General features: G+C 35.1%; 8 protein-coding genes and 1 pseudogene across 10 annotated transcripts; all 9 read right to left on the reverse strand.

Annotated features, from left to right (window-relative positions):
• Window positions 1-6,725: 6,725 nt before the first annotated feature.
• Window positions 6,726-9,087, reverse strand: LOC127177671 (C3a anaphylatoxin chemotactic receptor-like). Its single transcript, XM_051130064.1, has 3 exons — window positions 8,884-9,087; window positions 8,536-8,562; window positions 6,726-7,996 (listed from the first exon to the last, which is right to left on the reverse strand). Exons 2-3 carry the CDS (start codon window positions 8,537-8,539, stop codon window positions 6,951-6,953), a joined length of 1,050 nt encoding a protein of 349 aa, XP_050986021.1. The 5' UTR covers window positions 8,540-8,562; window positions 8,884-9,087; the 3' UTR covers window positions 6,726-6,950.
• A 2,611-nt stretch (window positions 9,088-11,698) lies between these two features.
• On the reverse strand, window positions 11,699-14,289 carry LOC127177673 (C3a anaphylatoxin chemotactic receptor-like). The gene is made up of 3 exons (XM_051130067.1): window positions 14,064-14,289; window positions 13,717-13,743; window positions 11,699-13,013 (listed from the first exon to the last, which is right to left on the reverse strand). Exons 2-3 carry the CDS (start codon window positions 13,718-13,720, stop codon window positions 11,968-11,970), a joined length of 1,050 nt encoding a protein of 349 aa, XP_050986024.1. The 5' UTR covers window positions 13,721-13,743; window positions 14,064-14,289; the 3' UTR covers window positions 11,699-11,967.
• A 1,268-nt stretch (window positions 14,290-15,557) lies between these two features.
• LOC127177547 (C3a anaphylatoxin chemotactic receptor-like) lies at window positions 15,558-22,356 on the reverse strand. Of its 3 annotated transcripts, XM_051129874.1 has the most exons (7): window positions 22,286-22,356; window positions 21,475-21,560; window positions 20,580-20,632; window positions 20,267-20,332; window positions 19,739-19,933; window positions 17,828-17,899; window positions 15,558-17,187 (listed from the first exon to the last, which is right to left on the reverse strand). In XM_051129874.1, the coding sequence occupies exons 5-7, from the start codon at window positions 19,740-19,742 to the stop codon at window positions 16,145-16,147; spliced, it is 1,119 nt and encodes a 372-aa protein (XP_050985831.1). In that variant the 5' UTR covers window positions 19,743-19,933; window positions 20,267-20,332; window positions 20,580-20,632; window positions 21,475-21,560; window positions 22,286-22,356; the 3' UTR covers window positions 15,558-16,144. The 3 variants fall into 3 exon arrangements, with proteins under 3 accessions (XP_050985831.1, XP_050985830.1, XP_050985832.1); XM_051129873.1 differs by having other exon boundaries at window positions 19,739-20,332; XM_051129875.1 differs by having other exon boundaries at window positions 15,559-17,187; window positions 17,867-17,899; window positions 19,739-20,332.
• A 3,854-nt stretch (window positions 22,357-26,210) lies between these two features.
• On the reverse strand, window positions 26,211-28,072 carry LOC127176941 (C3a anaphylatoxin chemotactic receptor-like). The gene is made up of 2 exons (XM_051128790.1): window positions 28,069-28,072; window positions 26,211-27,247 (listed from the first exon to the last, which is right to left on the reverse strand). The coding sequence occupies exons 1-2, from the start codon at window positions 28,070-28,072 to the stop codon at window positions 26,211-26,213; spliced, it is 1,041 nt and encodes a 346-aa protein (XP_050984747.1).
• A 409-nt stretch (window positions 28,073-28,481) lies between these two features.
• Window positions 28,482-32,307, reverse strand: LOC127176942 (C3a anaphylatoxin chemotactic receptor-like; annotated as a pseudogene).
• Window positions 32,308-33,038: 731 nt separating this feature from the next.
• Window positions 33,039-37,242, reverse strand: LOC127176739 (chymotrypsin-like protease CTRL-1). The gene is made up of 7 exons (XM_051128510.1): window positions 37,140-37,242; window positions 36,913-37,016; window positions 36,690-36,769; window positions 36,512-36,593; window positions 34,028-34,208; window positions 33,805-33,935; window positions 33,039-33,249 (listed from the first exon to the last, which is right to left on the reverse strand). The coding sequence occupies exons 1-7, from the start codon at window positions 37,183-37,185 to the stop codon at window positions 33,088-33,090; spliced, it is 786 nt and encodes a 261-aa protein (XP_050984467.1). The 5' UTR covers window positions 37,186-37,242; the 3' UTR covers window positions 33,039-33,087.
• Window positions 37,243-38,070: 828 nt separating this feature from the next.
• On the reverse strand, window positions 38,071-40,227 carry si:dkey-238d18.3 (chymotrypsin-like protease CTRL-1). The gene is made up of 7 exons (XM_051129182.1): window positions 39,900-40,227; window positions 39,680-39,816; window positions 39,479-39,558; window positions 39,307-39,388; window positions 38,927-39,110; window positions 38,672-38,802; window positions 38,071-38,511 (listed from the first exon to the last, which is right to left on the reverse strand). Exons 1-7 carry the CDS (start codon window positions 39,943-39,945, stop codon window positions 38,350-38,352), a joined length of 822 nt encoding a protein of 273 aa, XP_050985139.1. The 5' UTR covers window positions 39,946-40,227; the 3' UTR covers window positions 38,071-38,349.
• Window positions 40,228-40,365: 138 nt separating this feature from the next.
• On the reverse strand, window positions 40,366-48,974 carry hsc70 (heat shock cognate 70). The gene is made up of 9 exons (XM_051129180.1): window positions 48,736-48,974; window positions 46,164-46,373; window positions 45,726-45,931; window positions 44,624-44,776; window positions 43,187-43,742; window positions 42,896-43,098; window positions 41,763-41,961; window positions 41,446-41,678; window positions 40,366-41,009 (listed from the first exon to the last, which is right to left on the reverse strand). Exons 2-9 carry the CDS (start codon window positions 46,366-46,368, stop codon window positions 40,821-40,823), a joined length of 1,944 nt encoding a protein of 647 aa, XP_050985137.1. The 5' UTR covers window positions 46,369-46,373; window positions 48,736-48,974; the 3' UTR covers window positions 40,366-40,820.
• Window positions 48,975-51,376: 2,402 nt separating this feature from the next.
• si:dkey-238d18.4 (TBC1 domain family member 15) lies at window positions 51,377-63,543 on the reverse strand. Its single transcript, XM_051129309.1, has 10 exons — window positions 63,156-63,543; window positions 59,486-59,671; window positions 59,152-59,270; window positions 56,976-57,079; window positions 55,745-55,812; window positions 55,011-55,157; window positions 54,825-54,915; window positions 54,600-54,748; window positions 53,011-53,152; window positions 51,377-52,534 (listed from the first exon to the last, which is right to left on the reverse strand). Exons 1-10 carry the CDS (start codon window positions 63,400-63,402, stop codon window positions 52,372-52,374), a joined length of 1,416 nt encoding a protein of 471 aa, XP_050985266.1. The 5' UTR covers window positions 63,403-63,543; the 3' UTR covers window positions 51,377-52,371.
• Window positions 63,544-71,211: the final 7,668 nt, after the last annotated feature.

The following is a 71,211-nucleotide window of genomic DNA, read 5'->3' on the forward strand; positions in this document are numbered from 1 at the left end:
TCATGCATATTGTTGTACACATAGATTTGTGCAGGTAGATGCATCATTTGACCATTCTAAGCATGTAGATGCATCCGCCATAGGGAATCTACCTTTACATATCTATGGTTGTACCTGCGTAAATGGTCATGTGCAAAGTCCCTTTAAGCAAGTCATTTCACTCGGCGGCCATCTTTGAAATGCCCCTCGGCCAGGCAAGTGTAGCTCCTATCTTTTTGAATGGGGAAACATCAAATTCTTCTAAACTGTTCACCAAGCCTATGATTAAATTTCATATTTGAAATCACCAATGAAATCTGACAAGAACTGCCTCAGTTCCTTGTACTCCAATAGCTTTAAAAAAAAAGCTAAATTTTTTTAGGCTCGATCAGCCAATGCGCATGTGCAGTACTAAGCGAACGTCTCAGACGCGCTGACTTTTTATATCAACGACTGGCTCTTTCATTAAGAAGGCGGGGCTTCGCGGCCATAATGAGCTTTGCATTTTTCCCCATTCAAAACTATAGGAGTGACTAGGGTATTCTGTAGTCTTTGTCATGTGACATGCGTTTTCGGTTGTGTAGTGTAGACGGAGATTGTTTCTGAAATTCAGAGAAAAACGCTAGACGAGGATCGTTTTCATTTTAAAGCGAAAACGCACTAGTGTAAACAGGAGCTAAAACAATTCAAAAATAAAACATTCCATTAACGTTTTTGTGCTAACATTTTGTAGTAATGAGCAAGTGGTATTTTTTCTTGTCCTTTTTTTGTCCTATATAATCGGTTAAACTGATTAAACTGTTAACCATTATCTTTACAAGTTTATATTCATGTCAGAAATCATATTTTATTATCTTATTATTTGTTATTTTTATTTATTTAGTTGCTTTCCAGAAAAACCCTTTAATAAGAATTTGCTACTGTGAGAGCAAAACTCCTTAAGGAACTAGTTAATACAGGCAACATTTTTGATACACTGTGGTTTTACTCAGAGAAATGTTCAAACAGAAATCAGCATAACAAAATGAGCTTTTGCATATTCGAATTCTGGTTTTACAACACAAGTTACACAATTTTGTAGTTGTTGTTTTTACAAGGACTATAAACAATGGTTAGATCCAGGTTTGTTATCTAGGGACCAGTTTTCTACATTTCTAACAGTTCAGTTTGGTTTTCTTGTCCTGCTTGTCCACTTCCATCTGCACTAAAGCCCAGATGATCTTCAGCAAAAGCCATCTCCAGGACCAGCAGCAGAGGCTGTTTAAGCTTCTTCTTATACTCATCACACATGAACACATAGAGAATGGGGTTCAGACAGCTGTTTAGATCAAGCAGGTAGAAACTCACAATTCCAAACACGTATTGATCATTTTTTTCTGCAGTTACTGAATAAAAACACCAAACATGGTATGGAAACCAACATATGAAAAAAGCTAAGATTACTGTTATAATGACCCGGTATGACCTGAGCTGCTTTCTGCTTTTGAAGTGTTTGATTCGTACTCCAATAGCTATATATGAAGATTCAATGATCAGAAAGGGGATGAGGAAGCCCACTGTAAATTCATATGTGATCAGAGAGTTATGAATAAATGCTGCAGCCGATGGATGAAACCCACACAATTATGCAGATGATCCTGGCTCTAAAAAATGTTTTGTGTTTTGAGCCCACAAAGAAGAAAGGGAGAGAAAACAGTGAGGGCGGATTTTGGATCTGTTTCAAAAGCATCAGCTTATCATCTTGATATGTTTTTAAAAATCGAATTTCGACTTTTTATCTTTGAGTTCTAACTTTGTCAATATCAATATTTTTTCCCCCTCAGAGTTGGACATTATAACTCACAATTGCGAGTTTATATCCCGCAATTCTGACTTTATAAACTCGTAATTGTGACTTAATGCTATATCACGCAGTTCTGAGAAAAAAGTCAGAATTGCAAGATGTAAACTCCCAATTGTGAGAAAAAAAAGCCTTTTAAATTTTTTGTTTAGTGGTGGAAACAGCTTCCGTTATATTTTGAAGACTGTATATTTGTATTGTTTTTAATATCTTATATATTTTTATCTACCTAGTTCAACCTGAAAACTTAAGTTCAGTTGCTGCCTTAAATGTTTGAGAATGATCAAATTATTATTTTTTTCTTAGTTAACTCTTAAATAACTTAAAAGAGTTTAAGTTGTTTACATTCTGTTAAGTAATGTTAAGAACTACATGTTTTGCCATCATTTTTACAATTTACAATACACTGTATGTGTGCAATGATTGTGTCTTACACAGTCCATTTACTACACTCAGAGAGTTATAAATGTAATATGAATAATACACATAATTAGTTCTTTTCCATTTTTTAAGTTGTTGATGGACTGTATAAGTCAAGTCTTGATCTTGGTCTGTCTTGTCTTCTCGATCCTGTTGACAGGTTGTTGGTTTTACCCTGGTACTATATCTCTGTAGGCAGATTTGTTGTTATTACTGATAAGGGCTTACAGTGTGGCATCATAAGAACACAATTAAAAGATCAGAGCTTTAACTGGTTTCACAGGAAGTAGTGGGCATGCACCTACAGCAAAATCTTTCCGGCCACACTAGGAAGTTCTTGCTGATTGATTTTATCATCGGTTGGGGCTAAAAGTAAAAAGCAAACATTAATGGCTAGAAGCAAGCAAAAATGCATGCTCATTTTTTTATCTTGATTTTTCAGTAGAACACTGCTACAGGATATTTCAAAATGTACTTCATTGAAACTGCTGTCATTCAAAAAAACAGTTTTTCTGACTCTTTTTGACTATATTAAACTTAATTCTTCATGTTTCTGGACATTTATGAAATGTGTATGTCTATACACTCATACATGCCCCCCCACACACTTAATAAATAAATTAGAAATAAAATCACAAAATATATATGTATGACACAGTATATCTATAATTTCTAATAGTTGGCACATCAACTTCCTTTAATCATCTCACAATGTGAAAAAAATTATGAAGAACGCACTGTTAATATTTTGTTTACATAGCTTATTTAATTTTTATACACATTTGATACCGTGAATGTTTAATTTAACTCTCAAGTGTCAAAGACTGGTTCAGACAGGGACCCATTCCACTCTGGGAATGAGATTTGCGTTGGGATTGGGAATGTTGCGAGAAGAGAGCCAGGTGTTCCTCTCAAACACCATCACTAAAGACTGCCTGAGCTTTTTCTGAAACTCTTCACACATGAATACATACAAGAAGGGATTCAAGCAGCTGTTTGAGTAGTTAAGAGAATGAATGAAGAGCCCTATCTGGCTAAAAACATCCTTGAACTTGGTTAGTTGTTAGCTGATGAGTCTGTCTGACTCTTTTCAATAAACCACACTTCGAGGAATATGTAAACATGAAGTGAAGCCAGCAGAAGAAGAAGGCCAGGATGACTGCTAGGATAATACGAAGGGTTTTAGTTTATTGTTTTTCCGGAGGCGCTTAACTCGTACTCCAGTCACCACTGTAGGGTATCAGAGCGAATCAGACAAATGGAAGATTCGACCAGAACATTTGGTTGAAACCAAAGAGCCAAATTCCACAAAGAGGCCCAGGACCATGTCATAAATCAGTGCCAGCCAGCCTGAAGTAAGCCTAACCAAACAACTTTCACAGCTTTGAACAACTTGCAACATTAAAACAAAACAACACAATTATTGATAATCCCAACTCAGAAAGGAGATTGTCAATTTTGGGACAAGAAACCCAAGACCATTGGTCGAAGATACAGACCATCAGGACCATCACATGAGGAAACTTTTTTGGGTTGTGCTCCCTCACCCAAGACAAGAACCAGACTGAAATTCCTTCAGAATTCTTTTGTTCCTCAGAACATGCCCCTAGTTCACAGAATGGCAGAGAGACTGTCCCTTTTACCTAAATATGCACCAAAATGATGCTTAAAAGGACTTAAGAATGAACATCAGACCATTGCATAACTCCCTACTATGTTACCCACACATTTGTCTATTATGTTCTAATCACTTGTTGTGTATGGTCTTTTAATAACTACTGAATAGCTTAAGGGTTTGTATTCATGTTTGGTATGTATGAGTTTGAACATTCATGCTTTGAACGTTTCTACCAATCAATTCTTTGTTAAATGCATTGTATTCATGTTGTAGAAATCATGGCCAAATTATACTCTGCAAGAGTGGGAAAATTCTGACCATGTGACTGGTAAGATAACATGCTTATGTTATCAGGGGTTCAGACAGCTGTTTAGGCAAACCAGGTAGAAACATGTATTTATCATTTTTTCTGCAGTTACTGAATAAAAACACCAAATATTGTATGGAAACCAACATATGAAAAAAGCTAAGATTACGGTTATAATGATCTGGTATGACCTGAGCTGCTTTCTGCTTTTGAAGCAATTATACAGATGATCCTGGCTCTAAGTAAAGTTCGTTCATTTTGAGCCCAAACAGCCATCCATGTGCACAGGCATCGGTCCAGACTGATAACTACAAGAAAAAAAATACTAGCAAACAGATTTATTCAAAGCATCACAAGAAAAATGTCTAGCAACTGGCCCAAAAAGAGATCTATGCATGAGGATAACAAGAAGATGAAGTCTGCAACTGACAAGTTGAGAAACCAAATTCTGCTGCCAGTCAGAAATATGGCAAGCCCATTTCCAATGAGACCCACAACATAGGTGGCAAAGAAAATGCAAAATGAAAAGATCTCCAAGTGTCTAAATCCCTCCTGCTGCACGTGCTGTTTTGCGCTGTTCCTCCGGTCATGTTTTCAGCTTCAAAACTGGTGTTTTCTACGCAAAGAAGAAAGAGAGAAAACACAGTGAGGACTGGTTTTGGATCTGTTTCAAAAGCATCAGCTTATCATCTTGGTGTTTTCATGTGCAAAATAATTTTTTGCCTGCAGTACCACAAAGCAAAATGCCATTTTGTTTAACCTTCTGGTTATTTAAAAACCCAAAATCAATCTAAAATTAATATGTGTTCAGTTTTGTTCTCTAGTCACAGTGTATAATGTGATATTCTGTTGCATCAAATGCATTGAGGAGCGGAGGAACAACAAAAAAGTGTCCGTAGAGTTACAGTACACGGATGGATGATATAAGAAGGATTTTTAATGAACTGTACTGTACAGTATTTCTGCTGTCTGATTTCACATTTAAAGAAATGTTTGTGCTTGTCATGTGTGAGGGATCTTGGGTCTTTTTATATTTATATTTTTTTATATTTTGGCACTGACCTCATGCTGTATAACGCTATTGCTGTGGCAATCAATGTACCGGATATTGAACACTAATTAAATACAGTATGCAAATATTACAGTGCTGTCATTCCAGCAGTTATCTATGGATTTCCAGCACTGAATAAAAAATAAAATTAATTTTATAAATCGAATTGCAATTTTGCATCTTTTTATCTTTCATTTCTAACTTTGTAACATGTAATTGCAAGTTATTAAGTCAGAATTGTTAGACATAAACTTGCAATTCTGAGAAAATATCAATATTTTTCGCCCCTCAGAGTTGGACATTATAACTCACAATTGCAAATTTTATGTCCCGCAATTCAGACTTTATAACTCGTGATTGTGACTTGAGGCTATATCACACAGTTCTTAGAAAAAAGCAGGACTGCGAGATATAAAATTTGCAATTGTGAGGGAAAAAAAGTCAGAATTGTGAAAAAAAAATCGCAATTTTTTTTTAAATTGTTTTTTTTTTTAATTGTTTTTTTTCAAATTTTGTTTTTTTAAAAAACAAAATTTTTTATTCAGTGGCAGAAATGGGTTTCCGTCATTATATTTTGAAGACTGTGTATTTGTATTGTTTTTTTTATATCTTCAACAACACTTATATTTTATTATATTATTATATTATATTATACTATATTATAATTTATTGATGATTTCAATGTTATTTTTTTTTTAAATCTATAGTTCAACTTAAAAAATTAATAATACACATATTTAGTTCTTACCCATTTTTAAGTTGTTGATACACTGTACAAGTCTTGTTCTTGGTCTTTCTTGTCTTCTCGATACTGTTGACAGATTGTTGGTTTTACCTGGTACTATATCTATATTATATTTTGGGCTTACAGTGTGGCATCATAAGCACACTTAATTAAAAGATCAGAGCTTTAACTGGTTTCACAGGAGGTCGTGGGCATGCACTTATAGCAAAATTTTTTCCAGCCACACTAGGAAGTTCATGCTGATTGATTTTATCATCAGTTTGGAGCTAAAAGTAAAGAGCAAACATTAATGGCTAGAAGCAAGCAAAAATGCATGCTCATTTTTTATCTTGTTTTTTCAGTAGAACACTGCTACAGAATATTTCAAAATGTACTTCACTGAAACTGCAGTCATTCCAAAAACCACAGTTTTTCTTTCTCTTTTTGACTATATTAAACTTAATTCTTCTTGTTTCTGGACATCTATGAAAATTGTATGTCTACACACTCACACATGCCCACACACACTAAATAAATACATAACTAATTCATAACTAAATAACTAAATAAAATCACAAAATTATTCATAATGTAGGTGCTTGTTTACTTGTTTTACAAAAAAAAAAAATATATTTTAATTAACATTTTCTTTATTTTTTAATGTTTTAAGTTAAAAAAATGACTGAAATAGTTTTTTTTTTTTTTTACATTTGTATGAGATTTATTCAAACAGTGTTTTTTATACATTTTAGTTCACTATAAAACAGTGATCCATGGAAATGAGATCAAATACACAGTACAATTACTACTTTCTTGACATTAATGCAAATTTAGCTTCAGCTATTTATATATGTATGGCACCCCATATCTATAAATTCTAATAGCTGGCACATCAGCTTCCATTACTCATCTCAGAATGTGACAAAAAAAATGATGAAGAACACACTGTTAATATTTTGTTTACATAGCTTATTTAATTTATACACACATTTGGTACCGTGAATGTTTAATTTAACCCTCAAGTGTCAAAGACTGGGTCAGACAGGGACCCGATCCACTCTGGGAATGAGATTTACGTTGGGATTGGGAATGTTGCGAGAAGAGAGCCAGGTGTTCCTCTGCGAATGCGCTGTCGAACACCATCACCAAAGACTGCCTGAGCTTTTTCTTAAACTCTTCACACATGAATACATACAAGAAGGGATTCAAGCAACTGTTTAAGTAGGCAAGACTGACTATGAAGAGCCCTATCTGGCTGGAAACATTCTTAATCTTGGTTAGCTCAGCTAATGGGTATTTCTTAGTCTTTTCAATCAACCACAGTTCGAGGAATGTGTAAACATAAAAGGGAAGCCAGCAGAAGAAGAAGGCCAGGATGACTGCTAGGATAATACGGAAGGGTTTTAGTTTATTGTTTTTCCGGAGGCGCTTAACTCGTACTCCAATCGCCACATAAGAAGCCAAAATTATGATGAACGGGATGAGGAAACCCACCACGAAATGGAACACTGCCGCTCTCTTGTAGGCTTCCAGTCCCGAAAAGCCAGGTATGCACAGGATTTGTTTTGAAGAATTGGAATGTGTTTTCCGCTTAATGACTAAAGGCAGACTGCAAGCAACTGCTGCCAACCAAATAAGCAGGCAAATTATCCTCACTTTCAGGACAGTTCGTTTGGTCCGGGCCCACACAACCACCCAGGTGGACAGGCAGCGGTCCAGACTGATCGCTGCCAGCAGGAAAGTACTGGCAAACGTATTCAGCATGATCACCAGGCTACTCAACATGCACATAAAGTCACCAAAAGGCCAGTCCAAATTACGGTATTCGTAAATGATATTAAAGATCAGGAAAAATGAAAACAGGAAGTCGGCTATCGCCAGGTTCAAAAACCAGATGGTATTGACGGTCCTTTTCATTTTGAGGCCTGCGATGTAGATGACCATTCCATTGCCAACAACACCAAGCACACATATTATGCAGTGGAGGGAAACATTGACATACTTTAAGTATTTCACTGTGGCATTTTCGCTGTTGGCTGTTGGGGCTTCAGTTTTGTCTGAAGTAAAAAGAAATAAATGATATTTAGATACTGCTGATTAAAGCTGGTTTATTAGACAATAAACAAACAGGTGTAACAGTGTGAACCTGCCACAAACAACAACCAACAACTGAAAGGTGAAACAGAGCAACTTAAATACAGGGCAAATGAGGGAACTAATGACAAACACCTGTGATAATTAAATGAATATCCATCACAACAAATACACCCAGATAGCACACGTATGTCTGCAAGATGTCTGTTAAAGATCACTTGATCTGGAAAGCATCTGCTGTGTATAAACATCTGACAGATGTCTGTAAGATGTCAGTTTTACATACATTCTAAATCATAAACATCTTAAACATATCTAATAGATGTCTATTTGACATCTGATCGGAAACGTCCTATAGATGCATTGCAGATGAGCAAACAATCTAAAAAATACACCCTCCAAATGTAAATGCAGACATCAAATAGACATTTCTGTGATGCACGTGTGCTATTAGGGTAGAAACTGATAAAAACAAACTAGAAGGAAAAACGGCTGTACTTACTCATTTTGGCTTTATTTGTTGAAAAGGCTGAAAAAATAAACACACACACGCACACACACAATTATTAACCATAATCGCTATCTGTAACAGAGCATTATCAGCATTTCATCTTAATTCAACTTAAAAAAAAAGATGCTTCAGGTGATGGTTAAGGGCTGTTAAAGGCACAAATTAAAATTACTTTTATTCATTTGAAAAGCATCTAGAAAATTAATGTGAGAAAAAGAAAACTAATTAAACTAACTCTTAAGAAAACCTAAAATAAAAGTGGAAATGAATAAGAGGATATTGCAAATGGTAAACTTTCTAAACAAAAAGAGCTTTAAGTAAAAAGATCAATAACCTTACCAGTTGTTTGAGTTGTACTGCGAGTTGACTATAAACTGATCTGGTCTGTATCACTCGATTAAATATCTTCATAAGACAGGATAAGAGAGAGAAACTCATCACATGCTTTCACGTAATGCTTTCTGTTCGAAGTCACTTTGTAATGAAACAATCCAAACCTTGTCAGAACTTCTTACTGAGACATTCAGACATTCGACTCATTCTCAGGAAATCTATCTATGCCTATATCGGAGTGTCTAATTACAGTAAGTGCATATAGCCTGCCTTCTTGGCAGAGGCTATTTTGCCCTAACTCCGCCTACCAACATGTAGTAGGATTCTCCCTTTTCACATCACATATCACATCGGAAAGGCATTTTTTCTATTTATTTTAACGTGACTCACTGGTGTTTATTGGTTAAGATACATGTAAAATAAATGAATAAAAAATATAATTTACACTCAATACATTATTATTGCATACTGTTTTATAGTGTACTACAGTACTGAAATGCAAATACCTGCCACTATTTGCACTAGTGCAAACAGCATGTGACTATTATTACTGCAAAGAAAATACTTTTTTTTACATTAATAGAATCCATTGCTATTTTTATTTAGTGTAAATTGTGTTTAATTGGATTTAGTGTAAATAGTATATTTTGCTATTTGCACTTAGTGTAAATAGCATCTATCACTATTCACATTTAGTGCAAACAGCCGTGCAAAAGTCTTAGGCCACTAGTATTTTCACCAGCTAAAAATTGGTTTAAAGTAAGTTATTTCTATATTTTGCTGTAGTGTGTCAGTAGGAAACATCAGTTTACATTTCCAGACATTCTGTTTGCCATTAATTGTAATAATCTAGTGAGATTTTTGTTTGCACAGGCAGTCTGACAACAGCCAGTGCTCCACACAGACATCTGATCTCACCATCATCCAGTCTGTCTCTGGAATGACATGAAGAAACAGAATAACTGAAACAGACTAAATCCAGAAGAACTGTTTCAACATCTCCAAGATGTTTCAAGTAACCTACCTGCAAAGCTACCTGAAAAACTATGCACAAGTGCACATAGGGCAAAAGCTACTTTAAATGCAAAGGATGGTCACATCAAATGCTGATTTATTTTAGTTAATAGAAGTTTATTGATAAAGAAAATCTATTTATGACATTGTTTTGACAGCATCCTCATTTTATGTGCCTAACTGTCTAAAAATTTTAACAGTACTGTAGGTGTAGGTCTCTTAAAGCATCTTGGAGATGTTGTCACAGTTCTTCTGGATTTAGTCTGATGGAGAGATCAGATCTCTGTTTGCACAAGGTGTCTGACAACAGCCTGTGCTCCACACAAAAATCTCAATGGATTATTATAATTAATGGCAAAATGAATGTTTAGAAATGTAAACTGATATTTCCTACTGACACACTACAGCAAAAGACTGACTTTAACTGACTTTAAACCATTTTTTAGCTGATGAAAATACTGGCCTAAGACTTTTGCACAGTACTGTAAACTTGCAATTCTGAGAAAATATCAGTATTTTTCCCACCTCAGAGTTGGACATTATAACTCACAATTGCAAATTTTATGTCCCGCAATTCAGACTTTATAACTCGTGATTGTGACTTGAGGCAATATCACGCAGTTCTTAGAAAAAAATCAGGATTACGAGATATAAACTCGCAATTGTGAGGGAAAAAAGGGGAAAAAAAAAATGAGAGGGAAAAAAAAAAAAAAAAAAAAAAAATGCAATTACCCCTTTAAATGTTTTATTCAGTGGCAGAAACGGGTTTCTGTCATTATATTTTGAAGACTGTATATTTGTATTGTTTTTTTATATCTTAAACAACACTTATATTATATTATACTATACTATATTAGAATTTATTGATGATGTCAATGTTTTTTTTTTTTAAATCTATAGTTCAACTTAAAAACTTCAGTTCAGTTGCTGCCTTAAATGTTTGAGAATAATCAAATTGAAAAAATATTTTTTTTTAAAATCTTAGTTGAATCTTAAATAACTTAATAGAGTTTAAATTGTTTAAATTATGTTAAGTAATGTTAAGAAATACATGTTTTGCCATCATTTTTACAATTCACAATACACTGTATGTGTGCAATGATTGTGTCTTACACAGTCCATTTACTACACTCAGAGAGTTATAAACGTAATATGAATAATACACATAATTAGTTCTTTCCCATTTTTTAAGTTGTTGATGCACTGTACAAGTCAAATCTTGATCTTGGTCTTTCTTGTGTTCTCGATACTGTTGACAGATTGTTGGTTTTACCCTGGTACTATATCTATACTATATTTAGTAGTGGGCATGCACCTATAGCAAAATTTTTCTAGGAAGTTCATGCTGATTGATTTTATCATCAGTTTGGAGCTAAAAGTAAAAAGCAAACATTAATGGCTAGAAGCAAGCAAAAATGCATGCTCATTTTTATCTTGATTTTTCAGTAGAACACTGCTTCCGGATATTTCAAAATGTACTTCACTGAAACTGCAGTCATTCCAAAAACCACAGTTTTTCTTACTCTTTTGACTATATTAAACTTAATTCTTCTTGTTTCTGGACATCTATGAAACGTGTATGTCTATACACTCACACATGCCCACACACACTAAATAAATACATAACTAATTAGAAATAAAATCACAAAATTATTTTTCATAATGTATGTACTTGTCTTACAAAAAAAATCTAATATTTTAATTAACATTTTCTTTATTTTTTAATGTTTTAAGTTAAAAAAAAAATGACATTTATATATATATATATTTTTTTTTTTTTTTTTACATTTGTATGAGATTTATTCAAACAGTGTTTTTTATACATTTTAGTTCACTATAAAATAGTGATCCATGGAAATGAGATCAAACACACAATACAATTACTACTTTCTTGACATTAATGCAAATTTAGCTTCAGCTATGGCACCCCATATCTATAATTTCTAATAGTTGGCACATCAGCTTCCATTAATCATCTCAGAATGTGACAAAAAAATGATGAAGAACACACTGTTAATATTTTGTTTACATAGCTTATTTAATTTATACACACATTTGGTACCGTGAATGTTTAATTTAACCCTCAAGTGTCAAAGTCTGGGTCAGACAGGGACCCGATCCACTCTGGGAATGAGATTTGCGTTGGGATTGGGAATGTTGCGAGAAGAGAGCCAGGTGTTCCTCTGCGAATGCGCTGTCGAACACCATCACCAAAGACTGCCTGAGCTTTTTCTTAAACTCTTCACACATGAATACATACAAGAAGGGATTCAAGCAACTGTTTAAGTAGGCAAGACTGACTATGAAGAGCCCTATCTGGCTGGAAACATTCTTAATCTTGGTTAGCTCAGCTAATGGGTATTTCTTAGTCTTTTCAATCAACCACAGTTCGAGGAATGTGTAAACATAAAAGGGAAGCCAGCAGAAGAAGAAGGCCAGGATGACTGCTAGGATAATACGGAAGGGTTTTAGTTTATTGTTTTTCCGGAGGCGCTTAACTCGTACTCCAATCGCCACATAAGAAGCCAAAATTATGATGAACGGGATGAGGAAACCCACCACAAAACGGAACACTGCCGCTCTCTTGTAGGCTTCCAGTCCCGAAAAGCCAGGTATGCACAGGATTTGTTTTGAAGAATTGGAATGTGTTTTCCGCTTAATGACTAAAGGCAGACTGCAAGCAACTGCTGCCAACCAAATAAGCAGGCAAATTATCCTCACTTTCAGGACAGTTCGTTTGGTCCGGGCCCACACAACCACCCAGGTGGACAGGCAGCGGTCCAGACTGATCGCTGCCAGCAGGAAAGTACTGGCAAACGTATTCAGCATGATCACCAGGCTACTCAACATGCACATAAAGTCACCAAAAGGCCAGTCCAAATTACGGTATTCGTAAATGATATTAAAGATCAGGAAAAATGAAAACAGGAAGTCGGCTATCGCCAGGTTCAAAAACCAGATAGTATTGACGGTCCTTTTCATTTTGAGGCCTGCGATGTAGATGACCATTCCATTGCCAACAACACCAAGCACACATATTATGCAGTGGAGGGAAACATTGACATACTTTAAGTATTTCACTGTGGCATTTTCGCTGTTGGCTGTTAGGGCTTCAGTTTTGTCTGAAGTAAAAAAAAAATAAATGAATATTTAGATACTGCTGATTAAAGCTGGTTTATTAGACAATAAACAAACAGGCGTAACAGTGTGAACCTGCCACAAACAACAACCAAGAACTGAAAGGTGAAACAGAGCAACTTAAATACAGGACAAATGAGGAAACTAATGACAAACACCTGTGATAATTAAATGAATATCCATCACAACAAATACACCCAGATAGCACACGTATGTCTGCAAGATGTCTGTTAAAGATCACTTGATCTGGAAAGCATCTGCTGTGTATAAACATCTGACAGATGTCTGTAAGATGTCAGTTTTACATACATTCTAAATCATAAACATCTTAAACATATCTAATAGATGTCTATTTGACATCTGATCGGAAACGTCCTATAGATGCATTGCAGATGAGCAAACAATCTAAAAAATACGCCCTCCAAATGTAAATGCAGACATCAAATAGACATTTCTGTGATGCACGTGTGCTATTAGGGTAGAAACTGATAAAAACAAACTAGAAGTCCATGAAAACAGGAGCTAAGACAAAACAACTGAAAGTCTGTGACAGAAACACATAACGATGAGTATGCATATTCATTGTTTTTTCTAGATTAGAAATGTGGAAGATTGCTAAATAATATTTCACAATGTTGTTCAGTGAAACTGCTATGTCATTTTAGGAGGAAAAACGGCTGTACTTACTCATTTTGGCTTTATTTGTTGAAAAGGCTGAAAAAATAAACACACACACGCACACACACAATTATTAACCATAATCGCTATCTGTAACAGAGCATTATCAGCATTTCATCTTAATTCAACTTTAAAAAAAGATGCTTCAGGTGATGGTTAAGGGGAGTTAAAGGCACAAATTAAAATTACTTTTATTCATTTGAAAAGCATCTAGAAAATTAATGTGAGAAAAAGAAAACTAATTAAAATAACACTTAAGAAAACCTAAAATAAAAGAGGAAATGAAAAAGAGGATATTGCAAATGGTAAACCTTCTAAACAAAAAGACCTTTAAGTAAAAAGATCAATAACCTTACCAGTTGTTTGAGTTGTACTGCGAGTTGAAAACTGGTCTGGTCTGTATCACTTGGTTAAATATCTTCATAAGAGAGGATAAGAGAGAGAAACTCATCACATGCTTTCACGTAATGCTTTCTGTTCGAAGTCACTTTGTAATGAAACAATCCAAACCCTGTCAGAACTTCTTATTGAGACATTCAGACATTCAACTCATTCTCAGGAAATCTAACTATGCTTATATCAGAGTTTCTAATTACAGTAAGTGCATATAGCCTGCCTTGTTGGCAGAGGCTATTTTGCCCTAACTCCGCCTACCAACATGTAGTAGGATTCTCCCTTTTCACATCACATATCACATCGGAAAGGCATTTTTTCGATTTGTTTTAACGTGACTCAGAGATAAATGTAAAATAAATGAATAAAAATTATAATTTACACTCAATACATTATTATTGTATACTGTTTTATAATGTACTACAATATTGAAGTGCAAATACCTGCCACTATTTGCACTAGTGCAAACAGCATGTAACTATTATTATTGCAAAGAAAATACTCATATTTTTACATAGTGTAAATAGAATCCATTGCTATTTTTACTTAGTGTAAATTGCATTTGGATTTAGTGTAAATAGTATATGTGACCCTGGATCACAAAACCAGTCATAAGGGTCATTTTTTCAAAACTGAGATTTATATTTATTGAATAAATAAGCTTTCCATTGATGTATGGTTTGTTAGGATAGGACAATATTTGGCCGAGATACAACTAGTTAAAAATCAGGAATCTGAGGGTGCAAAAAAATCAAAATATTGAGAAAATTGCCTTTAAAGTTCTTCAAATAATGTTCTTAACAATGTATATAATCAAAAATTAAGTTTACATACATTTACAGTGGAAATTTTACAAAATATCTTCATGGAACATGATCTTTACTTAATATTCTTTTTTTTTTTTTTTTTTTTTGCCATAAAAGAAAAATCAACAATTTTGACCCATACAATGTATTTTTGGCTATTGCTACAAATAAACCCCAGCGACTTAAGACTGATTTTGTGGTCCAGGGTCACATATATTGCTATTTGCACTTAGTGTAAATAGCATCTATCACTATTCGCATTTAGTGCAAACAGCCGCTGCCTTTTTTATATTATGTGTTTCTGTGACCTTCTACTGATATGATTGTAATTAGTAATCTCACATTTCAATCAGTTTATCATGGTTACTGACCTAGAAAGCATCCTTTATTTTGTTTTTACTTTCTTTCACGTTGCTTTCAACACCTGCTTCAGTTGCATTCGCCGTTAGAGGAATTGTATTTTAGTAATGTCAGCTGCCCAATGCATTGTTGATTTTATTACCCAAATACAGGTTCAGGTCCACGTTCATGACAAAATGCTCTGATCATGTGGTGATAGATAGATAGATAAATAGACAGATAGATAGATAGATAGAATGTGACTGTGTTTTAATGCCTAATAATAAAGGTCAGACAGAATTAGGATAAAAATTGTATTTATAAAAAACTGGAAGATTACAGACAGAATGTTTCAGACAGAATTTCTTCAGTTTTGGTGATTAGATAAACATTAGTAAAAAACAAACCAACAAACAAACAGATATTATCCCTAAATTTACAGTATTACAAAAAGTTGTGTAAAACAAGTCAACGAAAAAAAATATGTAAAACTGAAAAATATCTGTTTAATGTTAAAATATTTCCGCAAAGCCACTTTAATAAGCAAAGCAAAGTATAAAATAAATCATTTGTAGGTTTTCCACATAAAGCATAAACAACACAAATCATTTTCAACCAAGCAGCAACACTGACCCGACCAATGGTGTGAGTTTGGGGCGGGGCTATCAGTTTGTCCAACCAATGGGAAATGGGGCATGTGAAAGTCAACAATGAAAAATCATTGTTTTAGTTTGATGTCACTGATGGCGCATAAATTGCAATGTTTTAAACCTTCAGATTGTCTTAGAAACAAATATGGCTTTGAACCTCTGCCAAGAGACAGTAGGCATCAAGGCAGCAATGTGGACAGCTTGTAATATGTTTTATCAGATCACTTCAGTCTAACTGAGACTGATTTTCTAACAGCATGTATTGATGTCCTGGTTGCTGCCACATGACGACATGGTTGTTTCATTTGTCTGCTTGAGACTTTGTGATTCTGAGAGGCGTGAACACGTGGAAGGGCGAGATGATCGGAAAGACAGATGTTCTTCTGCAAAAGCCGTCTCCAGCACCAGGAGCAGAGACTGTTTGAGCTTCTTCTTAAACTCCTCACACATGAACACATAAAGAATGGGGTTCAGACAGCTGTTGAGATGAACCAGGCAGTTAACAAATGGTCCTATATTGTTAAAAACTTTATACATGTCAGACCATTGATTCTCCTGTGCAGTTATGGAAAACAGCTGTTGAACATGGAAAGGAAACCAGCATATGAAAAAGGCCAGGATCACAGATATAATGACCCGGAAAGGCTTAAGCTTCTTTCCTCTTTTGAGACGTTTGGCTCGCACTCCAATAGCAATGTATGAAGATGCAATGATCAGGAAGGGGATGAGAAAGCCCACCATAAACCTGTATATGAACAGAGACTTCATGATGTCTGTAGTGCAAACATAGGAGCATGTATTATTCTGTCCTGAGCGGCACCTAACAAACGGGATGCTGCAGCCAATGGACAAAAACCACATGAATGTACAGATGATCCTGGCTTTGAACAGAGTTCGTTTGTTTTGAGCCCAAACAATCACCCAGGTGGACAGGCATCGGTCCAGACTAATAGCGGTGAGCAAAAAAATGCTGGCAAACATGTTAAGCACCGTCACGAAGGAGACAAATTTGCACATAAAGTCACCAAAGAGCCAAATCTTGTTAAAGGCAGTAACAATGTAGAGGATGATGATTAATATGAAGATAAAATCTGCAATCGCCAGGTTGAGAAACCAAATGGAGTTGACGGTCGTCTTCATTTTGTAGCCAGTCACATATATGACAAGCCCGTTTCCAACAATACCCAGAGCAAAGACGACAAAGTATATGCATATATTGAAGATTTCAATGCCTGATAAGACTGTCTGCGTTGAGTTGTTCTGTTGACCTCCATCTCCCACACTATTGATCGCTACACAAAGAAAAGAGATAGACAATAGTTTACGACAGAATTAACATTTCTGATTCCTTACTTTGAGTTTTGAATTCAACTGATTTGAGTCACTCACAAATCCTTCAAAATATGTTTTACATTTTTTCTTATTATTATTATAACAGCTGATTTTTAGTATGAATTTTATTATCGTTCACTTAGAGCTTTTACACATTTCATTGTATATCATGCTCAAGATTAAATCATGTTTAGCTAATTTAATTTGTATCATCATGTCCTATTCTCTGTATTACATTGAAATTTCATAGTGCATTTTGTTAATTATTTAGTATTAACACAAAATTCAACTTTTTTTTTTTAACTGTAAAAATCAGTGAGAGTACTTTTAACCCAACAAAGTATTTTTGCTGTCTACATCTTAAATTTCGGCTGTTAGATTAAAAAAGACTGTCAGAAAATCTTGTTCCACAATTCACATGCACATGTAGAGGATGATGATCAAAATGAAGATAAGGTCTGCAATCGCCAAGTTGAGAAAACAAATGGAGTTGACAGTCGTTTTCATTTTGTAGCCAGTCACATATATGACTAGCCCATTTTCAATGAAACCCAGAGCAAAGACGACAAAGTATATAAACATATTGAAGACTTCAAGTGCCTGATAAGACTGTCTGCATTAAGTTGTTCAGCGGCTGACCTATGAGATTTCCAGGTCCCAAACTGCTGTTTGCTGCAAAGAAAAGAGAAAGACAATGGATTATGAAAGAAGTAACATTTCTGATTCTTTTTGAGTCTGAACCTTTTAAAAGTTGAGTACTAGTCACAAGTTCAACTTACTGACTCAACAATCTTGTTGCAGCAGATAACTATGGAGGCCTGTTTTCCACCACATAATATAAATTTCACAATTTGGACTTTTTGTCTTATTATTTTAAGAAAGAAACCAGAATTTTTGAGATTTGAACAGAATTGCAAGATATAAATATGAAATTCTGATTTACATCTTATTTTCTCCCACAGGAACAAAAAATATAATTGTGATGTCAAAAATTTTATCTCAAAATTTGTATCTTTTTGTGTTACAATTTTGACTTTTTTCACTGATTTGTTAACATCTTGCAAATCTTACTTTTTTTCTCTGAAAGTGAACTGTGAATCATCATCTGATTCTTTTTTAAGTCTGAGTCTTTTAAAAATGGTCTAGTAGAATGATTCATAAGTCCATCTGATGAAGTTCACAAGTTCAACTCACTCACTCAACACTCTTGTTGCGGTGGTTAACTATGGAGGCTTGTTTTCCACCACATAATAAAAAAAGGTAAATGTGATTTTTAAATCTCACAATTTGGACTTTTTTTATTATTTTGAGAAAGAAACCAGAATTGTTGCAAATCCCTTTTTCATTTCATTTTTTTTTTGTATCCTGTGGCAGAAACAAGCGACCATAGTTAACAGCTCAATGGTGAGAAAATTGCTAGTACTGATTCTTTCTTTTGTTTTTATTTATTTTTATTTTTTGGATAATTATTACAGCTCTGATTTTTAGTATGAATCTTATTATTGCTCATTTAGAACCTTCACAGATTTCCAGTCCATTGTAAATTATTGTAAATTATGCTCAAGATAAAATGTTTAATCATCTAATTTTCTTTATCAAAATTATGGGGAACGAATGTTTGCAAATTGAGAGCTTATAATAAAAGTAGCATCTCATTCTTACACCAGGGGGCATCATGTCCTATTCTCTGTATTACATCTAAAATACATAGTGTATATTGTAAATTATATTGTTTATGTTGTATAAAGTTACAATTTTTAGTATAACAGTAAGAACAAATGACAGTACTTTTAACCCAACTAAGTACATTTTGCTGTCTGCATCTTAAATTTTGTCTGTTAGATTAAAAAAGACAGCCAGCAAAATCTTGTTCCACAACTCTCATGCACTATAAGACCACAAAAACACCAGCTAGTATTGAACAGGTATGGCTGTAACTCATAAATAATATTTTATTGTTGTTCCAAGCTCAATACTGCTTGCAGACAGTTTTGCATTTAAGCAAATAATTTTTGCATCAGCACAGCTGCAAAATGTTGCATACTGTCTGATAATTTTTTTTAACCAGTACAGACATGGCACGCACTGCACGTAACTTAAGTCTCAAAAACGAATGCACGATCATTTTTAATATTTTGTTTGTCATTTCATCTTAAAATAGGTTTTTACAATGTGAAACAAAAACAACGACAGATGATGAGTTGATGTTTAGATTTCTGTTGGAATAAAGTCTAAGCTTTCAACTCAAGTGGTAATGCTGCTCAATCTTGATCAGATCAACCATTCAGAAGAAGTTGAGATAATGAAGCCCAACCAAAGGGGTGGAGGAATCAAAAAGATGCATGTCATTTTAAAAAACAGCTTTACAGCAAATATAAACTGCCCACAGCACCCGGTGCTTTTCACAGAGCATCACATCGGTCTCAGTAAAACAGACACTTGCTTGCTGTATGGGTTATAAAAGTGTATCAAACCTAGGCACATGAATATTGCATAGATAAAGATTCTTACCCATTTTCGGTCCTTTCCGTTTGTCCTTCCTTCAAGTGTGTTATCAATGCTCACCACAACGTCTTTGCACGAACAATTGGTGGTTGTTTCCCCTTTACTTACATGAACGAGACAGTGGGGTGGAGTGATGATGCAACAAGGGAACTATGCTTCAGTAGAAAACTATTTTGAATATCAGCTTTCAGAGGAGAAAGTCTTTAATGGGAACCCAAAGTAGAACCACAATTAGGATCGTTTATTAATATGATAAAAAAAGAAGAAGAAGAAAAAAAAATCAGAATACAGAATATAATGACAACAGCATTCAAAATAAACAGCATCCGCCATCTATTCTGCTTAAAAAGCAGTACAGATGGCGCCATCTAGAGGACTTATTTCTTATTCTTTGTAACTCTGGTTAAAAGCATCTGCTAAACGAATAAATGTGGGCCTATAAAAAGCCAGACCTTTTAAACCATTTAGACTGGTTTGTCGTTTATCGATCTTCAAAATGGACAAAAAGCATCTTAATGGCTTCATATCACTCACAACAAATACCCTTCGTAGCCTCTGATCGTACTGTGTGTAGAAGAGACTTGAGCTTTTAGCCTTTTCCTGTTACGATACAAAATGAAAACTTGATTTGCATACATGACGAAGTTATATGTCTATGTCTAAGACCTATGATTTTCATGGGAATTACGAAAACAAGTATTGTTCTAAATTCTAGAAAACTTACTGATTTTAAAGCACAGTTATCAGAAAACAATACCCAAGAAAGCCCATAGACCCTCACCGATTTCTGTCCCTATTCATTCATTCATTCATTCGTTTAACACTTTCTATTTATTATTAAACTTACTCGCAGAAGGTTCCTCTATGTGATACAGTGATGTCAGGTGAGATGATTTATGCCTGAAGGGAGGTTTGAAAATATTAAACATCATTACACAAGATGGAAAAGACTACTTTTGTCCCAAATTAGCCTCGCGGTTTGTTGTAGTTGACGCTATTGGCGAAAGTCAGAGCAAGGCCCCGATCACACCGAACGCGTTTTTTAGTTCTGAAAACGCGAGGCGCACCGCACTGCCTTTTTCTGGTGACTTTTTAAAACAGAGCAGTGCGTTGCGGTTTTTTTATGTTGCTAGGCAACCATCAAATCAGCTGTCCTGTCAATCTAATCAAAGGATTATAGCGCGAGCGCTCTAAAATCTTTGGTTTTTAGCTGTTTAGTAAACTGTCATATCAGCAAACATCTTAAAAAACACAGCTCCGGGTAACCCGCGATAGACACCAAAAGTTTCTCCTCCATCACTGCAGTCTCCGGACTTTTTAGGCAACGGTAAAACTTTCGTCACCACAATGGAAGGCCCCCCTCTCCATTAATTCGATTGGACAATGCAAAAAACCGCGATGACGTCGGGCGCCCACGGCGCATAAACAGCGCGCATAACACTTACTGCCAATAGAAAACAATTCAAAAAAGGCGCCTCTCACTGCAAAAACGTGTTCGGTGTGATCAGGGCCTGCAGATTAGAGCTGACAGATTTCATAGAAAATCGCGTTGTACATTGTGTACCGTGCAGTGGTCGCAGTCTCTGATTTTTTAGTTCTGATTCCATTCAGTCGGAAGAGATCGAACATATATTAATATTTGAGGCGATTTAGAACCTATTTTAAACAGATTTTCGATTTTTGGAACATTTGTCACGTCTCCTAGCAACAAGCCGGAACGACAAATGCTGCGTTCGATTTACCTCAGAAGTCGGATGTCGGAGCTGGTGTTACCCCGTCTCAGGCCGAAGAGACCCGAAGGGTAAATAGAACACGCACAGTGCACTGTCTATAGAAAAGTAAGAGACACATGAATATGCTATAACGAACTTTTGTATTCTTTCTCATTTGTTTCATCATAAAACAGTTTCATCATAAAACTTTCAAGAAAAAGAACACAGTTGTTAATCACAAAATTGTAAAGAATAAACTTCAAATAAACTCAATGTAAAAATAAACTTAATCTGTTTCAGTAATCCAATGGCATGTGTACGTGAACAATACATTACATCAGGTATTCTAAATACTGTATAACTGTAAAAAAAAAAAAAAAAATCACATTACATTCACACATTTCCCCTTGTTTACTTACATATTCAGTTTATGTAATTGTAAACAAAACATGAAATCCACTGTTATCTTCTTCTTAAACAGGTCTGCCATTTTGTTTCATATTGCGTTTCACATAGACAACGCCATTTTGACTCTAACTCAATGTTAACTCCGATAGTAAACACATTAAACTCACATAAATTTCCTTATGTACTTACAATCCACATGTAAAACCGTTTAAACACACTCATGAACTAATTTTGTGTACATGCTTGCGTATCTTTCTGTTTCTTTGCACATTTATTCACAGATAACACAAGTTAATTACTCACTCGACAAAATCGAACAAAATAACCAGCTCATCAAAACAAATTGCATTTATCTGCACCCACATATATAACAAAACCATCATGACTTATTTAATGTCATTTTAAGTGGTTAACAAACCATATTTTTCCTCACCTGTAGAAAAGTATGAGACACATGAATATGCTGCGAGCTCTGGCGATGTTTAATGAACTCTGACCCGAGCTGCGCAGTTCAACATCGCAAAAGCACTAAGCGCCCTCTACATGATGCACAAATATTGACATTTTCAGTGTTAGCCCACAAATACATTAGAGTCAATACTGAATTGAACAATATTATGTAACCTTGTTTCTCTTTCAACTTTTGACTCTTTTTTTTTAAATCCCACCTCAGTACTCATTATAACACCTATGACAGCAAGGATAAGTGGGCATATACATGTGGAATGTATCGTGGTGCAGTCCAAAGAGCCTTTGCTTCTGCTCTCCAAGGTTGATATGATGGTTCACCCAAAGTATCATACGTAAACCTTTCTAATGGTTTTACCACTCTTTGTTTCCTTCTCACATTTCCTTCCACCCTGTCCTCCGTTTCTCTATCCATTTCATTTTCTGCATCTCTGACAACTTCTGCTTCTCAGGCAGTTTGGGTGATCTGCCGTATAAGAGAAAGAATGGAGAGTAGCCAGTTGATTCGTAAGGATTTATAAGCATGCACAACATGAGGCAGGTAGTCTTTCCATTCTTTCTTTTTGTCCTCTTCTAGAGTCCTGAGCATTTGCAGAATTGTCCATTTTAGCCTCTCCACAGGGTTACACTGAGGGTGATATGGTGTGGTTCACGAGTGGACTATTCCTGACAGCTGTTGTAACCTCTGAAACAGGTGGTTCTCAAATTCTTTGCCTTAGTCGTGGTGGAGATTTTCAGGATACCCAAACCGAGGAATGAAGTCCTGGAAGATCTTCTCTGCAGCGGTTTTACCGGACTTATTTCTCTTTGGATATGCCTGTGTAAACCTTGTAAAGTGGTCTACAAGCAGGAGAATATACTCATAACCACCCTTGCATGGCTCAAGTTGCAAGTAATCCACACTCAAATGGGGAACTGGATGTAATGTAACCCATCGGTGCTCTTTGATGAACATGCGGATGCTTTTGTTTTATACAGGCACACTTTGTGGTTATGTACTCCTCAATTTCCTTCCTCATCGAGGGCTAATAAAAGCGTTCACGAGCAAGATGAAACACTTTCTCGACTCCAATATGTCCCATTTCATTGTGCAACTTTTTAAGCACCATTGCTCTAAACTGCGGAGGGAGAACTAACTGACTGTGCTGTCCTGTTTTTCTATACAAAATTCCATCCTCCAACTCCAATTTTCTTCTTCATGGGACTCTTGTCTTTACCATTTGGTGTCCAGCCCTGTTCCTTCAACTTGATTACCTCACCGATTGCTGGGTCATCTTGTTGGGCTGCTTTAACTTTTTTAGGGGTGACTGTGAAGGTACTGTCCTCAGTCAACATAATCTCTTTACTTGGATTGTTGAGCAAGGCAGCAACCCAAGGCACATCACTGTTAACCACAGCTTTACTACCCTGCCAAACAGCAGACACAGTTTCGGGTGATAATGTTTCGGTCTGTTCATCCATGATGTCTGTCAATTTCAAAGGGTGCCTAGACAGTGTATCGGCATCAATATTGGCCTTACCCGGTCTGTATTTGATGTCAAAGTGAAAGTCCGCTAGCTCACCTACCCAGCGCTGCCCCACCGCATTCAGCCTTGCTGTGCTGAGGACATAGGTCAGTGGATTATTATCGGTGTAAACTGTGAATGTTGGAGCATAGTAGAGATAGTCTCTCTATGAATTTATCACAGATGTGTACCTGAGTTTACCTGAGTGTAGATGGTAGTTCTTTTCCATTGGCGTTAACATGCGGGACCCATACCCAATGACACGGAGTTTATTGCCCTGTTGTTGATAAAGCACAGCCCCTAGACCTGCATTGGAAGCATCCGTGTGTAGTACAGAAAGTATGTCAAAATTTGTTTAAGCAAGCACTGGGGGACTTGTCAACATGTCTACAAATTTGGAAACAACACTCTGATGTTCTGCAGTCCAAACGACTGGGGTTCTGGAGTTACGTTGTCCTCTTTCTTTTGAACTTAATGCACCTGGACAATTGAGAACCTGAGGATTTTGTGTATCTTCACTTGTCCCAGGAGGCCTTTGGAGAAGCTCAAAGAGTGGCTTGGCCAGTCTGGAAAAATCTTGGATATAGGACCTGTAATAGCTTAGAAACCCAAGCAGCGCCCGCAGCTCTCAGACTGTGCGGGGTTCTTTGTTTTTCAAGGCCCTGACAGCTTCCAAGTCTGCTGGGTCAATGTAAACTCCCTCTCCTGACACCAAACGGCCAATGTATCGTACTTGTCTCTTAAACAGCTCACATTTTTTTTGGACAGAGTTTAATTCCATGCTCCCTCATTTTCTGAAACACTTTTCGGAGAGATGATCAATGTGATCGCTGAAGGACTTTGAGTAACAAAGCACATAATCTGAGTAGGGAGTACAGCATTCATCTCGGATACCCTCCAACACTCCTTCCATACATCGCTGAAATGCAGCTGGGGCATTCGTTAATCCAAAGGGAATATGCACCAACTTGTATAATTCCCATGGAGTGTTGAAGGCAGTGATATGTTGAGAATCCTCACAAATCTTTGGTGGTATGCGCTGCCCTGATCCAGAATGGAAACTATGAATTTCCCCGTATGCTGTCTAACAGATCTTGAATCCTGGGAAGAGGATGTCGATCTGGGATTGTGCAGAAAGTTCATGAATGGCATCACGATTGGCATTCACATCTGCGTGACTTGGGGGAGCATATTGCCCATACACATCATCCTGCTGTGTGACACTTGCAAGTGTGACTCTGGGTTTGTATATGTGACCTATTCATTTTTGCCTTTCAGTTTCCTCACTAACAGACAACCACAGATGATCAGATTCTACAACTGATTACACAGTTGTAATCAGTTGTAGAATCTGATCATCTGTGGTTGTCTGTGCCGCTATTGCTGCTTTAATGTCCCTACGGACAAATGCATATTTTTCATTCAGACCCTGATACAGTGAAGAAACTCCAACTTGCGTGAGCAATCCATTTGAAAAACCTGACATGGAGCTCTGAATTTCCTACCTTTGATGACAAATCGAATGCAGCAGAAGTCTGGTAGTGTTTGATCTATAGTTGTTAGTGTACAATGGCCAGTTTTTTCTTTGTGACTGTTTACAAAGTCGGTAAATGTATGATGCCTAGCGTTTAAAATCTGTTAAGATTCAAAAAATCATGTACTGTATTCAAGCCTTAAGTTGTTGTTAAGAAACATCTGTACAATGTAAGTTTTACATACATTCTAAATCATAAACCTCTTGAAGACATCTAATAGACGTCTATTTGACATCTGATAGGAAATGTCCTATAAACATATTGCAAACTCTAAAAAATATGGCTTGCAGATGTAAATACAGACATCAAATAGACGTCTCTGAGATGTACATGTGCTATCAGGGTACTGACTCAGTTTTGAATTCTTACGAAATAGAACCACTTCACAGTCAACTAGAACAAAATGAGTAATGTCAGCCTTTTCTAGTTTCCTCTTAGTTATAAATACTCAAGTTTTGCACTTTTTTAACAGTTAAAAAGAATGATTGCAGCAGGAGGATTCCAGGTACCTCTAGGAATAAACAAAGATGACTTGAATACTCTTTCAGTCTTTCTACTTAAAAAATAAATAATAATTTGAGGTGTGACTTCATATTTCTTTGCAAAGTGAATTGTGAAATTTTAATGTTTTTTTGTTTTGTTTTGTTTTAGTGTAAAAGGACACATTTTTATGTGGTTTGCATACGAGAAAAAAGTATTTTATACTTTTTTTTTTTTTTTTAATGCCAGTAAATATATGAAGTGAGATGTTGCATTAAAATAGCTTTAGGCAGAGTTTATTTCCCCAAAATGATTAAACATTTTCACTTGTATAATGCAGTTCATGGCTTTTTACTCTGTTGAATCTCATTTAAGTCATAAAAGCAGAGTTGTAAATGTCATCTTGGCAGTTGCCACGCATAGAGATAGTGATGTCCTTTGTTTGCTTTGGGACTTTTAAGTCCAGATGATCCTCAACGAAAGCCGTCTCCAGCACCAGCAGCAGAGACTGTTTAAGCTTCTTCTTGTACTCATCACTCATGAACACATAGAGAATGGGGTTCAAACTGCTGTTTAAAAAAGTCAGGCATACTACTACAGCGTCTGTGTTCAATAAAACCTCTTTAGCAGACTCACTCCACTGATTCACCTCTGCACTTATGTCATAAAACTCGTGGATGTGATAAGGAAGCCAGCATATGAAAAAGGCTAGGACCACAGCTATAATGACCCGGTACGACCTGAGCTGCTTCCCCTCTTTTAGGCGTTTGATTTGCACTGCAATAGCTATATATGAAAAAGCAATAATCAGGAAGGGGATGAGGAAGCCCACTATGAACCTATATGTGACCAAAGACTTCAAAGATTGTATAGAAGTTGGATAGTTACAGATTCCTTTAAGCTGTGTTGTTGTGTGATTGAGGACAGCGGGGATGCTGCAGCCGATGGATAAAATCCACACAATCTTGCAGATGATTCTGGCTTTAAACAGGGTTCGATTATTCCGAGTCCACACGACCATCCATGTGCAAAGGCACCGGTCCAAACTGATAGTCGTCAGCAGAAAAATGCTGGCAAACATGTTTAAGTAAATCATGAATTGGAGAAACTTGCACTTGAAGTCACCAAAGTGCCAAGCCATCTTGCATAAGGCTAAAATGATGGTTATGATGAGAGTTAAGGAGATGATGAAGTCTGCAATCGCCAAGTTGAGGAACCAAATGGAGTTGACTGTCGTCTTCATTTTGTAGCCAGTCACAAATATGACGAGCCCGTTTCCGATGAGACCTACGACTGGGATGGCAAAGTAAATGCATATTTTGAAGATGCGAATGCCTGAAAAGACCTCAGTCTCCACAGTAGAATTGTCTGTAGTGGTTACATTTTGAGGTCCAAAAATAGTGCCTGCTAAACAAAAACAAGACAAAAATGAGTGTTGGTCTCTGGAATCGGAATATTTTTATGCTACATTCCTTTTTTAAACAAAGAAGAATTCTGTCATTTTTATCTGTAACTTAGCATTTTAATCAAAGTTCAAATTTTAGTAGTTTTGTATGATGGAAAAGGCATTTTAAACATTTCTGAAATTTAAAAAAATATTGCAAGGACATACATTTACATGAAATTTTTAGACTTTCTAATTGCATTAGAAAAATTGATTGATGACATTTATTAAAATCTAAATTCTGTTCATAAGTTATATTTGCCTACACTGTTTTTATTTACATTTACACTTGTTTATACACACACACACACACACACACACACATATATATATATATTTATATGTATATGTATATTTTTTTTTTTTTTTTTTTAATGAAGATTTCACTTTGTGCAAATAATCGTAGTTTGGAAAATAAGTTTTAAGCCATTTAATTATGATGGATTTTTATATTTTGAAGTGAAAGGTTTGGCTCTGAGACACAAAATAGCATAAACTAATTTAATACACATACATAAAAATAAAAAATAAATTGCACAAATAAAAACAAATAAATGCAACTTTCATAAAACAAAAAATATATATATATTAAAAAAATACTGTAAAACAACCATAGGTACATTGTCTGCAGTTAGGACACAGCTTTATATGAAAAATAATTTCTGACATCTTTCTGAACTTGGCATTTTCACCCAGTTACCCAGTTACAGATAATGATAAAATAATAATAATATTCTTTCAGCTAGCACTAATTATACATAAAATACACACATGATACTCTTACCCATTTTCTGCATGTATTCAGTCTGTGTTTAACCCTGTAAAACCTCTTTGCATGTTCTCTTTTCACTTGACAGTGAACAACTGATGATACATTTTCCATTACTTATTAAAAAGTGATGGTGGGATGGAGTGTAAAGAGCTTCTAAAGAAATCTATTTGTATTGACTATGTGCAATTTTAAGCTCTATTTCTGGAAAATTCAACCAATGAATCATGAATGCAGAAGAAAGTGTGTTTCCTAGCAGATGACAGATTATCGAAAGACACTACCCTATGACACAGGACATCCAGTCAGAAACTAGTACACAGATTTATTTTTGGGCCAGGCTGTACCCTGTACATTTGTCACACTGATATTGACAATTGTAAGACAAGAAGCTACTTTAACTACTTAGAGATTGATTGTATTAATTATTAGTTTTCTTGTATTTGCAGCTGGTCACAGTAGCATTGGGGTCTTTTGTCATCTTTGTGATCCAGAAAGTCCAGATGTTCTTCTGCAAAAGCTGTTTCCAGCACCAGCAGCAGAGACTTTTTAAGCTTCTTCTTAAACTCATCGCACATGAACATATAGAGAACGGGGTTCAGACAGCTGTTTAGAAAAGCCAGGCAAACCACAAAAGGTGTTGTTTTAGATATTACTTCACGAACATTGACATTCTGCTTATTCTCCACTGCATTTAATGAAACAAAACACAATTTGTGAATATGGTAAGGGAACCAGCATATGAAAAAAGCCACAACCACAGATACAATAAGACGGTAAGGACCTGAGATGCTTCACCCTTGTGATACGTTTGACTTGTACTCCTATAGCTATATATGAAGATGCAATGATCAGGAAGGGGATGAGGAAGCCAACCATAAACCTGTATGTGAACAGAGACTGTAAGTCTAGATACTTGGTGCAGAAACTGATGACAAATGGAACGCTACAGCCAATGGATAAAATCCACACGATCATGCAAATGATCCTAGCTTTGACTAAAGTTCGTTTATTCTGTGCCCACACAACCATCCATGTGCACAGGCATCTGTCCAGACTGATAACAGTTATAAAAAAAATGCTAGCAAACATATTTAGCTCTGTCATAAAAGACAGAAGCTTGGACAAAACATAGCCTAGCGGCTTGCCAAAGATCAAGAAAATGCGTATGACTGGAGCAAAGGAGAAAAAGAAGTCTGCAATCGCCAAATTGAGAAACCAAATGGAGTTGACTGTCGTCTTCATTTTGTAGCCGGTTACAAAGATTACGAGCCCATTTCCAATAAAGCCCACGATAAAGATGGTGATGTAAATGCATATGGTGAAGATCTGGATGCTTGAAAAGCCCTCGTTCGCCTGTGTCACAGCAACACTAGTCAGATTATCTTTTTCCAAACTGGTGCACACTATACCCAAAAAAGGAAAAAACAATGGTGTGGTGAGAATTGGTTCTGGAGCAAAACAACATGCAAATTAAACATTCTGTGGCACATTTGACATGCAACATATTTTCTCTATTAGACATGCTGCACCATCATTTTTGCATTGAAAAAGATATGTGAAAGGACGATGTGTATAATGCATCTGCACTAGGATTCATTCTAAATTTAAGAAAAAAAAAATTCTACATAATGTGCCCTTTACAGAGTGTCTATTTACACTAAGTGCAAATAGCTCACCTTGCTGGCAGAGGCTATTTACAAATTCTAATTTCTAAATTTTTGATGTGATCGACCCCACTTCAAATCCGCCTTTTGCCGAACTTTTTTTTTCTCGCTTTTCACACCTCATATGACATCTGAAAACATTTATTTCCAATAAAAATGAAGGAAATAATCAAAAAGTTGAAAATAAAGTATCGGGTATGGTTACAGTAGGTTTTGGAAAGGCTTTATTGTCCCAATAAGGTGGCATACATTTAATAATTTTAATTAAAATTATAATTTACAATGATTGCATACTATTTTATAAGGTACTACAATACTGAGGTGCAAATAATTGCAACTATTTGCAATAAGTAGTATAAATAGCAGAAAATCCTGCAATTTTAACATGTGTAAATAGAATCTATAGCTATTTGCACTTAGTGTAAATAGCATCCATTGCAAAGAAAATATGCTGTTTTCACTTACTGTAAATAGCCTCTTTCTTTCTAAACATGCTCTCAGGCAAGCAAAATGTGCATGCGTGAGAGAGACATGCAAATTATTTTTATGGGTTCTCACTCCTACATTTAGAATTATCTGGATTCAGAACATCAGAACGAGGTAAGTAAATGCAATTTCATAGGAACTGTTCTGCTCAGATAAATACACAAATTGAATGGAATTCAATGAAGCCAAATAAAATCCACTAGCAATATAGCAAGTGAGTCATATTTAGCCAACTTCTGGTGATTTTCAACCTCTTTGGAGCTTAACTGTTATTTTGAAACTGAATAGAGTAGGCTATTTCAAAGAGAGGGAGGGAGAGAGAGAGATAGAGAGAGAGAGAGAGAGAGAATAATGTATATGAAATTTAAATAAAGAGAAGCCTGTTATGTGACCATATATTCAGAATCATAAAATGTTTAAATTCACAAAAGATCCCCAACCTGAACTGTTTACATAAATAAGTTACGGAAAATAAATAAAAAATAGACATCCTTGAAAGCTAACTTTGCCAGCTCTTGCTCAAGTTTTTTCAAAGAATTCTGATTACAGCTGCATTTCCCTCAGGTTTCTCAATCATACAATTGTAATAGTGTTTCCTAATTAGGTACATGGTTTACAACACAGATCTAAGCTGTCTGAATCACTATTACCGAGAAATCTCGTACACTGCATTGTTTTTTTTTTTTTTTTATTAAAAAACTTATTACCCTGAAGCATCCATTCCCCCACAGCTACCATTTACATGCATAATTCATGGTTATTTATTTATTTATTTATTTTACCATAACCATTTATATGATTTTTAATTCACTTGCCAAAATTGTAAACTATAAGGTTACAAACAAAAAGGTTTTTGATTATGTCTACACCAGTAATTTCTTTTGCAATATTAATAATAATATCAACAACAACAATGATAAACAACCATATTAAGTAATATAGGAATATTGCACAGATGAGACTCTTACCCATTTTCTGTATCTTGGTTTGTATTGTCAATCCTCACACCAACTTGGTCAAAAAATCAAGAGCTAGTAACAGTGTCTTCTCTACTTGTATAAAAAACCAATGGGTGTTTTGCGGATGTTGTGGTTCAGTAACTGCATAAATAGACTGGGTATTTTTCTGGGTGTATATATATATATATATATATATATATACACATATATATTCTATCAGCTCAAACAAGCCATTCTCCTCTGACCCATTTTCAGTAACTTGGTTTGTATTGTCAATCCTCACAACAACTTGGTCAAATAACAAGATCTCTTCTACTTACATATATGTGACCCTGGACACAAAACCAGCCATAAGTGTCAATTTTTCAAAATTGAGATTTATAAATAATCTGAAAGCTGAATAAATAAGCTGTCCATTGATGTATGGTTTAACAGGACAATATTTAGCAGAGATACAACTATTTGAAAATCTGAAATCGGAGGGTGCAAAAAAATCAAAATACTGAGAAAATCACCTTTAAAGTTGTCCGAATGACAACTTAACAATGCATATTACTAATCAAAAATTACGTTTTGATATATTTACAGTAGGAATTTTACAAAATATCTTCATGGAACATGATCTTTACTTAATATCCTAATGATTTTTGGCATAAAAGAAAAATCATTAATTTTGACCCATACATTGTATTTTTGGGTATTGCTACAAATATACCCCAGCGACTTAGGACTGGTTTTGTGGTCCAGGGTCACATATAAAAATGTTGCCACTTTGTGGGGATATTGTGGTTAAATAACTGCATGAATAGCCGTTTCACAGTTTGTAATCATATCACTCCACTTGCGGTACTTCCTACGGCGAGTGTCATAGCAGATAGCAGTGCCATTTTATAAATATTACTGTTTTTGTGTCATGGAAAGTAGTTATTTAAAAGATATTTTCAGGCAAAAATGTATACTTGTTTATTTCCAAATATGCACTTTGTTAATAAAGATAACGTATATTTTAAAATTTGCTTTGACGTTTTCGTCATGAATCCGCCCGACAGCACCTCACCTCTGCCAGATCTTCTGGAATTTACCGCTGACCCAAATGTCTCTGTAGTGCTTTCTGTAGCCATGGCAAACATCAAACCTGGCATGACACATCTTCCTGTATCTGAACTGAATGCAATAGCTTCATCAGAAGGGAAGCTATTTAGAGAAAAACAACTTAAATATAGGTCTGTTCCTTTTTTCAGTGTGATGAAATTGGCAGACAGAGACTCCTAAAGTGTAAAAACTACTTGTGATAATCACTTTTGGACAAACAGGACTGGAACCATAATTATGGCAATGATTTAAATCTACAAAAATAGTAAGCTGCACAACTGCACTGAGCAGCAAATCAGTATATTAGAATGATTTCTGAAGTATTATGTGACACCAAAGACTGGAGGAATGATGCTGAAAATTCAGCTTTGCATCACAGGAATAAATTATATTTTAATTTATATATATATATATATATATATATATATATATATATATATATATATAGCCGTTTTCGCTGTTTTTGTTTAAATAAATTCAGCCTTGATAAGCATAAGAGATCTTCTGAAAACATTAAAACCTTACCGACCCTAAACTTTTGAAGTGTAATTTATATTGTTATCAGTCGCATGCATTTTCTGTCATTTAATCAATGCCAGTTTTAGTTGTTTATTACCCTGAAATTGTTGTCTGTTAATAACAAACACATTTTGTTTTGGTCATGGTTCTTTTGGTCTTCACCTGTCACCATACATGTTACTATCAAAACACATTTTTTGACACTAGCCATTAAAATGTTTTAATTTAATTGCTTGAATCATTAGGCATCAACTTTAGAATGTGATTTTTTAGAAGATTTTTATTGGCCTTATGTTCAGCGAGTTGGACCTCTAGTTATAGGCGACAGTCTGGTCAATCCATTGACGGAGGTAAGAGACACGTGCGTAGACGGCTGGGGTGCGAACATTGCAGTCGGATGTGCCCCAGGACACAATGCCCACTTGATACCAAACACCTGAGCTCTCACACACCAAAGGACCACCAGAATCACCCTGTAGTTGACATACAAACCCATACAGACATATCAGAACTAAAGCACTGGTATACTAGGGGTGTAACGGTACACAGATGTCACGGTTCGGTACGTACCTTGGTTCGAGGGTCACGGTTCGATACGATTTTGATACAACAGAAAAAAAACAAAAAACAAATCTACTATGCTAGGTTTCTTTTCATTTATTTTAAACAGACAGTAGTACAATTTTTTCCACCTGCATGTGAAAATACAAAATATTATATCAAATTATTGTCATATATAGGCTATAATATCTGCAGTAGGCCTACATACATACAATAAATAAATACTTGAAATATATTTAATTTAGTTAACTCATAAATAAGGGGAAAAAAACTGATCGCTGTTCTTCTGCCGGCGGTTATCAAACAGAGTTGCATTACTGCGGGCGCCCCCTTCTGGATTGAGGGTGAACTGCCTGCATTCGTCATGCACCGAACCAAGATGCCCATACCATGACGGTTCGGTATCGTTACATCCCTACTGTATATATGCATAAAAACATTTAGGCATCTGTCTGCATATACTGTACCTGGCAAGAGGAGACGCCGGAGGCTCCAGCACAGATCATGGCGTCTGTGATTCTGCCCTGGCCCCAGTATTGCATGCACTGAGCGGGAGTCATAAGGGGCAGCGCGGTCTGCTGCAGGAAACGAGGTGTTGCTGTATAAACAAAGCAATTGGAAGAAAATCAAGCCACTTCGTAATTTTAGAAGTCATTTGAATGTTTGGAGCGATGATAGTGATATATTTACAGGTAGTTCCAGTTTTGCCCCATCCAGTGGTGACGCAAATAGTGCCAGAGGGAATGCTGGCCGTGGAGGCAGCCAGACACACGGGAGAGACACGGGACGTCAGCTGGGCTGGAGAAGACAGCTTCAGCAGGGTGATGTCATTGTTGAAGGTATTACTGTTGTAGTAAGGATGGGTGATGGCCTACAGCAGGAGGAAAAAAAAGCCTAACGTATGAGATGTCTCATACAATAAATGTCACGCATTGTTTAGTCAAATTGATGATTAAATATTATATTTGAAGGTTGTGAGGAAAGATAGACAAGCTGTTAAAATCAGTACTATTGTGAAATATTATTCCAGTTTAAAATAATTATGTTCTATTGAAATACAATAAGCAAAAGTAGTACCAAGCAGTAAGATTTTTAATGTTTTTAAGTAAGTCTCTTCTGCCTACCAAGCCTGCATTTATTTGATTCAAAGTACAGCAAAAACAGTAAAAATTTTAAATATGTTTACTATTTAAAATAGCTATTTTCTGTTCGAATACATTTTAAAATGTATTTTATTCCTGTGATTTTATAGCAGTTTTCAGCATCATTACTCCAGTTACATGATCCTTCAAAAATCATTCTAATATTCTGAAAACATATATTATTATTAATTTATTATCATTATTATGTTGAAAACTCTTTGAAAAATAGAAAGTTCAGAAGAACAGCATTTATCTGAAATAGAAATCTTTTGTAACATAAATGTTTTTATCATCACTTTTGATCAATTAAAGCATCCTTGTTAAATGAAAGTATTAATTATAAATTATACATTTTGTGAATCTAAATATAAAATTGGACCTTTCTATTCATCAAATAATCCTGACAAAATGTATTAAACTGTTTTAAATATTGATAATAATAATAATAATAATTTTATAATAATAATAATAATAATGTTTGAGCAGCAAATCTGCATATTAGAATGATTTCTGCAAGATTATGTGACACTAAAGACTGGAGTAATGATGCCGGAAATTTAGCTTTGATCACAGGAATAAATTACATTTTAAAATATATTCAAATAGAAAACAATTATTTTAAATAGTAAAAATATTTCAGAATTTTTATGTTTTTGCTGTACTTTGGATCAAATAAATGCAGGCTTAGTGAGCAGAAGAGACTTCTTTAAAAAACATCAAAAATGTAACTGTTCAAAAACTTTTGACTGGTAATGTATATTTTAAAATCTATTACAATATATAAAAAATACATTAAAATATTTTAATTTATTAATATGATGACAAATCTGAATTTCCTCTCACATGATCTTTCAGAAATCATTCTTATATGCTAACTTGCTGCTCAAGAAACATTTTTTCTTATTTGAAAATATCTGTGCTGATTAATATTTTTGTGATACATCTATTCTGTGATAAACATTCAAAAGAATAGAATTTACTTGAAAAAATATTTTGTAACATTATAAATATCATTACTGTCACTTTTAATTAATTGCTGAATTAAAATATTAATTTCTTAAAAAAAAACCCATCTTACTGGCTGTAAACTTTTTAGTAGTGCAGTTCTTTGAATTGAAAATTTCTTGACTAAAAACTAAGAAATCTCTTTTTTTTTTTTTTCATAGAGACTTCAGTGATATCTCTCAGTTACTCGCAACATTAATATTAATAGAGAAACAAAAAAAATCGTATGGTATTATAAGTTGAAAAAAAAAAGAGTAAGACGCAATGGCTAAAGGAGCCAGTTTGACGCAAGTAGTTTTAAGATCCCATTCTGTGTTCTGATTAGCAAGCATTTTTAACTGTGGCAGGATGACTAAACCCTGTGGCTCCTGAGGTAATGCTAAAGATATCATAAACCACAGCAATATTATCAGCAAACAGTGACTCAAAGTAAAGGGATGCTGGGCTGATGTCATTAAAGAGGTCATGAACTCAGTAATCAAAAATTCCTTGATCTTTTGACATATAAGAGATCACTGCACTATAAAAACCTCCTTTTCAGAACTCAAAGCTTTCTTGTTAGTCTAACATACTTAGTCCTTTGTTCACTTAATTTTACAGCAGATTCATTTACAAACAAGGCACAATTTGACGCGGGATTTTCAGAAAGACTGAAACTAAAAGACGATGCTGTGCCGACTATATTGGATCCGACAGTAATGTCGCAACACACAAGTGTGAGTAACTGTTTTTATAGTGTGATCATTATTGCTTTGTCTGTGATGTACTGAGTATGCGTTTTTGACCTAAATTACAACAGTGTCTGTTTATGAAAGATGTAGGCTGTCAAACATACACAACTATTAGCCAATCATAGCAGTCGACATTTACTTTCAAGTCTACAATCTGCCAAACCTATTCAAACACGGTCAAAACAGGACAGAAAAAAGCCTATTATGTTTTTTGTTGTAAAAATCCTGATAACATTATAAGTAGACCTCAAAGAACAGTACAAAATAATCAAAAAAGACCCATTGAAAGCTGATACCTTGGCGATTCTCATGACTTGAACAGACTCAGCGCTGGAGCTGCGGTCATGCTCTCCAAGAATAACGTAGTGATATCCAGCCCTAAGGTATGAAGAAAAAACAGGAGAAGTTGTAAACAGAAGCATGGAAAAGAATCAGGCAGGGTATGTTTATGACGTAAAACTGATTAGTTCTTACTGAACACGGCAGTGGGCAGCAGTGACCACCCAGTACTGGCTGATCAGGGATCCTCCGCAGAAATGAAAGCCATTGGATTGCTGGTTCATAAATTCACAAATGTAAATTATATTATATAATTAAATATAACTTTGGGTAAAATAAACATCATTGGTAATATTAAATTTACCATGCATCTCAAATAGGACCTATAAATACCTTAATTAAACCTAGTAACAATTACCTGGAGAGAGACCTGCCAAGGCCAGGAACCAGACACTGCATTCTCTCCATTAACAATTTTGCCGTAGCCACTAATTACTGGCTTGATGGAAGGCACGCCACAGCCTTTGGTTAGAAAAATACAATTAGTTGCAACATGCAATTAGTTTATTAGTTAGTACAGTTATAAATAATTGGTTTTAGAGTACTTATCTTGTGGTCGACACTTTGCAAACTGCAAAAACTCACCTAGAGTGGAGACCACAAAAGCAAAACAGCTGATGATCCAGAGCATGGTGAAGACAAGCACTTAAAATTCTGCTGTTGTTCCCATTGGGTTTCTCCCATGCTTTATATTCTCCTCAGGATCTGATAAAACTGGGAATTCATCAAGGTGCTTCCATGCAGCTGGTAGGATCTCAGAGCTCAGGAACATTCATATCTTGCTCAGTATAGTCATGTGACAAAAAGTATGTTGAAATATTGACAAGAACAAATGAATCAACTGAGAAAAAAGGTCAGCTTCCCACCTTTGTTGAAACATTTTTTTCTTAGTGCATTCAAGTGTAGCATTGAGACATTTTTTTCACCTGTAAATATATAACCTGAAGTTCTTGTCGACCCCATACAATCTTTCTAGCAGATGATACAAGAAAGAAAATGCAATAATAATAATAATAATAATAATAATATAAATATAATAATAATTATCTTAAAAGACCATTTCTCCATTCTTATATTTATAATAGACTTTTTTTTTTTTTTTTAATAAAGATGAAAAGATGAAAAGATGTTTAACCCTGTGGATTCTAGGAAAATGCCTATAGGTTACATAGTGTTACTCATGTTAATGCTGACACCCTGGGAATGCTCATAGTCTGCACAGGTTTTGTTTTAGAACCATGATCCTGCTTTACAAGGACAACACTGACAAACAAGTGTATTATGTCTTTTCGCAATCTGTTCAAACATGTAACGAAAAGCTTTTAAAAAAACCTTGGCTATGTACTGAAGTGCAGAAACAGACATGACTTAACAAGCAAGCTCTTATAGTTTAACTGGATTTGAGAACTTCATTTAATGCACTATATAATTTTGGTCAGCACCTTTTGTTTAGATGCCACTTTCATTAAACCCAAATTAGTGTGCTTGTGCGTGTGTCACAAACTGTCAAGGCATATCAAGACCCAAAAAGCTTTATTTGATATTCACTGAGCCATAAGTACATATCCATACATAAGTTTAGCATAAACAATAGTTAATTACAATGAATAGAGATGCATTGATAAGTTATAAAGTGCTTTTAATAAATCTAATGACATTATGTCATGAGGTATTTCCAGTATTCAAAACAGTAGCGTAACAGTGATAATTAAAACACAGTTTAATCACTAGACTAATTAATAAATATTCAGACAAAGAAGAACCAAAACTGAGGTATGAGACTCTAGCTGGTACTTTAGTTGAATCTAATGGTTTCAGTGATCCATTTTCGAAAGTAAGAGACACGGGTGTAGGAGACTGGACGGTCAATGCTGCAGGATTTGTGGCCCCAAGAAACTATGCCAACTTGGTACCAAACACCTGAACTCTCACACATCAGAGGACCACCAGAATCACCCTGCAGTCGACACAGAAATCAGTGATTAACATTGTGAGTTTTGGCCCTTTTACATGGTCTGTGAGCTGATATTTCACATGTTTTAATTCATTTAGTTTGATTTTTTTTTTTTTTATTAAAAGCTTGTGTGTAATGTATGTTCATGCATCTGTCTTTATACCTGACAAGACGAGGCCCCAGAGGCTCCAGCACAGATCATGGCATCTGTGATCAAGGTCCTACCCCAAATCTGCTTACACTGAGCCTGACTCACTATCGGCACAGTGGCCTCATGCAGGAATCGAGGATTCGCTAAAAGCAAAAGAATAATGTATGACAATAAGCGTCTGAATGGTTGAGCAAGGACCAACTACTGTTCATCTAGTAAATCCCAGAGTTATACCACTGAAATGGAAAGTGATAAAAATGGACTTACCTTCATTTTCTGTTTCGCCCCAGCCAGTGATGACACAAAGAGTCCCAGGGCGGATGCTGGTGAAGGAGCTAGGCAGACATATAGGAGAGACATAGGCTGTCATCTTTACTGGACTGGACAATTTCAGTAGTGCAATATCATTGTTGAAATCAACCGGTTTGTTGAAGTCAGGATGGGTGATGACCTGAAAGTGTAGGTTAGAAATTAATACAGTTTTTAGCAAATACGCATTAAACTGACCAGAAGTGACAGTAAAGACATTTATACTTTTAACCTCAAAGAATTTCTACAAAAATAGGAAGCATTAATGCAGCCTTTAATTTAAAAATTAAAATCTCTGTTTTAAATGCACATTGTAATAATCACATTAAAGATGATACCTTTGCAACTTTTTTGACTTGAACAAATTCATCATTAGAGGCAAGGTCATTTTGTCCAAGAACAACATAGTGATATCCAGGCCTAGAAAGACAGCGGCAGGGAAAAGTATGTGTCAAAATACCTGAATACATAGATAGATAGATAGATAGATAGATAAATAGGTGTTCTTACTGTACTAAACAGTGGGCAGCAGTTAGGACCCAGTTGTTGCTGATCAGTGTACCACCACAAAATTGCTGACCTCTGGATGTCTGGATCAAATATAAAGAATTTAATGAGTTCATCATTATATTCAGAGAATGAGGCCCACCACCATTAGGATATTCTGAGAAATGAATCCACTAGTATAAATAAAGATTTTGTCAACAATACCTGGATAGAGACCTGCCAGGGCCAAGAGAGTGCCTCATTTCCATGAATAATACTTGCAGGAATTCCCCCAACTACATTCTCCCTTATAGATCTTTTGGCAAAATTACCTGCCGGCTGAAATTGACGCACCCCGCATCCTATTATCAGAGAGAAAATTATGACAATAACTTATACATCCATAACATATATATAATCCTCATAAAAACCCATAAAAACTCACCTAGAGTGGAAGCCACCAAAGCCAAGAAGCTAATGATCCAGATCATGTTGCATACAACCACCTAATGTGTTGCTGTTGTCTTCAATAGAACTCTCTCCTGCTTTATATGCTCTCTAGCATCTGTTGAATTTTGCAATTCATACAGGTGTTCCATGCAGTTAGGAGGAGCTTAGGAATGTTTGTATTTGTCATATAAGGAAAACAACAAAAGTAATTATTCTTTTCTTCACGTGCCTGACTGTAATAGGTGAGTCAGCCAAACAAAAACAAAAGGGATATCATGTACCTTTCTGAAAACAAACTCTGTTTCTAATTACATTTCTTTCTCCAGGAATGCATTCAAATGCAGAAATGACAGTGTTTCATACAAAGCATGCCTTTCTGAATTTTCTTTTTTAAAACTTTAAACAGACCTTTACATTCTTTCTAGCATGTGATGAGACATGAGAAAACAAGAGACATGATATTAAGGAAATGATATGCTTTATTTTAATTGTGTCATATGCTTTATTTTTAATTGTGTCATACAGGAAACTTAATGAATGAATTGTAAAGCAGAGGTGTAAAAAGTCCTCCCTGTGGAATAATGATGAATAATGAACAGCTAACTAAACAAGTTACATGGCCTCACCTCAGCTTGGTATTTTGTTGTGATTATAGTGTGACTAACCTTGTAACCATTAAATAACAGCTTACTGACAGAATTACAGATTTGGAAACATGCTGTTACGATAAGTTAATATGCAAATGTAATTTCGTAAGTGCCATATTGCTTTGGTCACAAGCTATAAGTTGGTCTCATCTGGCACATCTGACCAATGTGAGTTGATAAGAAGCCTGTTTGAGATGCAGCAGTTGACGTGAATCAAATTTTGCGTTGGTTTTTGTCTATGTGTGAACCCAGATGTTCTGGAGTCAAGTTTAGTCCACTTCCTCAATGGTAGGACCAGAAGAGGAAGTATTTCCTGCCCCTCCAGGAAATCCCCCAGGCATTCCACCCGGCATTCCACCCGGCATTCCACCAGCGCCCTGATAGAGCTTGGTGATGATGGGATTACACACTTTTTCCAGCTCCTTCTGTTGGTGCTCGTACTCTTCCTTTTCTGCGGTCTGTGTCAAGACATAAGTGATTTAAAAGATGCTCTTTGTTCTGTGACGTGGCTCATTGCTCAATACAGTGTTTTCCAATCCTTTTCCTGGAGGCACATTACCAGTACATATTTCTGAACTTTTCTTAATTAAACACATCTGATTCAACTCATTAGTAGTTACTCCAAGACCAGAAATAGATGCGTCAGATGCCAACTGTGTACTGATAGCGTGCCTCCAGGAACAGGGTTGGAAAACACTGGTTAAATTACCTCATTGTTATTGGGTAAAACACTCTGGGTGGGTTACATAAACTGGTTTGTTCTTTAAGGTAAGGATATCGAATAAAGTTCCTTCAATGACATAATCATAACTGAAAGGCAAAGCCTTAATTCCATAAACAAGTGTAACCTGTAAATTGGCATGCAAGTTATTCAGTTTTTCGGTTGTTACCTACCTGGTTCCTGTCCAACCAGGCTATGACCTCATTGCATTTGTCAATTATAGTTTTTTTGTCCTCTGCACTGATCTTGTCCTTCAGCTTGTCATCCTCCACAGTGCTCTTCATGTTAAAGGCCAGGGACTCCAAAGAGTTCTTGGCAGTGACCTTCTCCCTCTGGGCTTCATCTTCTGCTCGGTATTGGTCAGCTTCCTGTACCATACGTTCAATGTCTTCTTTGCTCAAACGACCTGAAAGAAAAGATTAGCGAGAGACTTGTCGTGACAAAAAACTCGAAAATCAGTCAAGCTCAAGGTCAGGGCAAGTTATTTTACCTTTGTCATTGGTGATAGTGATCTTGTTCTCTTTGCCAGTGCTTTTGTCCACTGCGGACACATTGAGAATGCCATTGGCGTCAATGTCAAAGGTAACTTCAATTTGTGGCACACCACGAGGAGCGGGAGGAATGCCAATCAACTCAAATTTGCCTAGAAGGTTGTTGTCCTTTGTCATGGCTCTCTCCCCCTCGTATACCTAAAGATAATAAAAATGGGATCATTAAAGGATTGTTTTTTCAGTAAAAAAGAAATGAAGGTTTTTGAGGAAAGCATTCCAGGATTTTTCGCCATATAGTGGACTTCAACGGGGACCAGCGTGTTGAAGGTCCAAATAGCAGTTTCAATGCAGCTTCAAAGGGCAACTAAAGAATATTTGGTCTTATCTAGCAAAACGATTGGTCATTTTCTAATAAAATAATTAAATTTATATATTTTTTAACCACAAATGCTCTGCACCAATTCTGTTACTGATCTGAATGACCGATCGTTTTGCTAGATAAGACCCTTATTCCTCAGCTGGGATCGTGTAGATCCCTTTGAAGCTGCACTGAAATTGCAATTTGGACCTTCAAGCCGTTGGTCCCCACTAAAGTCCACTATATTGAGAAAAATTTGGAATGTTTTTTTTCTTTTTGTTCTCAAACACCTTAATTTCTATTCTCTTGGAGAAAGAAAGACATGAACATCTTGGATGACATATTGGTGAGTAAATTACCAGGAATTTCTTACTCTCAAAGTGAACAAATCCTTTAAAAAAGTCTCTAGTTATCTGCGTATGCCTCAATGAATTCTGGATGAATTGATGTCAGAATCTCAGTCATTTATATGACTTTCCTAAATACTCAATGCTGGTCACCAGCATATGTTGTGTTTAGGATGCTTGTTTGTTGGTGCCCCTACCAGGCTTAATAAGCTTTCCTTACAAAACCTTCAACAAGCCTCCCTTGGTCAATCAGTTTAATTCATTCACTATTATATTTTGCTGGTGAACAATAAGATTATGATGGTCCACCAGCTAGTCCACCATCAAACCAGCTTGGAAATGGAAATTCATGCTGGTCTAAGATTGGCCTTTAAGCAGGGGAAGAAGACCAAGAAAGTATGGGCCTACAACAACAAATTTCATTTACCTGGATCAGTACACCGGGCTGATTGTCCGAGTAGGTGGTGAAAGTCTGGGTTTGCTTGGTGGGAATGGTGGTGTTCCTCTTAATTAACACAGTCATGACACCACCAGCTGTCTCAATGCCCAGAGAGAGAGGAGTGACATCCAGCAGCAAAAGGTCTTGGACATTCTCCGATTTATCACCTGCCAAGATGGCTGCCTGGACAGCTGGTGAAATTTGAGGAAAGATTAGTATGTCATAAAGCAGAAGTAATTACTAATCCATCTAGAGAGCATTAGAAATGCAACCTCTCACCTGCTCCATAAGCTACTGCTTCATCAGGGTTGATGCTTTTGTTAAGATCCCTGCCATTAAAGAAGTCCTGAAGAAGCTTTTGGATCTTGGGAATGCGAGTGGAGCCACCAACCAGCACAATGTCATGGATCTGCGCCTTGTCCATCTTGGCATCCCGCAGAGCCTTTTCCACCGGCTCCAGTGTACCACGGAAAAGGTCAGCATTGAGCTCCTCAAAACGTGCTCTGGTGATGGAAGTGTAGAAGTCGGCACCTTCATACAGAGAGTCGATCTCAATGCTAGCCTGCGTACTGGAGGAAAGCGTGCGCTTGGCACGCTCACATGCTGTCCGCAGACGACGGACTGCACGTTTATTGCCAGTGATGTCTTTCTTGAACTTGCGCTTGAACTCTGCAATGAAGTGGTTGACCATTCTGTTGTCGAAGTCTTCACCACCCAGATGGGTGTCACCGGCAGTGGACTTGACTTCAAAAATGCCGTCCTCAATTGTCAAAATGGACACATCAAAGGTGCCACCACCCAAATCAAAGATGAGGACATTGCGCTCACCACCAACCTGTAGTGAATTGTGATCATAAGGCAACTCTTCAAACCTTACTGTGCTGGATTTCCAAATATCATTACAAGCCAGTTAAAGTGTTAGTTCACCAAAAAATTAAAATTATCCCATGATTTACTCACTCTCAAGGCATTGTAGGTGTGTATGACTTTCTTATTTCCGCCAAATACAGAGTTATATTACAAATGTCCTGGCTTGTCGGCGCCAATAGCCTTGTGGGCAGCGCACGACATATAGTGTGGCTGTCCTGTGTTCGAATCCCGACTCGAGGACCTTTCCTAATCTGTCCTATCACAATAAAGGCAAAAAAATGCCAAAAATAGATCTTTAAAAAAAATGTCCTGCCTTCCATGCTTTATAATAGCAGTGGGAGGGTGTTTTTGTTCAACAGTCAAAAAGAAGTCCAATAAAGCACATCCATCCATAATAAATAGTGTCTCAAATGGCTCCGGGGGTGAATAAAAAGCTCCTGTAGTGAATCAATGCATTTTTGTAAGAAAAATATCCATATTTAAAACATTATAAACTGTTTTCTCTAGCTTGTGCTAACTGTCATACACAAAAGCCGTTCCTGCCGGAAGACATAGGACATATCGATTCAGTACAGGAGGCCTTTTTCACCCCCTGGAGCTGTGTGAGGCACTTTTTATTATGGATGGATGCACTTTATTAGACTTCTTTTGGACTGTTAAAGAAAAACACCCACCCCACTGTTATTTTAAAGCATTGAAAAGCCAGGATATTTTTTTATAGAACTCTGAATGGATTCGTCTAAAAGAAGAAAGTCACCAAGGATGCTTTGATGGTGAGTAAATCATGGGCTAATTTTCATTTTAGGGTGAACTAACCCTTTAAGCATGTTCAGGGTATCTCTTTACCTTTTTGTCCAATCCATATGCAATGGCAGCTGCTGTCGGCTCGTTGATAATGCGGAGGACGTTAAGGCCAGCAATGGTTCCAGCATCCTTGGTGGCTTGACGCTGAGAGTCATTAAAGTAAGCAGGGACTGTAACGACTGCATTTGAAACTGCCTGAAATAACAAGAAGATTAAATCCTCATTAGCATGATTGTGTTTAGCATGTATAAAGTGATTTTTTGTGATTAATAATGAAGACGTTTTTGCATTACTGTTCTGTGTTCAAAAATAATTTTGCTAATGAAGAATCAGTGGATGCTTTTAGTAACATTTCTTGTAAAAGATGCAAGTTTGGATGCAACACATTTAAAAAAAAAAAAAATCTTGCTGACACTAACGATTGCAATCATAGGCCTACTTCCTGTAACCAGTGTTATCATCTCATCAACGTGGAGGTTTAATTCAGCTCATAACATGCACAAAACAAACTTGTACTGTATTGGAGATTTTTGAACATGGAACGTGTGCTGCAGAATCAGATATTAATCTGTGGTGATTTTTTTCCCCAACCACGAACTTGTGCAAACGTCACTAAAAAGATAAAATGTTTGAAGCTATGTTTGCAGAACTTTGAACTTGTGCTGCTGACAAATGTTAGTGTTCACCACACTATGACTGTTTCTCTGTTTTGGTTTTGGCATGCGTTACTACAGTACGTGATAACAGCTTTATATCCGTTATAAATTATGCACAACTCTCCTCACTTAGCATTTTTCAAGGGGCTGCTTCAAATGTTGTAGTACAAACAAATACGGCCATCTAAAACATATATATTGTTTCGAAACAAAGGACGTTACTTAATCAACAGAATTACACAATATTTTTCTGCATTTTCAGAATTTCTATCACATCCTCACAGCCAGAGGTCACAAATCATTCATTCTCAACTCACTCATCACACATTTTCTCACAACTTTAATAACGATGTGATCTCAAGGAAGATATGCTCTCTTTAGCTTGGGCATCTATTTCCTGTATGCTCGAATGCATATTATATAAGAAACAAATGGGCCTGAAAATGTAAAAGTGCTAATTTACAGTGCTTTTGCATAGTTTCATTCACCTTGCCCAGGTAAGCCTCAGAGATCTCCTTCATCTTAGTAAGGACCATAGAGGACACCTCTTCAGGGTAGAAGGTCTTTATCTCTCCTTTGTACTCCACTTCCACCTTGGGCTTACTGCCATCATTGATTACCTTAAATGGCCAGTGCTTCATGTCAGACTGAACCACAGGGTCATCAAAGCGTCTACCAATCAGGCGCTTGGCATCTGTTAAACCAGTAAGATGGATGCAAAAGACAAAATGGCAACAAAACAGGAACACTGCTTTAAAAACTTGCTGCTAACAAAGACTTTACAGTGTGTACAGTATGTCTTCACTTTTAGTTTTATAATTATATTACTTGCACTGCCATCTAATGGAGAACAGTAGCATAAGCAAGTGTCAATCTCTTTCTCAACTAAAATGCATCATGTTCTTGTAAGCTATGAGCTGCCTTACCAAACACTGTGTTATTGGGGTTCATGGCTACTTGGTTCTTGGCTGCATCTCCAATCAGTCTTTCGGTGTCTGTGAAAGCGACATAGCTGGGGGTTGTTCTGTTCCCTTGGTCATTGGCGATGATCTCCACCTTTCCATGCTGGAAGATTCCCACGCAGGAGTAGGTGGTGCCCAAATCAATACCCACCGCTGGACCTTTTGACATCTTGCCTGGACCAGATGACCAATGTGGATTTTAGTTAAGTATCAGAATAAAGTATTTTTAGCTCTTTTATTAAGAATGATACAGAAAGAATGTTTACTTTCTTGTATAAGTGAGCTTACAAATCACACCTTTAATGTGTGCATGTTTTCTTTTTTATAAACAGTCCTACAGTATTAAGTCTGCAAAGAAACAGCATCCAACAATGGCATTACACGACTACATTCAATGGTATTTTATCTTATTCAATGCATTGTTTGCATAACCCTGCTGAGGAAAAAAAAAAAAAAAAACACAGCTAAAACCAGCCTAAGCTGGTCATTCAGCTTGGTCTTAGCTGGTCAGCAGTTTTAGAGGGGTTTTGGCCACTTCCTTAGCTGGTCAGTTTCGGAGACTAGCTGGAAAAACCAACTAAAACCAACTTGACCAGCCAAAACCAGCCAACCAGTTTATGCTGATGTTAGCGTTTTTTTTTTTTTTTTTCAGCAGGAAAATTACGCAACTTTTTACAAAACATTCATTCTCAAGCAAGAAAAGAGCTACTAAACCCTTTAAAGGAATCTTAGGTTATCTTCCCTTATAAAAATTAACCATGGTTTTATCACGTAAAAGCATAAAACTGTTAACCACAAATTAACCATGTTTTGCTACACTAACTATAGTTTAACCATTCTATTGATAGTAAAACTGTGGTTATCAATATGCTAAAAACATGGTTAGTACACTTTTACTATAGTAAAAGTTGTTTTAAATTTAAGGTTGTTTTAAATTTCACACTGCTCATAATTTAACAGTTAATCTCTTGTGTATTCATAATTTGACATTTCACACTGTACATTTGACACTGTACTGTGACCTGTTTACCTAACAGCTCTTTTCCCTTCCTCCTATTGCCGACCGTACTACTGTCAAGTGTTTCCTGAATCAATGAACTCATTGGGCTATAAAGGTAAGAGTAAAACAATCTCTTCTTCATTTCAGTTTGCGTGTTTTCTATCACCAATTGACATATTTCCCCCCAAACACTAAAACGACTGTTTATACAACGCGCGGTCAGTAAACCATGTCTACTTTGATACTGTTGCAGCGCATTTTTTTTAGCTAGGGGGTTAAAGTGGTGCTAACCCCGCTTTTAAATTACAAGTGGAACAGTTACCCCAGGTTAAAAGTAAAAGTGTGAAAAAAAAACACCTCAGTAAATTATCTCAGTACATTGCATTAATGAAGTAACAACAATAATTAGATTCTATGATTTAAAAAAAAAAAAAAAAAAATTTAATTTAATGATTTTATTTTGTTAAATAATAATAAAAAAATGCATATTTATCCTGAATAAATAAATAAATAAATAAATAAATAAAATCACTAGGGTATCAGTAAAAACAAAAAACAAACAAACTGGTTAGTCTCTAAATAAAATAGGTGTAGTAGACTGAATGTGGCACGTTTCCAGATACATCCACATTTGTTCTGCAGTCATGCCATCATGCTGTCAGCTGCTTTAGAAAGCACTAGACTGCCTGCTTGGCTGCATGCCATGGCTGTGTGTAACAGCAACTGTGAAGCTCTGTGTCATTGCACACTGCTTTACTTAATAATTAGATTTTCTAATTCATTATAAAAATAGAACATTGTCTTATTTATCTTTTTATCAAACATTGTAAAATGCAAAACCAAACAGGTCAGTATAGAAGGGGAACAGAAGGTAACATTCCTTTGCAGAGCAAATCAAGTTAAGGATTTTAGGAAAAGCCTCAGAGGAGAAAAAAACAAGCCTGACAAAGAAGCAGGTTGTTTTTTACAGAAAAGCATGTAGACAAGAGCACATTGGGGAAGTTAAGAGACAAAGAATCTAGTGCTGAATGGGTCATGTGGCCTACAGGATCCACATGATTTGCTGTGTCTGCATGTTTGGAGATTTGAGGGACCAGAATTAGTCTGTAGTACTCAGAATGTATATATATATAGGAAAAGTGCATTAATAAAGAACAAGTAGGTGTGTCCAAACTTTAAACTGTGTCCTCCATGCATAAATGTGTTTTTTCTTCTAGCACAGAGATTTTCAAATGATTCCTGGTGCTACCCTAGAACATTTTGGATGTCTCCCTTGTCTATTTGGATGAGTTTCTAAGAATAAACTGAACTCATTAAAATAAACTGTTTTTCTACTTGGAATTCCAGCTGGAGCCTCACTTATCATATTGGAAGTTTATTGTGGGATTTGGTCCAGAACACACAAATTCTCTTCATTTTAATAGTTTGCACATCGGAGCAAATGAAAAAAAGAAATAAATCTAAAGTAGACAGAAGCAGACAAAACAGAACACCAAAGCAGGCTGATTGCAATCAAGCTTCAAAGAAAACATTTACCTTTCTGCAAAAGTTACTTGAGATGTAATGGAGTGTTACGTGTGTCCTTTCCCTCAGCACGGGGTCTGTCCTCGGCCAAAGTCCTGCTAGAGTTCGTCCTGGTGCCTTTTGCACTTTTGCACTGCCGGACTCAGAGGCAGAAGCCCTGGACTCCTGTGTGTATATAGCCACGGCGGCCAGAGAGATTCCAGCATGAAGTCACCTGACCTCACAGCGCAGAGAAAGTTCCAGGCTGCAGATCTCATGTGCTCCAGCCTCGCCAGCTAACGTCTGCCATTCAGAGCAGGCACAGTGAGGTAACAACCAACTGCTAACAGCAGGGCAGTGTAACACAAGACACTTGTTTTCATTCACGTCTATATTAAGTATGACACAGTCAATAAGTGGAGTGTCCTCACCTTCTTTTACAGTTTTAAGTATTTCGAGAACTTTTTGTGGTGCTTTTTGCCTTAAAATGCCCAGTGGTGCTGTAGCATGCTAGATAAACACATGCTCTCACGAGATAAGGTCACCAGACAGTGGTAAGCACTGAAAGACTTATGAATAAGACATTTTTTCTTCAGGGATATTTCATAGGTAATCCAAAACAGTGCTCTCATCTAACACTTTATATTAAATTAGCCAGTTTCCATAAATAGTAAAAAACATTGACCAAATGGAGAGTCTTTAGAAAATGTTGGTAATCAACCTTAGGATGTTGATTTTGTATAAGGTCTGCAGTTTTTTTCTTTCTTGTACATTCTTGGAAGATGTAAATACATTTAAAAAATTCATTAAAAAAAAGAATTTGTTCTTGAAATAACTTGTGTGATTTTAACAAAAGAAAACAGGATCACAAATAGCCTAAATTAATCTATATAATAAATGAATAAATATTTTGTATTTCCTATTAAAGCAAAAAATGTTTATTTGACAATTTCCTACAATAACTGATGTATGATTTAAAAAAATAATAATAGTACCAATAATAAAAAAAATATAAACTAATAATAATAATCTTTATTATAGATATTGAGCAACAGGGTTGTAAATTTAGACTAATTTAATGTATATAGCTATTATTTTATATAACTAGATAAACAAATAATTTTATATTTGCTATTAAAGAAAAATATTTATTTGAGATTTTTTTTAAAACAACTTTTGAAACAACAAAAAATAAATGTAAAACAAATTATTGAGCAACAGGGCTGCACAGGTATCCTAAATTAATCTATATAACTAAATAAATACATACTTTCAATTTCCTATTAACTAAAGAAAAATACATTTTTCCACAATAACTGGTGTATGATTTTAACAGCAAAAATAAATAAAATAAAAATAAAACAAAACGTTATAACAGTGATTATTATTGAGCAACAGTGTTGTAAGTTTTTTTCTAAATTAATTGATATAACTTTTTATTAAACTTTAACTTTTATTAAATTATTTCATATTTTACAAAAAATAAAAGAAACATATTTCTTAGAGATTTTTTTGAAACAACTTTTGCGTATAATTAAAAACAAAACAAAACAATTACTGAGCAACAGAGTTGCAAATGTAGCCTAAATTGATCTATATAACTAAATTAATAAATATTTTGTATTTCCTGTTAATTATAAAAAAATATATATACTTCTTTAAGAATTTCCTATAATAACTGGTATGTGATTTAAAAAAAACACACATCAAAATGTACTACAAATATTCAGTAACAGGGTTGCAAATATAGCCTAAATTAATTTATATATTCCTAAAATTAATTAAATGTTTTATAATAATCACATTAATTAAAAAAAAAAAATATATTTATTTGAGAATAACTTTTCTTACAATAATGTGAGTAACAGGATCAACCCTAAACTTGGCGAATGCAGTACAAAAAAAAAAAAAAAAAAAAAAAAAAAAAAATGGAATAAGATTATACACTTGTCATAATAGCTAATATAATGAATTTTGATTTGTGCCCTATTCGGGAAAAGAGCCATGTATCATAACTTAGATTTAATGGGACAAGTAAAAAAAAAGTCATATTCAAATCACCGCACTTTATTTCACATGAATATTTAATAGAGCAGTAGACTCTACAGCAGTAGACTAGGCCAGCATGCATTAGTCTATTCTTTATGAAGTGACTACTAGAAGCTAATAGCTCAAATGTCACACAGTAATCTTAAAATAAAACTCACTCTCAGTATCACTCACTCACTCTCTCCCACACACACAGTTCATGAATGACATGAACACTCACCTCATTAAAAATAAACAGTTGATTCATTCATTCTGTTTAACATTGCAGTGTCTATTCATTATTGCTACATTAATTAAAACATAAACAAGCTGTGCAAAATTTCAAAATACAATCCAAACATCAGTGGACATCATTAAGTATCCGTACCCCAAAAAGTATTGCTCACTCATATCGTATTGTTAGAAAACAACTTTAACAGCACTCCCTCACTAACTGTGTCATAGTGTGTCAGCTTTTAATAAATAATCACCAAATGTGCAATATTCCATACTCTTACATATTGTGCCTCTTACATTATAAAACCAATGCAGTGTGGTCTCAAAGTGAAAGGTGTCCTGGTTCAACGTGCTATTTCTGATCAGAACATACTTGAGCACTCTACGATTGGTAAGACAACACCACAGAGGGTCTTCTAGAGCTTCTCAGAACTGAGACTGCGTTTCTATTATTATATTGTGCTCTAATGCGACCAATACGCAAGCACCAGATGTTTCTGAGACTGAATAATACTCACAACTCAGATCTCGCTTAGATCAGCAATAAAGATTTCGGCTTTCTGTTTTCAAAGCCGTAGCGCACTACAAAATCCTGCACAAAAATGAAACAAATTTTAACATTACATTCTTCACCTTAAAAAGAGCATCTCTGCAGTCAATAAGCTTAATGGAATAGTTCACCCAAAAATGGAAATTTGATGAAAATGTACTCATCCTCAGACCATCCCAAGGCGTGTTTCTTAGTGGGAACAGATTTGAAGAAATTCAGCATCACTTCAGCATCTGCCATTTGGACTTCCATTCTGACGGCCCCATTCACCGCAGAGGATCCATTGGTAAGCAAATGCAATATTAAATTTCTCCAAATCTGTTCTGTTGCAAAGATTTTGAAAATTTCCAGGAAATAGTGGAAACGTTCTTTTGGAACTTTTTTTTTGGAAGGCTTCCAGAAATTTACCGGAAATGTTCCACCCCTTTGCAACCCTAGTTCTGATGAAGAAACAATCTCATCTACATCTTGCATGCTCTTAGGGTGAGTACATTTTTTAGCAGATTTCCATCTTTGGGTGAACTATTTCTTTAATCAAGTCTTCAGTACTATCAAATATCTATAAATTCCCAAACGCGTCAAGTTAAAAGTTATATACAATTCTTATTTGATTATCTAATTTGATTAGTGTTTTGAGTTCGTCTTTCATAAATTCTGGCAACACAATAGAAGCCATACAAATTAAGATTACATACTGAAGGAGTCCATCTGGTTCCTGTACAAAACTCTGGTTAAAAGCAGCATCATTCTTTAGAATAAAATGAAAGTCCCAATGGAACATAATGTCACATTTTTTCATGGGTTTCTGTCAACAAAACCGTTTTTTTAGAAAATTCCATGTAGGCCTTTCGGTCTCATGAGAAAAGGTTACGGAGTTGATATAAAAAGTGGTCCTCTTTGCTCTTGCGCATGCGACAGTGACCACTCAAATAGTTCCAGGCTGAGCGTTTGCAGTAGTTGTAAAAATGTTCCTCAGTTTTTTTCAGGGTGCTATTCAGATCCAGTTTGCCCTGCAGACTAATCAGGGACAACATGATTAGATTCTTGTGCTCCATGAATGAAAAGTGTATTATATAGTAGCTTCTAAACATATTAAACTTAAAAGTGACATTTAAGTCACTGCATTTGATAAAAACCAAAACAAAAAAAATTAGATAAAAACTTGCATTCATTTTAAAGACAGTGCAAACACATTTTTGTATTGTGTATATATAAGAACTGTTTGCTCCCAGAAGCCACTCTTAAATAGCTTTTTAATTAAGTTTTAGTATTTAATTTAGCTAAACCTAAACAAAAATAATAAATATTGCCTCGGCAACTAGCAATTATTTTTATTATTCTATTTCAGTTCGTTTATTTCTAGTAATGACATTTTTTTGTTAGAATTTTAGTTTTCATTAACAATAATAACCCCGCCTGTAGAGATCAATTTAATCTACATTACAATGAATCATACCAATCTACCAATCAACCAATCTACACCACATACACACCTGCTGGTAAACTGTATGAGCTGAGCTTCATTTTTGCAGCTGAGCAAAGCTTCTCTGTTCTCCAGCAAGATGGCAGCACACATGAAGAGTTCAAAAGTGAAGTCTGGGTTTATGGTCTGGACCTCCATCATAGGTTCATCCTCTGGAGATCACAGTCATAAATTAATATTTATCTTTCACCATTTAGGCTTGATAAACAGTATTTAAAAAATAAATGTTTAAGATGTAGGATTAAAGGGATAGTTCACCCAAAAATGAAAATTCTGTCATTAATTACTCACCCTCATGTCGTGCCAAACCCATAAGACCATGATTCATCTTCAGAACACAAATTAAGATATTTTTGATGAAATCTGAGAGCTTTCTGACCCTGCATAGACAGCAATGCAACTGACACATTCAAGGCCCGGAAAGGTAGTAAGAACATTGTTAACATAGTCCATGTGACATCAGTGGTTCAACTGTAATGTTATGACGCTACGAGAATATGTAGCTTGTCCTTACTGCCTTTCTGGGCCTTGAACGTGTCAGTTGCGTTACTGTCTATGCAGGGTCAGAAAGCTCTAGGATTTCATCAAAAATATCATAATTTGGTAATTGGTAATCAAAGGTATTATGGGTTTGGAACAACATGAAAGGAATTAACAAGAGAATTTTCATTTTTGGGTGAGCTATGCCTTTAAAGGAGAAGTTCACGTCCAAAACAAAAATTTACAGATAATTTACTCACCCCATTGTCACCCAAGATGTTTGTGTCTTTTTTCTCTAAGTGATAAGAAAAAATGTTTCTTGAGGAAAAAAAAAAATCAGGAATTATGTCCATATAGTTCAAACTTGCCCCCAAGTTTGAACTTTCAAAATGATGTTTAAGGAAGAAGGGTCTTATCTAGCAAAATGCTAATTTTTAAAACAAACTGACAGTTTATATATTTTTTAACCTCAAACGCTCATCTTGTCTAGATCTGCGTGAACTCTTTTTTTTTTCCCGGGTCAATACGGTCAATATAGTTAGGGTATGTCGAAAAACTTCCATCTTGTTTTCTTCCCCAACTTCAAAATCATCCTACATCGCTGCAGAAGTACCAACCCATTGTTTACAAAGTGAACATGCAAAGAAGATCAAACGCCCTTTACAAAAAAAGGTAAAACAGCAATGTAGGACGATTTTGATGTTGAAGAAGAAAACGAGACGGGAGTTTTTCAACCTACCCTAACTGTATTGACTCGGATTACACAAACTATGTGCATTGCAAAGACAAGACAAGATGAGCATTTGAGGTTAAAAAGTATATAAATTTTCAATTTGTTTTGAAAATGACTGATCGTTTCGCTAGACCCTTCTTCCTCGGAAGGGATCGTTTGGAGCCATTTAAAGCTGCATTTTGGAAGTTCAAATTTAGGGGCACCACTGAAGTCCACTATATGGAGAGAAATTCTGGAATGTTTTCCTCAAGAAACATAATTTTTTTACGACTTTAGAAAGAAAGACACAAACATCTTGGATGACAAATGGGGTGAGTAAATTATCTGTAATTTTTTTGAACTTCTCCTTTGAGGTTTCTTAAAAAGCTAGCTGAAGGATCTCTTACCCAGGCTGCATCTGCGTGCCAGTCTCTCCTGATATCGAGCCCGATCCACCTGCTCTGAGATGAGCTCCAGGTGATCACAGCTGAGAATCTCAAACAGACGTAGAGCATCGCTGTGCTCAAACTCCCGCTGGAAGCCTAACAGAAGCCACCTGAATAGAAGACAAAGAAAAAGTTTTATGTAGTGACAAAAAGAGAAGAGAAAAGAAAAAAGAAATCGAAACACACCTATGACAAAAAGTGATTTTTTCCATGTTTTCTGTGACCAGATGAGAGTGTAGTTGAGGATCCAGCTCTTTCAGTAAAGCAGCTTCCAACTCTAAAAAACACATTCAGAAAGAAAACAATAGATTCAGTGAGAAATTGTATAATTATTAGTGTTCATAACAGTTTAGTAACACAAAGACAACCCACCCATTTTGCGATACAGTCCATCAGCCTGGAAGTCTTTGGAAAACTTCTCCATGTAGCAGGAGAAGCTCCAGTAAGTGTCCACTTCTGAGTCCAGCACCTCCAAAAAGCGACTGCACAGATCATTCATACCCTGAGCGTAACTTACTTCTGCAGAGACCAGAGAAGCAAACGGATGATGAAGTTAGACAATGAATATGCAAAGACAGTGCTTCACAGTTTAACCACTAGATGTCGCCCTACATCAGCAAACAAAAATAAGATCACAAACACCGCAGTTACAAAGTTTGGGGTTGGTAAGGCTTCATAAAATCTACTATGCTTACCAATGCTTCATTTATTTGCTTAAAAATACAGTAAAATCACGAATATTTCGAACAATTTAAAATAACTTTTCTATTTTACAATATTTGGTAAATTGGAATTCATTCCTGTGATCAAAGCTGAACTTTTAGCATCATTACTCCAGTCTTCAGTGTCACATGATCCTTCAGAAATCATTATAATATGGTGATTTGCTGCTCTAGAAACATTTCTTATTATTATCATCATTGTTAACAGCAGTTGTGCTGTTTAATATGTTTGTTATAAACTCTTCTTGTTATAAAGACATTTTTTAAATTTACATTTCTTTACTGTCAATTTTAAACAATTTAATGTCCCTTTGCTAAATTATAAGTATTGATTTCTTTTAAAAAGTATCTGACTGACCCAAAAGTGTATTTACAATCACGTACCTGGGTGAAAAGCAGCATATGTGATTAGGATATCTCTCAACACAAGCAGGTTACCCAAACCTTCATTCCTGTGATGAAACACAAGTGATTAGAAACTCTTTCTCCAAGCAGTTCTTTATTCTTCAAAGTACTAATTTCATTAAATTTAATTGGAACATTTTAAAAGGTAAAAACAACTGTGGTACAATAATACAGACATGCAATGTGTGATTGTATCAAAGTTGTGTTTACTCTGTTAAAACGCTCACATTAAATTAAATCAGTCATTTATCATTTTATATCTGCAAAAATATTTAAAATGAGGGATATTGTTATCAGAAAAAAAGATGACTGGTATGTATAAAGTTTGTGTTTGGTGTTGATGAAAAGCATTACATTCCCATATTCTTTCTAAAATATCATTTACACTTTTTAAATGTCTTTATGTGTAATCATTGCATGCCTATATTTGCAATTAGATATGCAATTATAACCAGCATTTCTGCTCTTATTGTGAATTCTGTATGTACTTGGATACTGAAGCATGCTTTTCGAAGTGAGCCGAGTTGACTCTACTCAAAACTAGTTACTGATTAACCACAGTAAAATGATGAGACAGACTCGTGAGTGTTATTTACGTTGAGCTCCAAGGTTGTTTGATAGATTGGTGTGGCAATGACATGTTTACTTTTCGCTGGAAACCCACATTAGTGATGCAAAAAATGAGGCAACTCCTTGTGGTTTGTTTAAACAAACTTGAGAAAGAAATGATTGACTTCTGCTTTCTTCAGCAGAAATAAAGAATACTGACGAACCCTTGCAAACACACCACACACATTAACACTGTACAAGATCATGGACTGGACATGAAGATAGAAATGTTTTATGTAGACATAGAGGTAAATAATTAAACACAGAAATAACAACAAGGAACAAGGAAGCCTTTCCTGTAAGGAAATGAGTAGACATAATAAATAAAACAGGAGTAAATGAGAACTGAAGGGAGAATGTCTGTCTTCGATAATGAGCACAATAAAAAGTCAATACAATATGTAAACAATAAGTTTATCATTAATAACTATATTTTCTTCACCCTCTTGCCTCATACTATAAGGATTTGTCAATATTTAACTTTAAAAATTCTTTTTAGAAGCTGTAAAAGGATTGTAACCATAATTGCTTTTCCAATATTCCATGACTGATATGTTCTTTGTTTAACATATTAAAATACACTAATAAAAAAAGTTCTCACCGGTAGTATGGAAGATATCGATCGGTTCGGGGAACATCTTTGTCAATGATGCGTATAGCCTCCTGAAGCTCTTCCAAGTCAAAGTTTACCCGTTCAAATAGCACCTGCACAATAAAGTCAGCATGAAATACAATAACTTCAAATTTTAAAATGCCTTTATTTTTCTGCTGATGTCACCAAGCTCTTTTATTTTTTTAGCTCCTCTAACCACCTGACTGTACTAACTGTACAGTTTCACATGTGATATATTGTTTAGGAGGAAATTAAAGTGAAGGTCCACCCAATAATGCAAGTTATAATTAATTTCTAAGTTATATATATTAAAATATAAAGATATTCTGCCAGGCAGTTTCAGTTTTCATTGACTTCTACAGAATTTTTGTGCATACTATGTAAGTGGGGGATCCATTTACTATGTAAATGGAAAACAAAACTGTTTGGTAAATTCAGAATTATTACTATACTCTTCAGTGTCACATGATTCTTCAAAAATCATTCTAATATGCTGATTTATTATCAGTGCTGGATACTTTTTTTCAGGATTCTTTGATCAAAAAATGGTTAAGAAGAACAGCATTTATTTAAAATAGAAAGGTTTTCTAACAATATAACACTACTGTTCATTAAATTTATATTCTTTCTTTTCTTTTCTTCACCAAGGATGTGTTTAATTAATAAAAAAACGATAGCATAGGTTTACATTGTTAAAAAATATTTATATTTTGAATAAAGGCTGCTCTTTTTAACTTGTTATTCATCAAGGAATTCTAAAAAAGGGTTTCAGAAAAATATTTGGCAGCACAACTGTTTAATAAATAATAAATCAGCACATTAGAATGATTTCTGAAGGATCATGTGACACTTAAGACTGGTGTAACACAACTAATGAAAACTGAGCTTTGCATCACACAAATAAATCATTAAAATAAATAAATAAAAAAAACATTATAAAAATATTATAGTTCAAATGTTGACTATATATATATATATATATATGAAGAGTTCAATGCAAAACCAGCTAAATCCTTCTGACGCCTTTCTTTAAAAAATGCCTTTTTATCAGGCTCAGATGTATAGGTTTCTATGTAAGTACCGGTACTTCTGATTGGGCTGAGGCTGCTGTTTTAGCGAGTTTGAAGAAAAAGTATTTGATGGACGTATAATATGTGTCACTATCATTATCTCATTTTTGACCAAGATGGCTTTTAGCTGGTTTTGAATCTGAACTCTTCATATATACATATATATATATATATATACACACACACACACACAGTAGTCAACATTTGAGTGGATCAAAAAAGTTCATCAAAGTTGTCCTAAGACAAAAACATAAAGAATAAAAAGTACCAGCACTTACATAGCAACCTATACAAAGCAGCCAGAAAGAAATGCTAATTTTAAAGCTCACAACTGCAAGTGATTAAGTCAAAATTACGTGATTTTTTTTCTCAGAATTGTGAGAATATATCTCATAATTGTCACTTTTTTTTCCCCAATTGCATGTTATAAAGTTAGAATTGCAAATATAATTCTGAATTTTTAACATGCATTTGGGAGTTAAGTCAGAATTGTGAGATATAAACTTGCAACTCTGAGAACATATCAGTTATTTTTTCCCCTCAAAACTGGGCTTTCTAACTCGCAATTGCGAGTTTGTATCTCAGTGCTGAGAAAAAAAGTCAGAATTGTAAGAAAAAAGAGAATTACGAGATACAAACTCGCATTTGCAAGAAAAATGTCAGAATTGCAAGTTTTTATCTCACAATTCTGACTTCATTTCTTGCAGTTGTGAGTTTATATCACACAATTTTAAAAAAAAAAGTCAGAATTGAAAGTTTATATCTCGCACTTCTGACTATAACTCAACTGCAAGTTTATATTAAGCAATTCTGACTTTATAACTTGCAATTGTGAATTTATATCTTGGAATTTTGGCTTCATTTCTCAGAATTGCGAGTTTACATCTTACAATTCTGACTTTATAACTCACAATTGCAAGTTCACACAACTCTTGAGAAAAAAAGTCAATTGTCAGATAAAAAGTTGCAATATATTTTTTATTTTGTATTTAGTGGTGGTAATGGGCTTCCATAGGTTTGGAACGACATGAAGCGGAGTGAATAAGGACAATTTTCATTTTTGGCTGAATTATTCTTTTAAGCAGGTATTTTACCTGAGCCTGGAGTTGCAAAAAGGACATCATTTCTCTGTCCTCTTCTGACTCATAATGCTGTTTATGCTGCTCTCTGTCCTGTCTTTGGTCGAAAAACTTCACTGCTCTCGACAGTTCAGCTAAGGTACAAAAAAAAACAAACAAACAAAAAAACAGAAATAGAGAGAATAGAATATTATTAGTGGTGATTCAACATCACCGCAACTTGTGAGTTGTTTTATACACCAGAGGGTTTCCATATCATGGCTGAATATTTTATTGCAGGAAGTAAGAGCTGATAAGAGCTAACTGTCGCATATTATAAGTGTTTGTTCTGCTCAGACATATAATTTACCATCAGTGCCATTAAGGCGCAGACAAACGGCTCCAGGAAGCAGCTGTTGCCATTTCCTCTTCATGACTTGATAGCGCACCGCCATCTGCTCCAGCAGTAGGGGGCGCTCCAGAGCTGTAGAGCTGCAGGGGTACATGCCAAACAGAAAGCGCCATACCAGACCACGTTCTTTAGGGTCCACGCCACCTGAATCACAAAAACAGGACAGAAATCACACATCTGAGGATGATACACTAAGAACACATGGCTTGGGGTATGTGCTATTTCACGATGGACCCATTTCACAGGCTGTGATGACGCGTTTTCCGTTATTAGCATCATAAATCTAAGTTTTTTCATATTGTATTTTTTTTTTCAAACTTAACTAACAGAAAATTGCTTAATGCTGCTGTGTGAGTGTTTTCTATGCAATGGCTAAGGGGTGACGAACGTGACTTTGTCTTTCTCACTTCTGACTCTAATGTAATCATTTGGAAAGTCAGAAGAACACTTTTGTGGAAAAGTATATTTTGTTTGCTATTGGTGCTAATGCAAACACTATTATTTTTGTTGTAGTTTTCGTTCACCATCACAGTTTGCTCAACTATGATGACTTCTGTTTCTAATAATACTGTAAATGTCAAAATGTTCAGTGTCAGTTCCTTTAATTGACAAGTAAACTATTTTGGAGAGCTGTAATTCAGAGAAAATGAAAAATAAATAAATAAATAAATAATGCATTAAAAAAAGAGCTAAAAATGCTAAAACAATAACATTTGGTCACTTGAAATAAAATAAATGTTAACCTCTAATAAAATAAACTGAAATTAAATACAATTAAATTTTAAACCTTTCTATTCCAGCTAGTTGGCAGGCCAACATTTCTCTTTTTAATAAGTTTAACAACATACTAAAATAACTAAAAAAAATAAGAAATAAAATGATACATAATTGACATACACACATAAAAAATACACACTATAATGGACAAATCCATACTTAAATCTTAATTAAAATGAATTGAACATGTAAAAACAAAAAATATACTTCTAAAAACTAAATAGTATCTTAATGTTACTACAATAACACTGTGATGCCCCCAGTTGCACAACCTTTTAAACTTGTTAAGTAATTGATAACTTGTTTACTAAGGAATATCAGTTGATATTGTCAATGTTCTTGAATACAATTGATTGGAAAGCCAATACATTAGTATTAAACAAATAAACAGTTTAAACAAATGTATTGACTAAACAAACCGAGCGTCATCACTGTTAAGATACCAACATTTAATTGCATCACTTTAAAGGAATGTGTCACACCAGAGAGAACAAGTCAAACCTCAGCGTCCGCATCATATTAGCATTAGCAACTCAGCATTTCACAATGAGCTGGCACAGTCGGGGCAGAGAGACTTTGAGGGTCCACACAGAACAAAAACAACCTGTAATCCCCTTCTATATCAGCTTTATCCCCTTCCTACAAAGCTGATTATGTAATTTGTTTTGCTTTGCACAAAGTTTCATGTCATCGATTAGGAGGAATGTGTTTTGAGGATGAGAAGCCTTCACATGCACAGCAGAAGATGCACTGAAGGACTGTTGTTGACGGTCTGTGCTAAAAATCATGTGGTATGTTTTTAAACTTTACTGATGTGGTCATGTTTGCACCACACTCTTGTGCCACATACTTGTGTTGTAATATTAGGTCGTGTTCTTGAATATTAAGCTTCAAATGTGAGTCGATCTCATGAATGCTAAGTTACTTTAGAGACCCACTGAGTGGATTCCCTGCATGTTGTTAGACTCCAAAAGAGCACTGTATTCAACTAGCAACCATGCTGTCTGTTGTCACATCTGAAGTGTGACTAATCCTGTTAGCATGAATCTTACGATTGTAGTTCTACAAGGCACAGATTCTATAGATTTCACTATTACTAAGAGGCCATTCATCATCTGTTTGTTTGGAAAACATATCACTTGACCAGCACTTGACAAGAAGAGGACCTTTGAGAAAGCCAGATTCCAGACAGTCATCCAGCTATTTTATGTTAATTACTTCCTCTTGAATACAGTAAACATTATTGAAATTGATCGCTAGAGATAACAGCACCAGCAAATACACAAACACATTTGTTTGTTTAGAACAGTAGGGATTTCCATTGATTTCCATGTTTTTATTTTGACCTAATTATTGTATTATATTATACAATCCTAAACCTAACACCCGCACAAGCTCTTCTGCATTTTTACATATTTAAAGCATGCATTTTAAGCCATTTATTAAAATATGCCGCCAAAAAAAAAAAAAAAAAAAAAAAAAAGAAAAAGAAAATGTTAATGAAGTTTCATCATTTGAATCAGTAACAGAATTGTTTTTAAATTTTGATCGGGAAACATCATTCAATTCATTTTGACAAGCCAATTTTTGTGCCAACATCATTATATAAAACCAGTCTATATATTCAAAAGTAGACATTGTGGGTTTTGTTTTGCAGTGTGTATCTGTAACTTTGTGTCTTAAAGATGCTGTTGTGACAACTTAGCCTACTACTGGATGAGCTGTAACATCTTGTGTTGAAATTATTGTAGGAAATTACACTACCAGTCAAAAGTTTTTGAACACTGAGATTTTTAAAGAAGTCTCTTCTGCTCACGTCTGCATTTATTTGATTCAAAGTAGAGCAAAAACAGTAAAATTCTAAAATAGTTTTACTATTTAAAATTACTGTTTTCTATTTGAATACATTTTAAAATATAATTTATTCCTGTGATTTCAAAGCTGAATTTTTAGCATCATTACTTTAGTCACATGATCCTCAGAATCATTCTAATGTTCTGATTTGCTGCTCAAAGCACATTTATTATTATCATAATAGTAGATTTTTTTTTTCTCAGCTTTATTTGATGAACAAAAAGTTCAGAAGAACAGAGTTTATCCGAAATAAAAATCTTTTGTAACAGTATAAATGTCTTTATTATCAATTTCGATCGATTTAAAGCATCCTTGCTAAATAAAAGTATTAATTTCTATATTCCTATATTCTATATTCCTGCTTACTCCAAGCTTGGTATACAGTATAATGTTACAAAAGCTTACTATACTCAGCTGTTTTAAATATTGATTATAATAATACTAATGATAATAATAATAATAACAAATAATAATAATAATAAAATGTTTCTTAAACAGCAAATTAGCATATTAGAATGATTTCTGAAGGATCAGATGACACCGAAGACTGGAGTAATGATGCTGAAAATGTAGCTTTGATCACAGAAATAAATTACATTTGAAAATATATTCAAATAGAAAGCAGTTATTTTAAATAGTAAAAACATTTCACAATATTACTGTTTTTGCTGTATTTTATATCAAATAAATGCAGGCATGGTGAGCAAAGAGAATTACTTAAAAAAAAATAATAAATAAAATAAAAATAAAAACATTGAATATCTTACTGTTCAAAAACTTTTGACAGGTAGGGTAAGCCTATGTCATCCCCATCATTACTTCCATTCATATTCCAGTCAATAAATTATACTTTTTTTTTTTTTTTTTTTTTTTTTACTTAAAAAGTGCTTTTTGTCCTTTAAATATTTTATATTTACACATTATATTAGACCTACAGTTTATACTGATTCATTTCTAATAGCTTATCCTGGTTATGTTATGGGACTGTAAATATCACCGTTTTTAAATATATGCATCCTGAGCCTGGATTCGTCCACTCGCCCTTCTGCGTCCATCACACCTGGCAGCGAGATGCGGGCGCAGGCAGACTCGGGTAATATCACAGGTGCGACAGACCGACAGATGCCGTTTTTCCCCGGAGACACGGTGCACTTCATTCTGTTAAACTTCCCAACGAGTCCATTACTGTCCAGATGGTTTTTACCTTTCCCTTCCACATGTGATTTATCACAAGATACGATCATGGTGTTAAATCCTTTAAAGACTCTTCCTCTCAGGCATTTAAGTTGTCGTGAGATCACGAGGCGAGAAAATTAGCAGGTAAAAAGTCTTCGGCGGTGTTTTACAAAGCTCATTTTAAACGTTCGAGAAAGTGTTTTGATAGTGAACACACCCCTCCTCTCTGTCATATGACTTGAACCTCTCTCTCTCTCTCTCTCTCTCTCTCTCTCTCTCTCTCTCTCTCTCTCTCTCTCTCTCTCTCTCTCAAGGCTTATCTCAAGCCTTTGGAGCTGAAACCGCAAGACCGCTGTGGACATAAAGATCACTGTCTCCCCCTTGTGGTAAGTCGCTTTTGCCCTTTCTCTCTTTGGAAATGTTTTAAACTGCGTGTTTGTGATAAACAAATTCATCATTAAGCTGTTTTAACTATACATTGTCACTTTTGGTCAAAAGAGTTCATAATGACGCTTCCTCCCTGTTGTCCTCTCACGTCAAAATCCACCGACATGTTTGTTTATAAGTGAGTGACTTGTAAACAGTCCTTGGTCTGTGAATATTTCTCTCTTGATTCAAACGAGGCGACTGGATTCTTGTGGATTACTGTGATGTTTTTATCAGCTGTTTGGACACTCATTCTGACCGCACCCATTCACTTCAAATGATCCATTTACATTGTAAGATGTAATGGTTAGTTTCTCCAAATCTGTTGTGATGAAGAAACAAGCTCATTTATGCCTTGTATGGCCAGAGGGTGAGTATATCTTAAAATAATTTTCATTTTTGGGTGAACTATTCCCTTAAACATCCATTAAATTAAATACACTTTTATCGCAACTTTCTACAAACTTCATTTTGTACCCACACTGTGTTGGATGAGGTTAATAAATGAGTTAAATAATAGGGTTCAACAGGGCTAAAGGCACCCCCTAAGAAAAAAATGTGCTTTTCACTGTGCCCAGAGTGTATGATTGCAGAAAAATACATACGTTTGTATTGAGCATTTATGGAGCAACAGATTTAGTGTGAAAATAAATCATACAAGTTGTTTATATTGTTTAAAAATCTCATAAATGTATGATATGGCAAGGGAGCATCTTACCCTACACACATGGTAAAAATACTATTTTCTGCTTATTTTGATAATAAAATAATTATTTATTGTTCAATAAATGTATGTTCATTAAACTATGTTCATATAAAACATATTTTAAAATACAGAAACAAAATCATTTTAAAATGTAAAGCTTCTGAAAGCATTAAAGGAGATCCCATAATAATTAATATAGATTTACAGTAGTAACAACAAATTATATTTTATTATATGATATGATTAATAGAATGTTTTCAGTATGATGGTGATTATTTCTAAGACCAACATGATATATGATATTTACCATCTAAATCTAACAATGTCATGTCAACAAATGCAAAAGTCAGCCTTCTATTAATTATCATGTTAATTATTGTGCCTTTAGCCCTAACAACAGGGGCACTTTTGAAACTGCTGTTTTAATTATCTTAAACAAAACTGAAAATCATTAAGGAGACCCTTGTCTTAAGATACATTGAATAATTTTAGCAATTCTCGTTTGCTACTTAAATCTACAACATTTTCAAAAACATCAAATATTAGATCAAGTAAGCACAGAATCGACTTTGTGGTGCTGCTCGTAATCGCGTAAAGGATCAGACAATTTTGCATGTGTATGTTGAAAAGCGGATGTTTTGGAAAGTGCTACACCATGTTTTTCTGCCATCTAGTGGTTTAGAGGAAAATAATATCAAAGGAGCCTTTTACCCCGGTGTGCCTTTAGCCCCGTTCTACCCTATAATATAATATAATATAATATCATGTAATTTACTATGTAGTATTCATCATCCTACAACAGCTGAAATAATTACACATAAAAAATAAAAAAAACGAATCTCTCTACACCCATTTCTACGGATATTAATGTTCCCATATACCTCCCTGTTAACACCTAGCGTATCTCAGCAAATGTTTTTTCCAAAAATGCTAATAGCTTCTAAATGCAGTTTAACAAATCTTTTGGTGACTAAACCACAACTGACTGGTTTTAGCAATTATGTCATATGATGTAGGACCACAGGTTTCAGTATTAATATCAAACCTCATACAAGGTGGTACACAAATGCATTCTATGTTGGAAAAAAACATTTCTTGTGAAACGAATGTAGCGACTGCTGGTCGTCTAAAGACCCGGTCCCAGCGCGGTGTGGGAGCAGTAATGTGCACACAGTGATTCAGATCTTCCACTGTTATCAAACTGAAAACTTGAGGGGTATTTTGAGTATGGTATTTGAGTATTTGAAGATGTATTATGTTCTTCATTTTCTTGTGCATTTTTCCACTCAAGCATTGTGCTGTACTTTACCCCTCTAAATGCACTAGATTTTTGAATTCAGTTAATGTCCTTTTATACACTATGGTTCAAAAGTTTGGGGTCTGTAAGATTTTTTTTTTCTCTAATGTTTGCCAAAGCTGCATTTTTAAAAAAATCATATATAAAAAAATACAGTAAAAATAGTAATATTGTGTCGTCGCTGATAGACCTGTGGGAAGCGCGCGCCTTTGTGTTTCGGGTGTCCTGTGTTCGAAACCCAACTCGAGGACCTTTCCCAATCCCGCCCCCCTCTCTCTCACTCCCACTTCGCTTCCTGTCCTATCTGATCTGTCCTATCACATAAAGGCAAAAAAAAAAAAAAAAAAAAAAAAAAAAAAAAAAAAAAATCTTAAAAAAAAATAATAATATTGTGAAATATTATTAGAATGTAAAATAACTGTTGTCTATTTGATAAATCTTACAATATACTTTATTCCTGTAATGCAAAGCTGAATTTTCAACAGACACTACTTTTTTTAGTGCCACATTATCTTTTGGAAATCATTCTAATAGACTGATTTGCTGTTCAAGGAACATTATTATCAATATTTAAATTTATATTCAATATATTCTGCTTAATTTTTTGTGGAAACCGTGATGCCTTTTTTGCAGGATTCTTTGATGAATAGAAAGTATTTACATGCAACAAGTATCACCATTATGTTTTATGAAATGTGTTATATAAATTAACTGGCCTTGCATAGAGTAAACAGGAGAGTCAGATTTAATGACGAGAAAAAAGTGCAACTGATGTCATAAATATAAATACAACAAGTTTTGATAATAAAACAATTAGAACAAGAAATAGAAAAAACAAATATACTCTGGATTCACCCTCCACTTCATCTGAAAAAAAAAGGACAAAGAAAAATAAGAACCAGATAGAGAGACCTAGAAATGTTAAAAAAAATATCATTTGGACCAAGTTGCACAGTTCTGCCAGAATGAAGTGATTGCAACATTATCCTTACCTGTTTTATTGGAGGTACAGAGCGGGCTGCCTTGAGTCACATTCTCAGTCCTAAAATGTACAACAAGTTGAGTCCCATTCCCATAGTACTGCTCATGCATGCCATTAATTCTGCATAAGTAATTACAGTAGAATCTGCCAGTGTCACTGAGCTCTAGGGATGTCAGGGTAAAGCTTTGGGGCCAGTGACTTTCTTTTTTGTCTTGAGAATGCCTCCCGCTAAACTGAGGGAGTTTGTCGATGCTGACATATTTTCCATGTCTGTTCTTGATGTACCAGTTTACTAAACACTTGACTTTTTGAATGTCGCCGTGAGTCTGGCAGTGCATGGTGATGTTTTCTCTGGGTGTCCTGTACACTTCACCTGGCCACTGCTTCACCCAGCTTTGAGTGTGAGCCTTTCCTGTGACAAAGAACACAAAATTATTCTCAAGTCATCTAATCTTGGCAAGCAAATGCAAGTGAGCTCATATTAGTATGAAACTACACACTTTGTCACCATTGGAACGAGACCATTTAACACATCAGTGTTCACTGAATGAATGCTGACACATGACATTATTTTTCACTTTGAATGCACATATAGAAACAGTTAAGTGCATATAATTTATAATTGGACTTTTTTGTCAATAAAAGTGGATATAAAATTTTAATTTAAAAAAAAAAAAACATTTGGCCCATATAATAATCACACAAAATAATACATATAAGAATAGTCAGTACATATTAAAATAGTCAAATAAAACACCATAAAATGTCATCAAAGACTATTCTAAAAGAATATAAGGAAAAAATGTATGCATTTTGACCCATGTATATATTACCTTACCTGAGGAGTAAAAAGCAAAGAAGACAGCAGCAAATACGACATCATAGAATAGCATATCTCTGTCTGTAAATTTGAAACACCAAAAAACAACAATCTTTTACATTAGGTATGGCGTCACTTAATTCACACTTTTTCCAAAAAAACTTGTCTGTCCTTATTTATTACTTTTTACATGTTATATTCAATGCAAGCAACTAGACAGATCATGTGTGAAGAAAGTTTCAGCAGACATGCTGAAATACTGAAACATGAAAGCATCACATGATGCAAAATGTTACATAAGTCTCGCCAGTCCTGTATTGCCGTTTTGGGTGGGTACGATCACTGACAACTTTTGAAATAAATGGTAAATTGTTTTGTTTTGGTCTTGTGTGACTTACCTTGGAGCTGCTCAGAAATCAAGGGCTTCCTGTGGTATTGTTGTTCCTATCAGAACCTGAATCTATTTATGCGTGAGACAGCGAGGGGGGGTTTCACACGAGTTATGCTCTCACTTCCTGTGCAGCAAGGATGAAGGTCTCACCTGCAAGTTACAGACTTGAATCCATTTATAGAACTATTATTCTATTTAGACCCGTTTTTCATGCAAAGTTTGTGTGTTGGGCAAGCTAAATGCTTTAAAACTCCTTTGCATGTTTATGCATGAATATATATATAAAAAAATATATAATAATAGAACCTTCTATGCAGTACGTTGTTAGGTGGTAACAGGAAATCTCTGACAGTGACATGTGACAGTGGCATGCCTGTGTCGCATTAAACAAAGCAGCTAATTTGTGGTCAAATTTATGAGGTGTGTCTGATGTTGATGTCTTTTTCTTTTTTTTCTTTTTTTGCATTTTCTTTCTAAGTCAGTACCTCAACAACAGCCAGAGCACTACTGTATTCTGCTGTTGTTATCAGTTTGTCTTTTACAGTACAGGTACTTAATGTGCTTTATTTGTGGGGGAAAATGTATGAAGAGTTCATTTGCAAAAACAGATAATTTTCAAAAATCATGTTTTTCATTGTTCATTCCAATTAATCTCAATCAAACTGCAGCTGGGTTATTTTCATTAGGTAAAAATAATAATAATAATAAAAATACAACTAACACAATAAAACAATAAAAACATGATAAAACAAAAAAAGTTATCTCTTTTTGCAAATAAACTCTTCATATGATGTCTTTCCCATTCTACCAGTTTACTTGGATGCAATGGATTTTTTTTTTTTTTTTTCTTGCTGAATGCAGCCATTGGCTTAAAAATATCTAATAATATCTTCTTTTTTGTATTTCACAGAAGAAAGAAAGTCATACAAATATGATATGATAATAAGGTGATTTAGTTTTACATAAAAAAAACTATTGTCAAGCAGGGGCGGATTGGCCATCTGGCAATAGACTCTATGCACGAACGCTGCTGACGTATTTCCGGTAGAATCTCGGCCAGCCCATTTACTTCCGCATAGCGCATTCTATAGCGAAATATACTAGCGGCAAAACTCTTTCATAAGATTAATTTGACAGCGATTTATAATTTAAGTATTACAATATAGTATTATATAGTTAGACATTATAGTAATTACCAGAATGGCCCATTAGTGAAAGCTTGGGCAAAGGATTAAAGACAGGAAAACTTTTGTTGAAGATTGATGATTTTAGATTTATTTTCATAATAAATAATATAAACGTATATTTTATACAATGTTGTCTGCACTGCAGGAATGTAAACTTTTAAATATAATAAATAGTTTCAATACAATACTGTAAACATGTAACTATATATAACTTTGAACAGATGCAATGCAGTAATGTAAACATAAATATAACTGAACATTTATAATGCAGAAATGCAAATATAAATAACTTTGATGCAGTGTTAAACTTTTCATGTACGGTGATGTTGTGTAAATACAATATTAAATGATTATTTGTGTTCGTTTTTTATTATTATTATTATTATTATTATTATTATTATTATTATTATTATTATTTTGGTGTGTGTGTGTTTTCTACACCTGTAGGCATTGAAATGAAAATAAATTGAAACCAAACCAGTAGGTGGCAGCAAAAGGCTGTTTAAATACGTGAGTTCAACAGATTCGTTCAAACAGCTGATTCATTCAGAAACGAGGCAAGCAACTGCCTTTATGAATGGATTACTGAATCACTGACTCATTTGATTCGTTAAAAAGCGTGGATTTATTCAGTAACGAAACGCTGTGTTGCACGGAGACACAAAACAGTTCTGATGTGGCTGCACAAGCAACATCTGGCACAACACAGGTCGATCGGTGCATCTCTATTTAAAACCTTAACTTTGCTTAGCTAAAGTCTTGATTGTCTTGACTGAAGTCCTCCTACTCCCAAACTATGCGGCTTCTCTGACTTCCTCATCGACCTGAAACATGTCGCCCTCACGCAGATCGCTCCTGTCACCTGAGTCTTACTAAAAACTGAGATATTATTTATAGTTAGTAACGTTCATAAAGTAAAATCCATAATGTATATTAATAAAAAAAAAATCACATAAGATGCAATGTACATAAAATGTAACTAGATAGATATATAAATAAATACATACATACATACATGCAAAGACATAAACTGTGAGAAACGAAGATAGCATGAGAATACTCGCCCTCAAAATTGTTGATGTAACTCTAAATATATCATTTGAAGCCCTTCCCTTTCTCACTGTTGAGCTGATTGCCTCACGATACGATTAACGTCATTTACATTTATGCAGGGAAGCTCTTGTAAACAGCGAGTAAAGTATGTCATCTTCTCCTGCTCCAGTTTCACACAGTTATAACCAATAGCGAAAACGGCTTCCGGTGCTGCACCGGATGTAACTGAGCTGACTGAGACCAAACGCGGAAGTGATCGTGCATAGAGTCAATTCTGGCAAATGCCAGAAGGGCCGGACCATTTTTTAAATGTGGGCCGGTCAGTTTTTTTTTTTTTTTTTTTTTTTTAATATGTACTGTTTTTACATGCAGGCAGCTTTTATCTCTTGCAAGATGTGAATATTATGATGATGATGATGATGATGATGATGATGATGACAATAGTAATAATAATAATAATAATAATAATAAATGTTAAGCATTTGGCCCAATCGGCGACGGCCGGCTGGTTTCGAGATGGGCCGACCCAATCCGACCCAATCAGAGGTTACGCGGACGTAATCAAAATCTGGCAAGAATGTCAAACAGTAAGTGCAACACAAGCTAATTGTCAGAGATGGACCGTAAAAAAAGAAAAGGCGGTGCCGAAAAGCTCCGAGAAAGCAAAAAAAAAAAAAAAAAGGGCTCTAAAATCAGACGCTGCCAAATGCATAAAATTAACTGAAATATTCTCGAAAGGTTTAAATTCGGCTGCTGCATCGGAGGACAGTAGCGCGGTAGAGGAGGTAAGAAGAAAACAGAAAATATACTTCTAAGTCATTATACTAAAATATACAAAGTAATTTTCACGCCATTCACGCTACTTCTGACAGTTTTTGACAGTAACCTACACTGTGTTTAACAGTTGTAAGCTTAGCGTAGAACTCCCGTACATTTTAAAATGTCATTATCAGCAGATAAAGTGGGATTTAGGGTATACAGACTGCTGTATGCTACTAGCAATATAGTCTAACAT

The sequence above is a fragment of the Labeo rohita genome, chromosome 15 (genome assembly GCF_022985175.1).
Source record: "Labeo rohita strain BAU-BD-2019 chromosome 15, IGBB_LRoh.1.0, whole genome shotgun sequence".
Taxonomy (NCBI): Eukaryota; Metazoa; Chordata; class Actinopteri; order Cypriniformes; family Cyprinidae; genus Labeo; species Labeo rohita.

Coding starts and splice junctions, on each gene's coding strand:
- LOC127177547 (XM_051129874.1), bottom strand. Junction 17,188..17,827: donor AATGCAGACAGTCTTATCAG/GCACTTGAAGTC, acceptor TTCTTTGTGTAG/CGATCAATAGTGTGGGAGAT.
- LOC127176739 (XM_051128510.1), bottom strand. CDS start 37,185: ATGCTCTGGATCATCAGCTGTTTTGCTTTTGTGGTCTCCACTCTAG. Junction 36,594..36,689: donor GCTGCCCACTGCCGTGTTCA/GTAAGAACTAAT, acceptor TTCATACCTTAG/GGCTGGATATCACTACGTTA. Junction 33,250..33,804: donor CCGGCGTCTCCTCTTGCCAG/GTACAGTATATG, acceptor TGTCAACTACAG/GGTGATTCTGGTGGTCCTTT.
- si:dkey-238d18.3 (XM_051129182.1), bottom strand. CDS start 39,945: ATGATCTGGATCATTAGCTTCTTGGCTTTGGTGGCTTCCACTCTAG. Junction 39,817..39,899: donor TTTGGTGGCTTCCACTCTAG/GTGAGTTTTTAT, acceptor CTCTGATAATAG/GATGCGGGGTGCGTCAATTT. Junction 38,803..38,926: donor GGGCGAAACAGAAAATGAAG/GTAAGTCCATTT, acceptor TTTTGCTTTTAG/CGAATCCTCGATTCCTGCAT.
- hsc70 (XM_051129180.1), bottom strand. CDS start 46,368: ATGTCAAAAGGTCCAGCGGTGGGTATTGATTTGGGCACCACCTACTCC. Junction 45,932..46,163: donor CCCCAATAACACAGTGTTTG/GTAAGGCAGCTC, acceptor CTGGTTTAACAG/ATGCCAAGCGCCTGATTGGT. Junction 43,743..44,623: donor CATATGGATTGGACAAAAAG/GTAAAGAGATAC, acceptor AATTCACTACAG/GTTGGTGGTGAGCGCAATGT.
- si:dkey-238d18.4 (XM_051129309.1), bottom strand. CDS start 63,402: ATGATCGTATCTTGTGATAAATCACATGTGGAAGGGAAAGGTAAAAAC. Junction 55,813..56,975: donor CGATATCTTCCATACTACCG/GTGAGAACTTTT, acceptor GTTTCATCACAG/GAATGAAGGTTTGGGTAACC. Junction 54,749..54,824: donor AAAATCACTTTTTGTCATAG/GTGTGTTTCGAT, acceptor TCTTCTATTCAG/GTGGCTTCTGTTAGGCTTCC.